The sequence below is a fragment of the Procambarus clarkii genome, chromosome 68 (assembly GCF_040958095.1).
Source record: "Procambarus clarkii isolate CNS0578487 chromosome 68, FALCON_Pclarkii_2.0, whole genome shotgun sequence".
NCBI classification, from domain to species: domain Eukaryota; kingdom Metazoa; phylum Arthropoda; class Malacostraca; order Decapoda; family Cambaridae; genus Procambarus; species Procambarus clarkii.
The window spans coordinates 23,693,319-23,764,699 of NC_091217.1; the positions used below are offsets into that span (position 1 = coordinate 23,693,319).

General features: G+C 43.2%; 4 protein-coding genes across 4 annotated transcripts; 2 read left to right on the forward strand and 2 right to left on the reverse strand.

Moving 5' to 3' along the window:
• Positions 1-13,363: 13,363 nt before the first annotated feature.
• Positions 13,364-15,007, reverse strand: LOC138355673 (tigger transposable element-derived protein 7-like). Its single transcript, XM_069310996.1, has one exon. The coding sequence runs from the start codon at positions 15,005-15,007 to the stop codon at positions 13,364-13,366; it is 1,644 nt and encodes a 547-aa protein (XP_069167097.1).
• A 14,405-nt stretch (positions 15,008-29,412) lies between these two features.
• LOC138355674 (tigger transposable element-derived protein 7-like) lies at positions 29,413-31,056 on the forward strand. Its single transcript, XM_069310997.1, has one exon. It carries the CDS (start codon positions 29,413-29,415, stop codon positions 31,054-31,056), a length of 1,644 nt encoding a protein of 547 aa, XP_069167098.1.
• A 10,951-nt stretch (positions 31,057-42,007) lies between these two features.
• LOC138355675 (tigger transposable element-derived protein 7-like) lies at positions 42,008-43,651 on the reverse strand. Its single transcript, XM_069310998.1, has one exon. The coding sequence runs from the start codon at positions 43,649-43,651 to the stop codon at positions 42,008-42,010; it is 1,644 nt and encodes a 547-aa protein (XP_069167099.1).
• A 14,070-nt stretch (positions 43,652-57,721) lies between these two features.
• Positions 57,722-59,365, forward strand: LOC138355676 (tigger transposable element-derived protein 7-like). Its single transcript, XM_069310999.1, has one exon. It carries the CDS (start codon positions 57,722-57,724, stop codon positions 59,363-59,365), a length of 1,644 nt encoding a protein of 547 aa, XP_069167100.1.
• Positions 59,366-71,381: the final 12,016 nt, after the last annotated feature.

The following is a 71,381-nucleotide window of genomic DNA, read 5'->3' on the forward strand; positions in this document are numbered from 1 at the left end:
TGGTGGAAGTTGTTGTGAAGGGAGGCAAGTGGTGTCAGTGGTGGAAGTTGTTGTGAAGGGAGGCAAGTGTGTCAGTGGTGGAAGCTGTTGTCATGGGAGGCAAGTGGTGGAAGTTGTTGTGAAGGGAGGCAAGTGGTGTCAGTGGTGGAAGTTGTTGTCACGGGAGGCAAGTGTGTCAGTGGTGGAAGCTGTTGTCAAGGGAGACAAGTGGTGGAAGTTGTTGTGAAGGGAGGCAAGTGGTGTCAGTGGTGGAAGTTGTTGTCAAGGGAGGCAAGTGGTTTCAGTGGTGGAAGTTGTTGTCACGGGAGGCAAGTGTGTCAGTGGTGGAAGCTGTTGTCAAGGGAGGCAAGTGGTGGAAGTTGTTGTGAAGGGAGGCAAGTGGTGTCAGTGGTGGAAGTTGTTGTCACGGGAGGCAAGTGTGTCAGTGGTGGAAGCTGTTGTCAAGGGAGACAAGTGGTGGAAGTTGTTGTGAAGGGAGGCAAGTGGTGTCAGTGGCAGGGACATCTTCTACTGCCTCTACTTACAACTATTTTCTTAGGTTGAACCTTACCACTGGCTTTCTTGGGACCCATGGCAAGATACTGTATATAATAACATCTTTTATGCTCAAATGGCCAAAAATCTGACAAAAAAACTGTAAATCCTTGTGAAGAATTCAGGTGGGATAGTCACTGGGCATGAGGCACTGGTAAACTGAGGCGCGATCACCGTGCCACCACGTGCTAGGTCGGCCCGTACGTGTATCAACAAACTCGTAACCCGATGCAATGCTCATGTCTCGATACAAATTTTCCAAACAAATCGGGCTCATAACCCGAAAAACTCGTAAACAGGGACGCTCATAACCCGAGGTTCCACTGTACAGTTGACCTCGGCTTACAAATGCCCCTCTTTACAAATTTTTCGGGTTACGAAACGGGTTTTGGGTTAAGGTTCATATATACAGTAGTGAATAAAAGCAAAAACATCATGGTGGGAGGAGGATGTTGGCAAGTGAGGAGTTGTGGGGAGGAAGTGGGGGCGAGTGGCGGGCTGGCTGGTGTTGTAATTACCTAAGTGTAATTACCTAAGTGTAGTTACAGGATGAGAGCTACGCTCGTGGTGTCCCGTCTTCCCAGCACTCTTTGTCATATAACGCTTTGAAACTACTGACGGTCTTGGCCTCCACCACCTTCTCACTTAACTTGTTCCAACCGTCTACCACTCTATTTGCGAAGGTGAATTTTCTTATATTTCTTCGGCATCTGTGTTTAGCTAGTTTAAATCTATGACCTCTTGTTCTTGAAGTTCCAGGTCTCAGGAAGTCTTCCCTGTCGATTTTGTCAATTCCTGTTACTATTTTGTATGTAGTGATCATATCACCTCTTTTTCTTCTGTCTTCTAGTTTTGGCATATTTAATGCTTCTAACCTCTCCTCGTAGCTCTTGCCCTTCAGTTCTGGGAGCCACTTAGTAGCATGTCTTTGCACCTTTTCCAGTTTGTTGATGTGCTTCTTAAGATATGGGCACCACACAACAGCTGCATATTCTAGCTTTGGCCTAACAAAAGTCATGAACAATTTCTTTAGTATATCGCCATCCATGTATTTAAATGCAATTCTGAAGTTAGAAAGCATAGCATAGGCTCCTTGCACAATATTCTTTATGTGGTCCTCAGGTGATAGTTTTCTATCTAGAACCACTCCTAGATCTCTTTCTTTATCAGAATTCTTTAAAGATTTCTCACATAATATATAGGTTGTGTGGGGTCTATGTTCTCCTATTCCACATTCCACAACATGACATTTATTAACATTAAATTCCATTTGCCAAGTGGTGCTCCATATACTTATTTTGTCCAGGTCTTTTTGAAGGGCATGACAGTCATCTAAATTTCTTATCCTTCCTATTATCTTAGCATCATCAGCAAACATGTTCATATAATTCTGTATACCAACTGGTAGATCATTTATGTACACAATAAACATCACTGGTGCAAGAACTGAACCCTGTGGTACTCCACTTGTGACATTTCTCCATTCTGATACATTGCCTCTGATTACTGCCCTCATTTTTCTATCAGTCAGAAAATTTTTCATCCATGATAGAAGCTTACCTGTCACCCCTCCAATATTTTCCAGTTTCCAGAACAACCTCTTATGTGGAACTCTGTCGAAAGCCTTTTTTAGGTCCAGATAGATGCAGTCAACCCAACCATCTCTTTCCTGTAATATCTCTGTGGCTCGATCATAGAAACTGAGTAAATTCGATACACAGGATCTTCCAGATCGAAAACCATACTGTCTGTCTGATATTATATCATTTCTCTCTAGGTGTTCTACCCATTTAGTTTTGATTAGTTTTTCCAATACTTTCACTATTACACTTGTCAATGATACAGGTCTATAATTGAGGGGGTCTTCCCTGCTGCCACTTTTGTAGATTGGAACTATGTTAGCCTGTTTCCACCCGTCTGCTACGATTCCTGTACACAGGGATGCCTGAAAGATCAGGTGAAGTGGAATGCTGAGCTCAGATGCACATTCTCTCAGAACCCATGGTGAAACGCCATCTGGGCCAGCTGCTTTGTTCTTACCGAGCTCCTTGAGCATTTTTTCCACTTCGTCTCTAGACACCTCTATGTGTTCTATGTTGTTCTCTGGAATTCTTATTGTATCTGGTTCCCTAAAGATTTCATTTTGTACAAACACACTTTGGAACTTTTCGTTTAGTGTTTCACACATTTCCTTTTCATCTTCCGTGAATCTATTTCCCATTTTCAACCTCTGAATATTATCCTTTACCTGCAATTTGTTGTTTATGAATTTATAGAATAGACCTGGTTCTGTTTTACATTTGTCCGCAATCCCTTTTTCAAAATTTCTTTCTGCCTCTCTCCTCACTGCCGTGTAGTTGTTTCTCGCATCTTTGTATCGCTGGTATGTTTGGGGGTTCGGCCTCTTCCTGTATTGATTCCATTTTTGTGTCTTTCGGTCTCTAGCCCTCTCGCAATTTCTATTGAACCAATCCTGTTTCCTAGTTCTGCATCTCTGTTTTGGTATAAATTTTTTTGTGCCTTTATCATATATTTCACAAAACTTGCCATACATCTCATTCACTTCCTTGCCTAGCATCAAGTCTGTCCAATTATACTCACTAAAAAAATTTCTAAGGTCACCATAATGTCCTCTCCTGAAGTCTGGTTTTTCAACTGCTTCAACCTCCTTATTTTCTTCCAGCTTATAACGCATTGCATACTTTATTCCCAAAAAGACATGGTCACTTTTACCCAAGGGAGGAAGGTACTGAATGTCAAATATCTCTTCCTCCTTCCTGGTAAATATCAAATCTAGCATGGAGGGAACGTCCCCTTCCCTCATCCTTGTAGCTTGTTTAACATGTTGATACAAGAATGTTTCCAGGATGAGGTCTACAAATTTACAGGTCCAAAAATCTTCTGTTTTAGCTTCATATGCTTCCCAGTCTATGGATTTCAAGTTGAAGTCACCGACTATCAACAGTCGTGATCTATCGTTATCCGCTCTCGCTATAATCTCTCTCATTATTGTTATAAGACCTTCACGTTTACTATCTAGCTCCTCCTTTGACCATGTGCTGCTTGGCGGTGGACTATATGCATTTATCATCATTAGTTTATCATCCTCATAGCAGATCTCTAGTGCTATTATGTCAACTTCTTGTGGATTGGCAGTCATTATTTCCTTCACCTTTAGGTGTTCTTTTACCAGCACAGCAACGCCACCGCCTTTCCTAATTTTTCTGTCCCGTCTCCAAATTGAGTAGCCCCTTGGGAATATGACCTCATTTAAAATTACATCTTCAAGTTTTGTCTCCGTGAGTGCAACAATGTCTGGTGTCTGCAGCTGTATTACATCACTTAACTCCAGTATCTTCGATCTCACTCCATCTATGTTGGTGTATGCAATCTTCAGGAACTTGTTCCCCCTCTCCTTATTATTCACTCCCCCTCTCTCTATTGATTTTGTTGGTTTGCCTTTATGTACCACTTTACTGGTTTGCCTACCCCTATCACTTTGTAGAAAAAAGAATTTATTTCTTCTTCATTCCTGCTCTCATTTAAATGTTTTGCCTCGGCGAGGTTCAGTTTCAGCTTCTCTCTATCTTCTTTTGAAAGATCTCGTCTTAATGACCACCCTTTCCCATCCTCATCCCTTTGCAATTTTCTAGCATTCCTTAGTACTTCTTCCATCTGTTTGGCACCGTTTAGGGTGATCCTCAAAGGTCGATCTTTCCCTTTTACGTACCTGCCTATTCTCCTGTAGTCGCACACATTCTCTCTGTTTGTAAGACCTTCCACGAGGCCAACAATTTTATCTACTACTTTAGCTTCTTCTACAGCTCTTTCTGACCTAGATGTTATCGCCTTTTCTTTGCAGCCAAAAATGATCCACTTGTGACAAATTGTGACCACTTCTCGGTGCTTTTTGACTCACCATACCAAATTAGTTGTTTGTTATGGTGAACAAAACTCGAAGATACTTAGATATAACGTGTGTATACGGTACAACCGCGATTCAACGTACCCCAATTCGCAGCATCTCCGGCTAGGTTGCACACTTTTCAGGCCTGATTTACTCACCCGGTTTGGCGTACTGTGGCTCATTGAAGAAGGGAATATGCAGATTTGCTTACAATGTTGGGACACAGTTCACAGACTGGTGGAAAACTTTCCCATTCTATCACGGGTTACAATTAATATTTCCTTCATATGGCAAGTTGGAGCACACAAGTGGAGCACACAAGTGAACCACACAAGTGGTCCACAAGTGCTCCACTTGGTTACGATGTTGGGACAAGGTTCACAGATTGGTGGAAAACTTTCCCGTTCTGTCACAGGTTACAGTCAATAATTCCTTCATATGACAAGTTGGATCACAGAAGTGAACCATATGAACCAAACACCTGCCAGAGTGATCCACACAAGTGAACGACTGTATTTCCATGATTTTCGTTCATTGATTTATGGCACGTATCTTTGTAGATTAATTTAAAGGCTAAAGCATAAATAGCTAGCTAATGTGTTGAAATCTTCTTATATACATTGTCTGTGATGAAACAAGATGAGTGAGGGTGGACAGATAAGGGAATACTGTACTGTAAACCTCCCTTTACAGTGAGGTTTCACTCACTTTAATCTGTGTCGTCATAGTTCAGCGACCCATGACTTTGAAAGTTTCAGATAAATAAATCATTTTTAAAACTGGTGTTCTAATAGTTTTTAATTATCCTAATTAAGCTGAACTAAATAAAATAAAAATATACTGTAATATGATAGAAATCAGCTATTTGAGAAATTATTCATGTTATTGGCACAACAACCCCTGTGCAAGTGGACGGGTCTAATCTGTAATTACCTAAGTGTAGTTACAGGATGAGAGCTACGCTCGTGGTGTCCCGTCTTCCCAGCACTCTTTGTCATATAACGCTTTGAAACTACTGACGGTCTTGGCCTCCACCACCACCTCACCCAACTTGTTCCAACCGTCTACCACTCTGTTTGCGAAAGTGAATTTTCTTATATTTCTTCGGCATCTGTGTTTAGCTAGTTTAAATCTATGACCTCTTGTTCTTAAAGTTCCAGGTCTCAGGAAATCTTCCCAATCGATTTTATCAATTCCTGTTATTATTTTGTATGTAGTGATCATATCACCTCTTTTTCTTCTGTCTTCTAGTTTTGGCATATTTAATGCCTCTAACCTCTCCTCGTAGCTCTTGCCTTTCAGTTCTGGGAGCCACTTAGTAGCATGTCTTTGCACCTTTTCCAGTTTGTTGATGTGCTTCTTAAGATATGGGCACCACACCACTGCTGCATATTCTAACTTTGGCCTAACAAAAGTCGTGAACAATTTCTTTAGTATATCGCCATCCATGTATTTAAAAGCAATTCTGAAGTTAGAAAGTGTGGCATAGGCTCCTCGCACAATATTCTTTATGTGGTCCTCAGGTGATAGTTTTCTATCTAGAACCACCCCTAGATCTCTTTCTTTATCAGAATTCTTTAAAGATTTCTCACATAATATATAGGTTGTGTGGGGTCTATGTTCTCCTATTCCACATTCCATAACATGGCATTTATTAACATTAAATTCCATTTGCCAAGTGGTGCTCCATATACTTATTTTGTCCAGGTCATCTTGAAGGGCATGACAATCATCTAAGTTTCTTATCCTTCCTATTATCTTAGCATCATCAGCAAACATGTTCATATAATTCTGTATACCAACTGGTAGATCATTTATGTAGACAATAAACATGACTGGTGCAAGAACTGAACCCTGTGGTACTCCACTTGTGACATTTCTCCAGTCCGATACATTGCCTCTGATTACTGCCCTCATTTTTCTATCAGTCAGAAATTTTTTATCCATGTTAGAAGCTTACCTGTCACCCCTCCAATATTTTCCAGTTTCCAGAACAACCTCTTATGTGGAACTCTGTCGAAAGCCTTTTTTAGGTCCAGATAGATGCAGTCAACCCAACCAACTCTTTCCTGTAATATCTGTGTGGCTCGATGATAGAAACTGAGTAAATTCGATACACAGGATCTTCCAGATCGAAAACCATACTGTCTGTCTGATATTATATAATTTCTCTCCAGATGTGCTACCCATTTAGTTTTGATTAATTTTTCCAATACTTTCACTATTACACTTGTCAATGATACAGGTCTCTAATTGAGGGGGTCTTCCCTGCTGCCACTTTTGTAGATTGGAACTATGTTAGCCTGTTTCCACCCGTCTGCTACGATTCCTGTACACAGGGATGCCTGAAAGATCAGGTGAAGTGGAATGCTGAGCTCAGATGCACACCACCATGCGTGTTTCGTTCGATTTCGTCGCCACGGTTCAGTGACCTACAGCTTCGAAATAATGAAATTTATTTATTTATTTATTTATTTATTTATTTATATACAAGAAGGTACATTGGGTTTTTGAGAATACATAGCATAGTACAGTATTTACACTCTTGTAAAGCCACTAGTACGCGCAGCGTTTCGGGCAGGTCCTTAACCCTTAAAGTGCGCATCACGTCATATGACGTGTTGGACGTTGTTCCAGTCAACTGCGCATCACGTCATATGACGTGTTGGAGTACTACGCAAGATTTAAATGGCCCGCGGTTACACGGGGTTCACCACACCTTCATCAGGGCTCTTGTAAACAGACGCCATTTAAAAAAAAAATCGTGGGCCAAACTCCCGGGTGTTATTGCCATCAGTATTGAGTGAGCAACCAAGCCTGACGCACGCAGCATGAGCTAACAGCACTGCTGTTAAGCTTGTGACCACAACATCGCCTAAAAATGCCAAAATATACTTGTTCATGCTATTATGTAGCGATGATATTATTACAGAAGACCCCTGACTGATAAAACTGACCAGGGTTCTGATAATAGCAGGATTGTGGTGATATTTAGCGCTGTGCGCCATGGAGGGAGGAGTAATGCTGTGGGAGGGAGGGTGGTGGCGATGTCTTCTGACTGTGTGTGGCCACCTTTTATTGACTGCACTCACCATACTAGCTTAGTGGTTCGCTATGGTGATCACAAATGTAGATACTTATATATAACGTGTGTATAGAGGGTATAAACAGCAAGAGAAGGTTAGGAGCCGCCATTTTGGTGAGGGCGGTGGCGTCGTCTGCACGACGCCACCGTGCAGACGACGGTGTTGTTTACTGGTTACCACGATGGTCTTTGGGCACCATACCAGTTTACTTGTACATGTATGGTGAATAAAACAGGTAGATATATATATATAATGTGTGTGTATATAGCGTAATAACAGCACACAGTATTGTTGGAGGAGAAATTTATTGCGTCTGGCCTTGAGGGCGGCAGCCATCAGCTGACCGTGTGAGGTCCTACGTCTTTGTGCCTTTACTCACCTCACCATACAAGCTTAGATGTACAGTTATGGTGAACAAAACATGTAGGTACTTATATATAACGTCTGTATATAGTGAATTATAGCAAAAACAGTATTGTGGGAGGAGAATGTGGGTGAGTCAGATGACTTGAGGGAGGGCGGGAGTGGCTGGCTGGTACACGGTGGTCACTCCTCGTTACTTTTTGACTCATAACAGCTACTTAGTGGTTCGTTATAGTGAACAAAACATGCAGATACTTATATATAACCTGTGCTTATAGTGTAATAACCGACAAAGTATTTGTTCACTGATTGATGAACATAATTGAATCAACAATATGCACACCATATTTTTTAGTACAGCAATGATTCACTCATTTTATTATATAAATATATCAAACTATATAGTGAATTATAGCAAAAACAGTATTGTGGGAGGAGAATGTGGGTGAGTCAGATGATTTGAGGGAGGGCGTGAGTGGCTGGCTGGTACACGGCGGTCACGCCTCGTTACTTTTTCGTTACATTATTATACCCCTAGCATGTTAAGGGTTAACCCTTAACATGCTAGGGGTATAATATCCTTTCTTCCCCACAGGCGCATGTAATTTTGAAAAACAAAAACAAAAAAATATTTTTTCTTCCTAACCTGTTAATTTGTGTTCACTGATCACGGGAAAAATAATAAAAAAATCGTAAGTGGCATATATTGCCCGCTATAGGGCGGGAAGTCTGGCAAAAGATAGGTGCTGACTCAGCGTGCGTCCCAGGCGGTCTGTTGCTCGCCAGCTGTCAGGCTGAAGTTGCCACAGAGAGATAATTACCTAATTATTTCAATGTCTCTAATTGATTTTTCATAGTTTTTTTGCTGTAATATTATTCAATAGTGTGTAGTTTGATATATTTATATAATAAAATGAGTGAATCATTGCTGTACTAAAAAATATGGTGTGCATATTGTTGATTCAATTATGTTCATCCATCAGTGAACAAATACTTTGTCGGTTATTACACTATAAGCACAGATTATATATAAGTATCTGCATGTTTTGTTCATTATAACGAACCACTAAGTAGCTATTATGAGTCAAAAAGTAACGAGGAGTGACCAAATGATCAAATATTATCACTTCATAAGGAAAACTCACAAATGGACGAAGAAAATGACCCTCTATTTTGTGCAAATGGCTATCTGCAATGCTTATGTGATGTACAACTACTACACAAAAAATACTAAACTATAATACTACATATACTAAAATACTAAATACTAAACATTTGTGGGCAGGAATTGGGAGTGTAGCTGGAAGGCGTCTGGGCACTCACTCGCGGTTAACGCGTGGCCCATCTTCAAGTCGTCGGCGGGTGGAGCGTGACCAGGTTTTTTATTTTATAGGCTAATGTTCCTCTAGAGAATTCTATTGCGAACCCATTGATACCAAAATGAAAGACCTAAGACGAAAATTGAGGTGACCAGAGGGAAAAGAGTGAACACATTTTATCGCTTTTGCGGGCTCCTGGGTAACTCGTTCTCACTTTCTATGTTTGTTGCGGGTAATTAGCCGGGCTTTTGGCATTTATATGCATATAGTGCTGTAGAGAATTATATTGCAAACACAATGATACCAAATTTAATCTCGTAGGACGAGAATTAAGGTGACAAAGTTGAAGAGAGTATACACTTTTCAGAATTAACGCGCGCTCCCGTGAAAGGCTGGGACCCAAATCGCACAGTTGAGGGGTGGCGGGCGGGGCACGCCAAAGTGTTAAATACATGGATGGCGATATACTAAAGAAACTGTTCACGACTTTTGTTAAGCCAAAGCTAGAATATGCAGCGGTTGTGTGGTGCCCATATCTTAAGAAGCACATCAACAAACTGGAAAAGGTGCAAAGACACGCTACTAAGTGGCTCCCTGAACTGAAGGGCAAGAGCTACGAGGAGAGGTTAGAGGCATTAAATATGCCAAAACTAGAAGACAGAAGAAAAAGAGGTGATATGATCACTACATGCAAAATAGTAACAGGAATTGATAAAATCGATAGGGAAGATTTCCTGAGACCTGGAACTTTAAGACCAAGAGGTCATAGATTTAAACTAGCTAAACACAGATACCGAAGAAATATAAGAAAATTCACTTTCGCAAACAGAGTGGTAGACGGTTGGAACAAGTTAGGTGAGAAGGTGGTGGAGGCCAAGACTGTCAGTAGTTTCAAAGCGTTATATGAGCTGGGAAGCTCATATATCCTGTAACTACACTTAGGTAATTATGGGTGGTACGCCGCTCTCGTTTATCTTCTCTCTCTAATCATAGCCCCCTTGTTACCGGGGGAGTTCTGGATTTTATATATGAGGACACTCGCCTAGTTCTTTTCTCTGAAAAAAACTAGGGTATGGGGTGGCTCGGAGTGGTGCCGCCTCCACCTCTACACTATACCTGTTCTTCTCCTCCTGCACACGCATCTCTGGACATGCTCCACTTGCAATGCTCCCGGAATGTTACACTGGTAAGCTGTGTCGTGACATGATAGTGCCTACGCTCTACAGGCGAGATTATACGATCTGGTGACACTGTCAGCCAGGCACTGGTTCTCGCTTTTGGAATTAGTGTTGGGTATGGTTTGTACTGTTTGCTTGGCCTCTTTGCATGAGTCTTAATGTGACCTTAACCTGTACGTATATGTTGTTCTTCGTTACACTGGGGCACAGCCCTGGATTTTGGTAACTTTTTGGTTTCGTCTTTAAGCGACTGGATCTTTTCTGGACTCTGGACATTAAATTCTTGACTGTCATTCAGTGCCTGGCTGCACCCTTATATATACATTGCATATAGATATACATGTATACACCTTCTATACACCTCACCATCCTCCAATAGGTTGGAAGGGATGTTACCTGTCATTAGGGGGCTGAACTTTGGTGTTAATGTGAGGGTTGGCTTTTCTCATTAGCACATGAGATTGTTGGGGGCGAGTGTATTGCTTATCCTCGCTACAAGTCTCTCTGTGTATATGGTTGTTCATGTACATTCTGTTGCCAATTGCTTCTTGGGTCTTCTAAGTTCTTCATATTGCTTATGCTCTTGTCCCTAGTTTCTAGTGCTGGGACAATATTTAACCCTTAAAGTGCACAAGTCATATATATATGATTTCAGTGACAAAACTGAAACCGCGCACATCATATATATATGATTTCATGTCTAGCACTATATTTTAAACACCCCGCCTGGGATAGGGGCAGCTATAGTGCAGCCACGATCGATAGTTGCCAGATGCCACCTAGAAAAAAAATCCAGGCCAACATTCTTGGGTGTAAGAGCATCAGTATTAAGCATGCCACCAAGGCTGGCACACGCAGCACGAGCTCACAGCACCGCTGTTCAGCTTGTGACCACAGCATCGCCTAAAAATGCCATAATATATATGATACTGCTATTATTTAGCGATGATATTATTACAGAAGGCCCCTGACTGTGATAAAACTGACCAGGATTCTGATAATAGCAGGATTGTGGTGATATTTAGCGCTGTGCTCCATGGAGGGAGGAGTAATGCAGTGGGAGGGAGGGTGGTGGCGTCGTCTTCTGACTGTGTGTGGCCACCTTTTATTGACTGCACTCACCATACCAGCTTAGTGGTTCGCTATGGTGAACACAAATGTAGATACTTATATATAACGTGTGCATTGAGTGTAATAACAGCAAGAGGAGTAGGTTGGGAGCCGCCGTTTTGGTGATGTAGGTGCGTCGTCTGCACGACTTGTCATGTTGTTTACTGGTGGCCACTATGGTCTTTGGGCACCATACCAGCTTATTTGTACAGGTATGGTGAATAAAACAGGTAGATACTTATATATAATGTGTGTATATAGCGTAATAACACCACAAACAATATTGTTGAAGGAGAAATATTAGTGCGCCTGGCCTTGAGGGCGGCTGCCACCAGCTGACTGTGTGAGTAGCTACGTCTTTGTGCCTTTACTCACCATACAAACTTAGATATACAGTTCTGGTGAACAAAACATGTAAATATGTATATATAACGTCTGTATAGGAATAAATGCAAAAACAGTATTGTGGGAGGAGAATGAGGGCGAGTGAGGTGTTGAGGGAGGGAGTGGCAGTGAGTGGCTGGCTGGTGTGTGGCAGTCACTCCTCGTTGCATTTTGACTCACAAGACCAATTTAGTGGTTCGTTAAGGTGAACAAAACATGCAGATACTTATATATAACCTGTGTATATAGTGTAATAACAGCAAAACTATTTGTTTATTGTTTTATGAACATAATAATTGAATCACTAATATGCACACCATAATTTTGAGTACAGCGATGGTTCACACATTTTATTATATAAATATATCACAATTCACCAGAATGTTAAATTGGCGGTTAAATTGAGGTATCCACTCAATTTAACAGCCTATATGGGGCTGAGCCAAAGTCGTTATTTACGGAGCTCCGTTATTTCCGACGTTAAGTCGGGTCGGGTAATTTTTCAAGTAACATTCAGGTAGGATATATTTTATACTGTATAACTAAAATTAAATAAAGTTCATTGTGTAATTGCATTCCAATTTAGTGCACAGCCGACGATTAAGCCAGTTGCTGGCTGCTGCATGGATGATGTGTGAACACGCTCTGATCAAGTCCAGATGGGTGGGAAAAAATTGATTCATTCCTTTGTATTGAAAAATATTTCATGTATCAATCAGTGAGTTAATATTGTCTTAATAAAATTTTAGAGATGTGTTTTGATTTACCCTGAACAGTGCAGGTAATGTATTTTTAATGTTACGACACAGGCTGTGGCGGCCATGCCATAACAATGGCGATCGAGCCTTGTCACTGAGAGCTAGCCAAGACGAAATATTTTGAGCTCACCTTTTCTCTGCTGACGATAGAATATACATTTGCAGAGACTAATATGTAGCTTTTGTTGAAAAAAAAACAACTAATATCTTGTAATACTATAATAAAATTGGTAAATTGACTTACTTTTAATGTTACAACACAGGCTGTGGCGGCCATGCCATAACAATGGCGATCGAGCCTTGTCACTGAGAGCTAGCCAAGACGAAATATTTTGAGCTCACCTTTTCTCTGCTGACGATAGAATATACATTTGCAGAGACTAATATGTAGCTTTTGTTGAAAAAAAACAATTAATATCTTGTAATACTATAATAAAATTGGTAAATTGACTTACTTTTAATGAAGCTGAAGATTACGAAGCTGTGATGATTACGTCATCCTCTGCAGCGCTTGTTTTATATGTACAATTATTTTCAGGCACTCACTTCACACAACAGCTAGCCTTACTACTAATTCACATGAGTTCTAATTCTACTTCACTATTGACAATTATTTCTACTGTATATTTACACTGTACAGTATCTTTTTGTCTAGGCTTAATTAATCATTAACACTTACAATACTGTACTCTATCAACACTTTTTACACTAATTTATATGCCTTTCAATCATATTTTATATCGTTAGTGGATGACTTGTCACGACTTGGTGGGAATTCAGCATTGGCGGGTGCAACATGGCTTGTAGAGCATTCGTTGCTGGCGGATGTTCCACGACTTGTCGATGGGAATTCAGCATCGGCGGGTGCAGCATGGCTTGTAGAGCATTCATTGCTGGCGGATGCTCCACGACTTGTCGATGGTAATTCAGCATCGACGGGTGCAGCATCGCTTGTCGACGAAGATTTTTCACGAACCGTTGAAATCATGAATTTATCTATTTTTGTCTGAATCTGATTTTCTCTGGCTAACGTTTTGAGACATTGCTTTAAGGCTGTAAGGTGTACATAAAAATTTCCAATAACCTCATGTTTACTTTTTATTGAATATTCAATGAGTTCCTCAACTTGTTCCAATCTTTTCTGATATCCGACACCTCTAGGCAGAGCCTCACCAACATCGTCCGAGTCATCATCAGAGTCATCAGAGTCATTTCCGAGAACACTTTGCACAATCTGTTCTTCAGTTAACAATTCATAACCAGGATCGTAATCATTTTCTAACCATTCATTGATATCATTCACTTGTACACCCTGACCAGCTTGGAGCAACATTGTTCGGATCGTTTCTTCAAACCCTTCAAAATCATTGGCTTCATTTTCAAAACCTTCGAATTCACTATCAGATACTGCTGCTTCACATCTAGGCCTCTCTGTTAACAGTTTCTTCCATGAATTTGTTAGTGTGGTTTCTTTCACTTTATTCCAAAGCCTAGACCAGTGGAATATTGCTTCCCTGATTGTGTACTTTTTTAGATTTTCTAGTGTTCTTTGAGCCCTTGTATCCTTTCCTGTCAATTCATCTTCCTCGCTAGGTAAAACAACTAAAACATCTTCAAGCATTGCTGTTTGGTACATACGTTTAGCAGCAAGGATAACACCTTGGTCCATGGGCTGGATCAAGGATGTTGTGTTTGGTGGAAGTGCCATGCATTTTATTCTGCCATCCCTTGAAATTAACTTGCTAATGGGATGAGCAGGGGCATTATCTAGCAGCAACAATGCCTTAACCTCACTGGCCTTTATTCCACATTTGTTGATCTGGAATTCTCTGACTTCTTTGCAAAAGTGGTTTTCAAACCAGTCCGTAAATATTATTTGATTAAACCATGATTTCTTAGAATTGTAATATATTACAGGTAATGCCTGCATTATATTTTTTAAGGCTCGAGGATTTTTAGACTTGCCTACCACGGCACATTTTGTCCTGTGAGAGGCATCAGCATTAGCACAGAGCAAGACTGAGAGCCGTTCCTTGCTTATCTTTCGTCCAGGAATATTTTCCTGCATCCTACTGGTTAAGGATGTACTTGGTACAGCTCGCCACATAAACCCAGTCTCGTCAGCATTATATACTTGATATTTGCTTAAATTATTACTGACAATGTACTCGTTTAATTTAGCCTTGAATGAATCAACATTAGTGGGATCAGCACTTGACGCCTCACCAGAAATTTTTTTGGTGTTTGAAATGTTATGCCGAGCCTTAAATCTTCCAACCCACCCATCACTTGCACTGAAATCTTTTATACCTAATTGAATGGCAAGTTTACTTGCTGCAACTTTAAGCTCTTCAAATCTCATTGCCATGCCAATTGTGCGGTGCTGAATAAACCACTTATACACTGCAGCATCCAATTGTGGATACTGACCAGACTTTACTGTTTTTCTCGAACATGCAGCACCAGAAGTAGCACTCTCTGTTGTGCTCACATATTTTAATAGAGTATCCTTCTGTTTCTTGATGTCACTTACTGTACTTTTCCCGATGTTAAACTCTGCTGCTGCTCGTGCATGAGAATATCCTTTATCAAGTTTCTTAATTAACTCCAGCTTCTGTGCAACCGTCAGGCGCTTCCTTTGGGTAACTTTTGGCATTTTGTAAATTAAAAAGATCACAATTACAGTACAGTAATATCCTTCACAATTGAAGCTAGCCGCGCGAGTTCACGGTAAACAATGGGAACACATGGCCCGGCGGAGTACATACTAGGTCCGTGGGAACAAAAATACCTAGTGTCTATACATACTATAAAAGGTATTTAATAAGAAAACAAAGACTTTTGCTTAATAAAAACTGTTTCAAAATATTTTATTAATAATAATTTACAATTTTCTTCATTAAAGTGAATCATTTTAAAAGAAAATTAAGATGTAATATATGACTCTGGACGATCCAGGTCGGTGGCGGCCTGGTCGCCATGTGAGGGGACGCTGATGCCACAACAAACCCAATACCGACTGTCGGTAATATCGACCGCAGACCGGTATAGCAGGTTCTAGATACTGGGCTCCCAAACCGGTCGTTAATACCGGCAGATCGGTATAAAAGAGGCCGTTAAATTGAGTGGATACTGTAATATTACTGCAAAAAAAAAACTAAGAAAAAATCAATCAGAGACATTGAAATAATTAGGTAATAAAATATTTGTGGCAACTGCCGCCTGACAGCTTGAGCGGAGTAGACCTCGTCTAGCGAAGGCTCTGTCAACGCCCCTTTTTTGCCACACTTCCCTACCCTATTGCGGCTAAAATATGCTACCTACGATTTTTTTGTTATTTTTTCCGTGATCAGGGAACAAAAATTAACACTTCTATAAGTTGAAAGAATTTTTTGGATTTTTTTTTTGTTGCTCCTGTGGGTGCGCAACACCCACCAACGCAACGGAGATACCAGCAGCACTTAAATCTGCAGATATAGCTCCGTTGCACAAGGGGGGGAGTAAAGCCTTGGCAAAAAATTATAGGCCAGTTGCACTAACATCACACATAATAAAAGTGTTTGAAAGAGTGATTAGGAATCAAATTTCTAGTTTTATGGAAAACAATGAATTGCACAATCCAGGACAACATGGATTTAGAGCGGGAAGATCCTGTCTGTCACAGTTACTCAACCACTATGACAAAATCACAGAAGCCCTAGAAGAAAAGCAAAATGCAGATGTTGTATACACAGACTTTGCAAAGGCGTTCGACAAATGTGACCATGGGGTGATAGCTCACAAAATGAGGTCAATGGGAATAACTGGAAAAGTAGGACGCTGGATACTCAATTTCCTGTCGAACAGAACACAAAGAGTAACAGTCAATCAGATAAAATCGAGTCCAAGCGATGTTAAAAGCTCTGTACCTCAAGGTACAGTCCTTGCACCGCTACTGTTCCTTATTCTCATATCTGATATAGACAAAAATACACGCCACAGCTTCGTGTCGTCCTTTGCAGATGACACAAAAATCAGCATGAAAATTACCTCTGCTGAAGACATTGAAAAACTACAAGCAGATGTCAACAAAGTTTTTGATTGGGCAGCAGAAAATAACATGATGTTTAACAGTGATAAATTTCAGGTACTCAGGTACGGCAAAAATGAGGATCTGAAACATAATACAGGGTACAAAACACAATCGAATCTTCCCATAGTAGAAAAACAGCATGTCAAGGATTTGGGAATAATGATGTCCGACGATCTAACGTTTAGGGAGCATAACCAAGCAAATATTGCGTCAGCCAGAAAAATGATCGGATGGATTACGAGAACTTTCAAATCCAGGGATCCCATCACAATGGTTGTACTCTTCAAGTCACTTGTGTTGTCCCGTCTCGAGTACTGCTCAGTACTCACTTCCCCCTTCAGAGCAGGAGAGATTGCTGAAATAGAGGGAATACAGAGAACATATACGGCACGCATAGACGCGATAAAACACCTAAATTATTGGGATCGTCTCAAAGCTCTCCAAATGTACTCTCTAGAAAGGAGACGAGAGAGATACCAAATAATATACACATGGAAAATACTGGAGGGTCAGGTCCCAAATCTACACAGTAAAATAACAACGTACTGGAGTGAACGATATGGAAGAAAATGCAGAATAGAACCAGTGAAGAGCAGAGGTGCCATAGGCACAATCAGAGAGCACTGTATAAACATCAGGGGTCCGCGGTTGTTCAACGTCCTCCCAGCGAGCATAAGAAATATTGCCGGAACAACCGTGGACATCTTCAAGAGAAAACTGGACGATTTTCTAAGAGAAGTTCCGGATCAGCCGGGCTGTGGTGGGTACGTGGCCCTGTGGGCCGCTCCAAGCAACAGCCTGGTGGACCAAACTCTCACAAGTCGAGCCTGGCCTCGGGCCGGGCTTGGGGAGTAGAAGAACTCCCAGAACCCCATCAACCAGGTATCAACCAGGTGTTAATTCCATTTGGACCCCTAGCGGTTTGAGGGTTAAGGTCTTTTCTTTGCATTTTTATGTATTACTACAGTACCTCTATACTACACATTGTTGTGTATCTTGGAAGGTGCATGTTGGCTTTTCTCATGCTCGTGCTAAGTTGGGCTGTGTTCATGTTCAGTTCCCTGTTGTCGAACGGGCCCAGTGTTCCATTATAGGTCTGAGTTCTTCCTCTTATCCTTGTCTGTCACTACCAGCTTCTGCGTTGCAGTGTTTGCTGGTAGATATAGTTTTCCGATCATCCACTCCTGCCCTACAGTTAATTTTCGTTGGGCCTTTTCTTTGTGTTCCCTTTCAGGACAGTACATTTATGTTTTAGTGCAGTACATGTTCTACATAGTTCTCCTCATTTCTTCCTCTGCGACATGTGCATCATTCTGCCCTGCTGGGGCTGGTGGTGCCGCTCCTGTGGGTTGCGGTGTCACGGTTTTTCGCTTCGCGTTTTGGTGCGTGGTGCTCGTTTCCTTGTTGGCCTCTACCTGGGCCCTGGTTCTTAGGTTTTTATTGCCATTTTGTCCTTGCTATTTGAAAAGTCTGCGCTTCAGCAGTTTCTGCAAGCGGCTTTTTCTCGTCTTTAAATGTTGGACTTATCGTTCTTTCAGGGGTCGGGGAGGGGGGGAAATCCCTCCCTCAGCATTGCTCTTCCCACCATACTATGCACAGCGCTAATTATCACAACATTCCTGCTATTATCAGAATCCTGGACATTTTTATCACAGGGGGGGGGGGTCTTTTGTAATACTATCATCGCTAAATAATAGCAGGCACATGTATATTTTGACATTTTTAGGAGATGCAGTGGTCACAAGCTGAACAGCAGTGTTGATAGCTTATGCTACGTGCACCAGCCTTGGTTGCTCAGTCAGTACTGAGGCTCTCACACCTGGGAATGTTGACCATGATTTTTTTTTTAAATGGCATCTGTTCACAAGAGCCCTGAGGAAGCTGATGTGAACCCCATATAGCCGTGGGACTTTTAAATCTTGCGTGGTACTCCAACACACGAATAGCTGTGGTGCACAGTTCCATGACAGTTACTCACCACAACTATTGATGTGTTGCGCAGTTTAAGGGTTAACCCCAGGGCTGCTCTTGCAATTATAGCCTGCAACATGCCCAGGCACAAGAAATACAAAAATACATGTTCTTTTTTTCATCTTATAAAAAGTATTCATTTGTGTTCCCTGATCACGGGAAAAATAATAAAAAAAATTATGGGTGGCATATTTTGGCTTCAAGAGGGTGTGGAAGTCTGACAAAAATGAGGCGTTGACAGAGCAAGTGTCGAAGGAGGTCTGCTCCGCCCAAGCTGTCAGGCAGGAGTTGCCACAAAGATATTATTACCTATTTATTTCAATGTCTCTGATTTGTTCTCAGTTTTTGGCAATAATATTACTCAATAATGTGTAGTGTGATATATTTATATAATAAAATGTGTGAACCAACTGTACAACTAAGCTAGTATGATGAGTCAAGACAATAATTGAGATCGCCACACAATCAGCTGATGCTCCCTCCCTCACTCGCCAGCATTCCTACTCCCACTATAACATTTGTGCTGTTTTCACACTATAAACACACATTATATATAAGTATCTACATATTTTGTTCACCATAACTGTACAATTAAGCTGGTATGGTGCCCAAACAACAGTGGCCACAACAAAATTGCTTGTCAAGAGACACAGCAGCCAGCAGTCGACGCCACCTGTCACCAAAATGGCTCCTCCCAACATACTCCTTTTGCTGTTATTTCACTATATACATATGTTATACAGTATATAAGTATCTACATTTGTGTTCTCCATAGTGAACCACTAAGCTGGTATGGTGAGTGCAGACAATAACAGGTGGCCACAGGTCCGCTTGGAGCGTGCTGTCCAAGCGGACAGCACGCTGGACATGTGATCCTGTGGTCCCGGGTTCGATCCCGGGCGCCAGTGAGAAACGATGGGCAGAGTTTCTTTCACCCTATGCTCCTGTTACCTAGCAGTAAATAGTTAGTCAGCTGTCACGGGCTGCTTCCTGGGGTGTGTGTGTGTGTGTGTGGTGTGAAAAATAAAAAATTAAAATTGTAGTAGTAGAAACAGTTGATTGACAGTTGAGAGGCGGGCCAAAAGAGCAGAGTTCAACCCCCGCAAGCACAACTAGGTGAATACAACTAGGTGAATACAAAGTCAGCAGATGCGACCTCCCTCAGCATTACTGCTCCCACCATACTGTACACAGTGCTAATTATCACAACAGTCCTGCTATTATCAGAATCCTGGTCAATTTTATCACAGTCAGGGGTCTTCTGTAATACTATCATTGCTAAATAATACCAGTTACATATATAGTTTGACATTTTTAGGCGATGCTGTAGTCACACGCTGAACAGCAGTGCTGATAGCTCGTGCTGCATGCACCAGCAGTGCTGTTAGCTCGTGCTGCGTGCACCATCAGTGCTGTTAGCTCGTGCTGCGTGCACCAGCAGTGCTGTCAGCTCGTGCTGCGTGCACCAGCAGTGCTGTTAGCTCGTGCTGCGTGCACCAGCAGTGCTGTTAGCTCGTGTTGCGTGCACCAGCAGTGCTGTTAGCTCGTGCTGCGTGCACCAGCAGTGCTGTTAGCTCATGCTGCGTGCACCAGCAGTGCTGTTAGCTCGTGCTGCGTGCACCAGCAGTGCTGTTAGCTCGTGTTGCGTGCACCAGCAGTGCTGTTATCTCATGCTGCGTGCACCAGCAGTGCTGTTAGCTCGTGCTGCGTGCACCAGCAGTGCTGTTAGCTCGTGTTGCGTGCACCAGCAGTGCTGTTAGCTCATGCTGCGTGCACCAGCAGTGCTGTTAGCTCTGTCAGCAGGAGCTAACAGCACTGCTGGTGCACGCAGCACGAGCTAACAGCACTGCTGGTGCACGCAGCACGGGCTAACAGCACTGCTGGTGCACGCAGCACGGGCTAACAGCACTGCTGGTGCACGCAGCGCGAGCTACCAGCACTGCTGGTGCACGCAGCACGGGCTAACAGCACTGCTGGTGCACGCAGCACGAGCTAACAGCACTGCTGGTGCACGCAGCACGGGCTAACAGCACTGCTGGTGCACGCAGCACGAGCTAACAGCACTGCTGGTGCAAGCAGCGCGAGCTAACAGCACTGCTGGTGCACGCAGCACGAGCTAACAGCACTGCTGGTGCACGCAGCAGGAGCTAACAGCACTGCTGGTGCACGCAGCGCGAGCTAACAGCACTGCTGGTGCACGCAGCAGGAGCTAACAGCACTGCTGGTGCACGCAGCAGGAGCTAACAGCACTGCTGGTGCACGCAGCACAAGCTAACAGCACTGCTGGTGCACGCAGCAGGAGCTAACAGCACTGCTGGTGCACGCAGCAGGAGCTAACAGCACTGCTGGTGCACGCAGCACGGGCTAACAGCACTGCTGGTGCACGCAGCGCGAGCTAACAGCACTGCTGGTGCACGCAGCGCGAGCTAACAGCACTGCTGGTGCACGCAGCACGGGCTAACAGCACTGCTGGTGCACGCAGCACGAGCTAACAGCACTGCTGGTGCACGCAGCACAAGCTAACAGCACTGCTGGTGCACGCAGCACGAGCTAACAGCACTGCTGGTGCACGCAGCACGAGCTAACAGCACTGCTGGTGCACGCAGCACGAGCTAACAGCACTGCTGGTGCACGCAGCACAAGCTAACAGCACTGCTGGTGCACGCAGCGCGAGCTAACAGCACTGCTGGTGCACGCAGCACGAGCTAACAGCACTGCTGGTGCACGCAGCACGGGCTAACAGCACTGCTGGTGCACGCAGCAGGAGCTAACAGCACTGCTGGTGCACGCAGCACGAGCTAACAGCACTGCTGGTGCACGCAGCACGATTTAACAGCACTGCTGGTGCACGCAGCACGAGCTAACAGCACTGCTGGTGCACGCAGCACGAGCTAACAGCACTGCTGGTGCACGCAGCAGGAGCTAACAGCACTGCTGGTGCACGCAGCACGAGCTAACAGCACTGCTGGTGCACGCAGCACAAGCTAACAGCACTGCTGGTGCACGCAGCACGAGCTAACAGCACTGCTGGTGCACGCAGCACGAGCTAACAGCACTGCTGGTGCACGCAGCACGAGCTAACAGCACTGCTGGTGCACGCAGCACAAGCTAACAGCACTGCTGGTGCACGCAGCGCGAGCTAACAGCACTGCTGGTGCACGCAGCACGAGCTAACAGCACTGCTGGTGCACGCAGCACGAGCTAACAGCACTGCTGGTGCACGCAGCGCGAGCTAACAGCACTGCTGGTGCACGCAGCACGAGCTAACAGCACTGCTGGTGCACGCAGCACGAGCTAACAGCACTGCTGGTGCACGCAGCACAAGCTAACAGCACTGCTGGTGCACGCAGCACGAGCTAACAGCACTGCTGGTGCACGCAGCACGAGCTAACAGCACTGCTGGTGCACGCAGCACGAGTTAACAGCACTGCTGGTGCACGCAGCACGAGCTAACAGCACTGCTGGTGCACGAAGCACGGGCTAACAGCACTGCTGGTGCACGCAGCAGGAGCTAACAGCACTGCTGGTGCACGCAGCATGAGCTAACAGCACTGCTGGTGCACGCAGCAGGAGCTAACAGCACTGCTGGTGCACGCAGCACAAGCTAACAGCACTGCTGGTGCACGCAGCAGGAGCTAACAGCACTGCTGGTGCACGCAGCACGAGCTAACAGCACTGCTGGTGCACGCAGCACAAGCTAACAGCACTGCTGGTGCACGCAGCGCGAGCTAACAGCACTGCTGGTGCACGCAGCATGAGCTAACAGCACTGCTGGTGCACGCAGCACGAGCTAACAGCACTGCTGGTGCACGCAGCACGAGCTAACAGCACTGCTGGTGCACGCAGCAGGAGCTAACAGCACTGCTGGTGCACGCAGCACGAGCTAACAGCACTGCTGGTGCACGCAGCACGGGCTAACAGCACTGCTGGTGCACGCAGCACGAGCTAACAGCACTGCTGGTGCACGCAGCACGAGCTAACAGCACTGCTGGTGCACGCAGCACGGGCTAACAGCACTGCTGGTGCACGCAGCAGGAGCTAACAGCACTGCTGGTGCACGCAGCACGAGCTAACAGCACTGCTGGTGCACGCAGCGCGAGCTAACAGCACTGCTGGTGCACGCAGCGCGAGCTAACAGCACTGCTGGTGCACGCAGCACGAGCTAACAGCACTGCTGGTGCACGCAGCGCGAGCTAACAGCACTGCTGGTGCACGCAGCGCGAGCTAACAGCACTGCTGGTGCACGCAGCGCGAGCTAACAGCACTGCTGGTGCACGCAGCACGGGCTAACAGCACTGCTGGTGCACGCAGCAGGAGCTAACAGCACTGCTGGTGCACGCAGCACGAGCTAACAGCACTGCTGGTGCACGCAGCACGAGCTAACAGCACTGCTGGTGCACGCAGCACGAGCTAACAGCACTGCTGGTGCACGCAGCACGAGCTAACAGCACTGCTGGTGCACGCAGCAGGAGCTAACAGCACTGCTGGTGCACGCAGCACGAGCTAACAGCACTGCTGGTGCACGCAGCACAAGCTAACAGCACTGCTGGTGCACGCAGCACGAGCTAACAGCACTGCTGGTGCACGCACCGCGAGCTAACAGCACTGCTGGTGCACGCAGCACGAGCTAACAGCACTGCTGGTGCACGCAGCGCGAGCTAACAGCACTGCTGGTGCACGCAGCACGAGCTAACAACACTGCTGGTGCACGCAGCACGAGCTAACGGCACTGCTGGTGCACGCAGCAGGAGCTAACAGCACTGCTGGTGCACGCAGCGCGAGCTAACAGCACTGCTGGTGCACGCAGCAGGAGCTAACAGCACTGCTGGTGCACGCAGCAGGAGCTAACACCACTGCTGGTGCACGCAGCACGAGCTAACAGCACTGCTGGTGCTCGCAGCATGAGCTAACAGCACTGCTGGTGCACGCAGCATGAGCTAACAGCACTGCTGGTGCACGCAGCAGGAGCTAACAGCACTGCTGGTGGACGCAGCACGAGCTAACAGCACTGCTGGTGCACGCAGCACGGGCTAACAGCACTGCTGGTGCACGCAGCACGAGCTAACAGCACTGCTGGTGCACGCAGCACGAGCTAACAGCACTGCTGGTGCATGCAGCACGAGCTAACAGCACTGCTGGTGCACGCAGCACGGGCTAACAGCACTGCTGGTGCACGCAGCAGGAGCTAACAGCACTGCTGGTGCACGCAGCATGAGCTAACAGCACTGCTGGTGCACGCAGCATGAGCTAACAGCACTGCTGGTGCACGCAGCATGAGCTAACAGCACTGCTGGTGCACGCAACACGAGCTAACAGCACTGCTGGTGCACGCAGCACGAGCTAACAGCACTGCTGGTGCACGCAGCATGAGCTAACAGCACTGCTGGTGCACGCAACACGAGCTAACAGCACTGCTGGTGCACGCAGCACGAGCTAACAGCACTGCTGGTGCACGCAGCATGAGCTAACAGCACTGCTGGTGCACGCAGCACGAGCTAACAGCACTGCTGGTGCACGCAACACGAGCTAACAGCACTGCTGGTGCACGCAGCACGAGCTAACAGCACTGCTGGTGCACGCAGCACGAGCTGACAGCACTGCTGGTGCACGCAGCACGAGCTAACAGCACTGATGGTGCACGCAGCACGAGCTAACAGCACTGCTGGTGCATGCAGCACGAGCTATCAGCACTGCTGTTCAGCGTGTGACTACAGCATCGCCTAAAAATGTCAAACTATATATGTAACTGGTATTATTTAGCAATGATAGTATTACAGAAGACCCCTGACTGTGATAAAATTGACCAGGATTCTGATAATAGCAGGACTGTTGTGATAATTAGCACTGTGTACAGTATGGTGGGAGCAGTAATGCTGAGGGAGGTCGCATCTGCTGACTTTGTATTCACCTAGTTATATTCACCTAGTTGTGCTTGCGGGGGTTGAACTCTGCTCTTTTGGCCCGCCTCTCAACTGTCAATCAACTGTTTCTACTACTACAATTTTAATTTTTTATTTTTCACACCACACACACACACACACACCCCAGGAAGCAGCCCGTGACAGCTGACTAACTATTTACTGCTAGGTAACAGGAGCATAGGGTGAAAGAAACTCTGCCCATCGTTTCTCACTGGCGCCCGGGATCGAACCCGGGACCACAGGATCACATGTCCAGCGTGCTGTCCGCTTGGACAGCACGCTCCAAGCGGACCTGTGGCCACCTGTTATTGTCTGCACTCACCATACCAGCTTAGTGGTTCACTATGGAGAACACAAATGTAGATACTTATATACTGTATAACATATGTATATAGTGAAATAACAGCAAAAGGAGTATGTTGGGAGGAGCCATTTTGGTGACAGGTGGCGTCGACTGCTGGCTGCTGTGTCTCTTGACAAGCAATTTTGTTGTGGCCACTGTTGTTTGGGCACCATACCAGCTTAATTGTACAGTTATGGTGAACAAAATATGTAGATACTTATATATAATGTGTGTTTATAGTGTGAAAACAGCACAAATGTTATAGTGGGAGTAGGAATGCTGGCGAGTGAGGGAGGGAGCATCAGCTGATTGTGTGGCGATCTCAATTATTGTCTTGACTCATCATACTAGCTTAGTTGTACAGTTGGTTCACACATTTTATTATATAAATATATCACACTACACATTATTGAGTAATATTATTGCCAAAAACTGAGAACAAATCAGAGACATTGAAATAAATAGGTAATAATATCTTTGTGGCAACTCCTGCCTGACAGCTTGGGCGGAGCAGACCTCCTTCGACACTTGCTCTGTCAACGCCTCATTTTTGTCAGACTTCCACACCCTCTTGAAGCCAAAATATGCCACCCATAATTTTTTTTATTATTTTTCCCGTGATCAGGGAACACAAATGAATACTTTTTATAAGATGAAAAAAAGAACATGTATTTTTGTATTTCTTGTGCCTGGGCATGTTGCAGGCTATAATTGCAAGAGCAGCCCTGGGGTTAACCCTTAAACTGCGCAACACATCAATAGTTGTGGTGAGTAACTGTCATGGAACTGTGCACCACAGCTATTCGTGTGTTGGAGTACCACGCAAGATTTAAAAGTCCCACGGCTATATGGGGTTCACATCAGCTTCCTCAGGGCTCTTGTGAACAGATGCCCTGAGGAAGAACAGATTTTTAAAAAAAAAATCATGGTCAACATTCCCAGGTGTGAGAGCCTCAGTACTGACTGAGCAACCAAGGCTGGTGCACGTAGCATAAGCTATCAACACTGCTGTTCAGCTTGTGACCACTGCATCTCCTAAAAATGTCAAAATATACATGTGCCTGCTATTATTTAGCGATGATAGTATTACAAAAGACCCCCCCCCCCCTGTGATAAAAATGTCCAGGATTCTGATAATAGCAGGAATGTTGTGATAATTAGCGCTGTGCATAGTATGGTGGGAAGAGCAATGCTGAGGGAGGGATTTCCCCCCCTCCCCGACCCCTGAAAGAACGATAAGTCCAACATTTAAAGACGAGAAAAAGCCGCTTGCAGAAACTGCTGAAGCGCAGACTTTTCAAATAGCAAGGACAAAATGGCAATAAAAACCTAAGAACCAGGGCCCAGGTAGAGGCCAACAAGGAAACGAGCACCACGCACCAAAACGCGAAGCGAAAAACCGTGACACCGCAACCCACAGGAGCGGCACCACCAGCCCCAGCAGGGCAGAATGATGCACATGTCGCAGAGGAAGAAATGAGGAGAACTATGTAGAACATGTACTGCACTAAAACATAAATGTACTGTCCTGAAAGGGAACACAAAGAAAAGGCCCAACGAAAATTAACTGTAGGGCAGGAGTGGATGATCGGAAAACTATATCTACCAGCAAACACTGCAACGCAGAAGCTGGTAGTGACAGACAAGGATAAGAGGAAGAACTCAGACCTATAATGGAACACTGGGCCCGTTCGACAACAGGGAACTGAACATGAACACAGCCCAACTTAGCACGAGCATGAGAAAAGCCAACATGCACCTTCCAAGATACACAACAATGTGTAGTATAGAGGTACTGTAGTAATACATAAAAATGCAAAGAAAAGACCTTAACCCTCAAACCGCTAGGGGTCCAAATGGAATTAACACCTGGTTGATACCTGGTTGATGGGGTTCTGGGAGTTCTTCTACTCCCCAAGCCCGGCCCGAGGCCAGGCTCGACTTGTGAGAGTTTGGTCCACCAGGCTGTTGCTTGGAGCGGCCCACAGGGCCACGTACCCACCACAGCCCGGCTGATCCGGAACTTCTCTTAGAAAATCGTCCAGTTTTCTCTTGAAGATGTCCACGGTTGTTCCGGCAATATTTCTTATGCTCGCTGGGAGGACGTTGAACAACCGCGGACCCCTGATGTTTATACAGTGCTCTCTGATTGTGCCTATGGCACCTCTGCTCTTCACTGGTTCTATTCTGCATTTTCTTCCATATCGTTCACTCCAGTACGTTGTTATTTTACTGTGTAGATTTGGGACCTGACCCTCCAGTATTTTCCATGTGTATATTATTTGGTATCTCTCTCGTCTCCTTTCTAGAGAGTACATTTGGAGAGCTTTGAGACGATCCCAATAATTTAGGTGTTTTATCGCGTCTATGCGTGCCGTATATGTTCTCTGTATTCCCTCTATTTCAGCAATCTCTCCTGCTCTGAAGGGGGAAGTGAGTACTGAGCAGTACTCGAGACGGGACAACACAAGTGACTTGAAGAGTACAACCATTGTGATGGGATCCCTGGATTTGAAAGTTCTCGTAATCCATCCGATCATTTTTCTGGCTGACGCAATATTTGCTTGGTTATGCTCCCTAAACGTTAGATCGTCGGACATCATTATTCCCAAATCCTTGACATGCTGTTTTTCTACTATGGGAAGATTCGATTGTGTTTTGTACCCTGTATTATGTTTCAGATCCTCATTTTTGCCGTACCTGAGTACCTGAAATTTATCACTGTTAAACATCATGTTATTTTCTGCTGCCCAATCAAAAACTTTGTTGACATCTGCTTGTAGTTTTTCAATGTCTTCAGCAGAGGTAATTTTCATGCTGATTTTTGTGTCATCTGCAAAGGACGACACGAAGCTGTGGCGTGTATTTTTGTCTATATCAGATATGAGAATAAGGAACAGTAGCGGTGCAAGGACTGTACCTTGAGGTACAGAGCTTTTAACATCGCTTGGACTCGATTTTATCTGATTGACTGTTACTCTTTGTGTTCTGTTCGACAGGAAATTGAGTATCCAGCGTCCTACTTTTCCAGTTATTCCCATTGACCTCATTTTGTGAGCTATCACCCCATGGTCACATTTGTCGAACGCCTTTGCAAAGTCTGTGTATACAACATCTGCATTTTGCTTTTCTTCTAGGGCTTCTGTGATTTTGTCATAGTGGTTGAGTAACTGTGACAGACAGGATCTTCCCGCTCTAAATCCATGTTGTCCTGGATTGTGCAATTCATTGTTTTCCATAAAACTAGAAATTTGATTCCTAATCACTCTTTCAAACACTTTTATTATGTGTGATGTTAGTGCAACTGGCCTATAATTTTTTGCCAAGGCTTTACTCCCCCCCTTGTGCAACGGAGCTATATCTGCAGATTTAAGTGCTGCTGGTATCTCCGTTGCGTTGGTGGGTGTTGCGCACCCACAGGAGCAACAAAAAAAAAATCCAAAAAATTCTTTCAACTTATAGAAGTGTTAATTTTTGTTCCCTGATCACGGAAAAAATAACAAAAAAATCGTAGGTAGCATATTTTAGCCGCAATAGGGTAGGGAAGTGTGGCAAAAAAGGGGCGTTGACAGAGCCTTCGCTAGACGAGGTCTACTCCGCTCAAGCTGTCAGGCGGCAGTTGCCACAAATATTTTATTACCTAATTATTTCAATGTCTCTGATTGATTTTTTCTTAGTTTTTTTTTTGCAGTAATATTACAGTATCCACTCAATTTAACGGCCTCTTTTATACCGATGTGCCGGTATTAACGACCGGTTTGGGAGCCCAGTATCTAGAGCCTGCTATACCGGTCTGCGGTCGATATTACCGACAGTCGGTATTGGGTTTGTTGTGGCATCAGCGTCCCCTCACATGGCGACCAGGCCGCCACCGACCTGGATCGTCCAGAGTCATATATTACATCTTAATTTTCTTTTAAAATGATTCACTTTAATGAAGAAAATTGTAAATTATTATTAATAAAATATTTTGAAACAGTTTTTATTAAGCAAAAGTCTTTGTTTTCTTATTAAATACCTTTTATAGTATGTATAGACACTAGGTATTTTTGTTCCCACGGACCTAGTATGTACTCCGCCGGGCCATGTGTTCCCATTGTTTACCGTGAACTCGCGCGGCTAGCTTCAATTGTGAAGGATATTACTGTACTGTAATTGTGATCTTTTTAATTTACAAAATGCCAAAAGTTACCCAAAGGAAGCGCCTGACGGTTGCACAGAAGCTGGAGTTAATTAAGAAACTTGATAAAGGATATTCTCATGCACGAGCAGCAGCAGAGTTTAACATCGGGAAAAGTACAGTAAGTGACATCAAGAAACAGAAGGATACTCTATTAAAATATGTGAGCACAACAGAGAGTGCTACTTCTGGTGCTGCATGTTCGAGAAAAACAGTAAAGTCTGGTCAGTATCCACAATTGGATGCTGCAGTGTATAAGTGGTTTATTCAGCACCGCACAATTGGCATGGCAATAAGATTTGAAGAGCTTAAAGTTGCAGCAAGTAAACTTGCCATTCAATTAGGTATAAAAGATTTCAGTGCAAGTGATGGGTGGGTTGGAAGATTTAAGGCTCGGCATAACATTTCAAACACCAAAAAAATTTCTGGTGAGGCGTCAAGTGCTGATCCCACTAATGTTGATTCATTCAAGGCTAAATTAAACGAGTACATTGTCAGTAATAATTTAAGCAAATATCAAGTATATAATGCTGACGAGACTGGGTTTATGTGGCGAGCTGTACCAAGTACATCCTTAACCAGTAGGATGCAGGAAAATATTCCTGGACGAAAGATAAGCAAGGAACGGCTCTCAGTCTTGCTCTGTGCTAATGCTGATGCCTCTCACAGGACAAAATGTGCCGTGGTAGGCAAGTCTAAAAATCCTCGAGCCTTAAAAAATATAATGCAGGCATTACCTGTAATATATTACAATTCTAAGAAATCATGGTTTAATCAAATAATATTTACGGACTGGTTTGAAAACCACTTTTGCAAAGAAGTCAGAGAATTCCAGATCAACAAATGTGGAATAAAGGCCAGTGAGGTTAAGGCATTGTTGCTGCTAGATAATGCCCCTGCTCATCCCATTAGCAAGTTAATTTCAAGGGATGGCAGAATAAAATGCATGGCACTTCCACCAAACACAACATCCTTGATCCAGCCCATGGACCAAGGTGTTATCCTTGCTGCTAAACGTATGTACCAAACAGCAATGCTTGAAGATGTTTTAGTTGTTTTACCTAGCGAGGAAGATGAATTGACAGGAAAGGATACAAGGGCTCAAAGAACACTAGAAAATCTAAAAAAGTACACAATCAGGGAAGCAATATTCCACTGGTCTAGGCTTTGGAATAAAGTGAAAGAAACCACACTAACAAATTCATGGAAGAAACTGTTAACAGAGAGGCCTAGATGTGAAGCAGCAGTATCTGATAGTGAATTCGAAGGTTTTGAAAATGAAGCCAATGATTTTGAAGGGTTTGAAGAAACGATCCGAACAATGTTGCTCCAAGCTGGTCAGGGTGTACAAGTGAATGATATCAATGAATGGTTAGAAAATGATTACGATCCTGGTTATGAATTGTTAACTGAAGAACAGATTGCGCAAAGTGTTCTCGGAAATGACTCTGATGACTCTGATGATGACTCGGACGATGTTGGTGAGGCTCTGCCTAGAGGTGTCGGATATCAGAAAAGATTGGAACAAGTTGAGGAACTCATTGAATATTCAATAAAAAGTAAACATGAGGTTATTGGAAATTTTTATGTACACCTTACAGCCTTAAAGCAATGTCTCAAAACGTTAGCCAGAGAAAATCAGATTCAGACAAAAATAGATAAATTCATGATTTCAACGGTTCGTGAAAAATCTTCGTCGACAAGCGATGCTGCACCCGTCGATGCTGAATTACCATCGACAAGTCGTGGAGCATCCGCCAGCAATGAATGCTCTACAAGCCATGCTGCACCCGCCGATGCTGAATTCCCATCGACAAGTCGTGGAACATCCGCCAGCAACGAATGCTCTACAAGCCATGTTGCACCCGCCAATGCTGAATTCCCACCAAGTCGTGACAAGTCATCCACTAACGATATAAAATATGATTGAAAGGCATATAAATTAGTGTAAAAAGTGTTGATAGAGTACAGTATTGTAAGTGTTAATGATTAATTAAGCCTAGACAAAAAGATACTGTACAGTGTAAATATACAGTAGAAATAATTGTCAATAGTGAAGTAGAATTAGAACTCATGTCAATTAGTAGTAAGGCTAGCTGTTGTGTGAAGTGAGTGCCTGAAAATAATTGTACATATAAAACAAGCGCTGCAGAGGATGACGTAATCATCACAGCTTCGTAATCTTCAGCTTCATTAAAAGTAAGTCAATTTACCAATTTTATTATAGTATTACAAGATATTAATTGTTTTTTTTCAACAAAAGCTACATATTAGTCTCTGCAAATGTATATTCTATCGTCAGCAGAGAAAAGGTGAGCTCAAAATATTTCGTCTTGGCTAGCTCTCAGTGACAAGGCTCGATCGCCATTGTTATGGCATGGCCGCCACAGCCTGTGTTGTAACATTAAAAGTAAGTCAATTTACCAATTTTATTATAGTATTACAAGATATTAGTTGTTTTTTTTCAACAAAAGCTACATATTAGTCTCTGCAAATGTATATTCTATCGTCAGCAGAGAAAAGGTGAGCTCAAAATATTTCGTCTTGGCTAGCTCTCAGTGACAAGGCTCGATCGCCATTGTTATGGCATGGCCGCCACAGCCTGTGTCGTAACATTAAAAATACATTACCTGCACTGTTCAGGGTAAATCAAAACACATCTCTAAAATTTTATTAAGACAATATTAACTCACTGATTGATACATGAAATATTTTTCAATACAAAGGAATGAATCAATTTTTTCCCACCCATCTGGACTTGATCAGAGCGTGTTCACACATCATCCATGCAGCAGCCAGCAACTGGCTTAATCGTCGGCTGTGCACTAAATTGGAATGCAATTACACAATGAACTTTATTTAATTTTAGTTATACAGTATAAAATATATCCTACCTGAATGTTACTTGAAAAATTACCCGACCCGACTTAACGTCGGAAATAACGGAGCTCCGTAAATAACGACTTTGGCTCAGCCCCATATAGGCTGTTAAATTGAGTGGATACCTCAATTTAACAGCCAATTTAACATTCTGGTGAATTGTGATATATTTATATAATAAAATGTGTGAACCATCGCTGTACTCAAAATTATGGTGTGCATATTAGTGATTCAATTATTATGTTCATAAAACAATAAACAAATAGTTTTGCTGTTATTACACTATATACACAGGTTATATATAAGTATCTGCATGTTTTGTTCACCTTAACGAACCACTAAATTGGTCTTGTGAGTCAAAATGCAACGAGGAGTGACTGCCACACACCAGCCAGCCACTCACTGCCACTCCCTCCCTCAACACCTCACTCGCCCTCATTCTCCTCCCACAATACTGTTTTTGCATTTATTCCTATACAGACGTTATATATACATATTTACATGTTTTGTTCACCAGAACTGTATATCTAAGTTTGTATGGTGAGTAAAGGCACAAAGACGTAGCTACTCACACAGTCAGCTGGTGGCAGCCGCCCTCAAGGCCAGGCGCACTAATATTTCTCCTTCAACAATATTGTTTGTGGTGTTATTACGCTATATACACACATTATATATAAGTATCTACCTGTTTTATTCACCATACCTGTACAAATAAGCTGGTATGGTGCCCAAAGACCATAGTGGCCACCAGTAAACAACATGACAAGTCGTGCAGACGACGCACCTACATCACCAAAACGGCGGCTCCCAACCTACTCCTCTTGCTGTTATTACACTCAATGCACACGTTATATATAAGTATCTACATTTGTGTTCACCATAGCGAACCACTAAGCTGGTATGGTGAGTGCAGTCAATAAAAGGTGGCCACACACAGTCAGAAGACGACGCCACCACCCTCCCTCCCACTGCATTACTCCTCCCTCCATGGAGCACAGCGCTAAATATCACCACAATCCTGCTATTATCAGAATCCTGGTCAGTTTTATCACAGTCAGGGGCCTTCTGTAATAATATCATCGCTAAATAATAGCAGTATCATATATATTATGGCATTTTTAGGCGATGCTGTGGTCACAAGCTGAACAGCGGTGCTGTGAGCTCGTGCTGCGTGTGTCAGCCTTGGTGGCATGCTTAATACTGATGCTCTTACACCCAAGAATGTTGGCCTGGATTTTTTTTCTAGGTGGCATCTGGCAACTATCGATCGTGGCTGCACTATAGCTGCCCCTATCCCAGGCGGGGTGTTTAAAATATAGTGCTAGACATGAAATCATATATATATGATGTGCGCGGTTTCAGTTTTGTCACTGAAATCATATATATATGACTTGTGCACTTTAAGGGTTAAATATTGTCCCAGCACTAGAAACTAGGGACAAGAGCATAAGCAATATGAAGAACTTAGAAGACCCAAGAAGCAATTGGCAACAGAATGTACATGAACAACCATATACACAGAGAGACTTGTAGCGAGGATAAGCAATACACTCGCCCCCAACAATCTCATGTGCTAATGAGAGAAGCCAACCCTCACATTAACACCAAAGTTCAGCCCCCTAATGACAGGTAACATCCCTTCCAACCTATTGGAGGATGGTGAGGTGTATAGAAGGTGTATACATGTATATCTATATGCAATGTATATATAAGGGTGCAGCCAGGCACTGAATGACAGTCAAGAATTTAATGTCCAGAGTCCAGAAAAGATCCAGTCGCTTAAAGACGAAACCAAAAAGTTACCAAAATCCAGGGCTGTGCCCCAGTGTAACGAAGAACAACATATACGTACAGGTTAAGGTCACATTAAGACTCATGCAAAGAGGCCAAGCAAACAGTACAAACCATACCCAACACTAATTCCAAAAGCGAGAACCAGTGCCTGGCTGACAGTGTCACCAGATCGTATAATCTCGCCTGTAGAGCGTAGGCACTATCATGTCACGACACAGCTTACCAGTGTAACATTCCGGGAGCATTGCAAGTGGAGCATGTCCAGAGATGCGTGTGCAGGAGGAGAAGAACAGGTATAGTGTAGAGGTGGAGGCGGCACCACTCCGAGCCACCCCATACCCTAGTTTTTTTCAGAGAAAAGAACTAGGCGAGTGTCCTCATATATAAAATCCAGAACTCCCCCGGTAACAAGGGGGCTATGATTAGAGAGAGAAGATAAACGAGAGCGGCGTACCACCCATAATTACCTAAGTGTAGTTACAGGATATATGAGCTTCCCAGCTCATATAACGCTTTGAAACTACTGACAGTCTTGGCCTCCACCACCACCTCACCCAACTTGTTCCAACCGTCTACCACTCTGTTTGCGAAAGTGAATTTTCTTATATTTCTTCGGCATCTGTGTTTAGCTAGTTTAAATCTATGACCTCTTGTTCTTAAAGTTCCAGGTCTCAGGAAATCTTCCCAATCGATTTTATCAATTCCTGTTACTATTTTGCATGTAGTGATCATATCACCTCTTTTTCTTCTGTCTTCTAGTTTTGGCATATTTAATGCCTCTAACCTCTCCTCGTAGCTCTTGCCCTTCAGTTCAGGGAGCCACTTAGTAGCGTGTCTTTGCACCTTTTCCAGTTTGTTGATGTGCTTCTTAAGATATGGGCACCACACCACTGCTGCATATTCTAACTTTGGCCTAACAAAAGTCGTGAACAATTTCTTTAGTATATCGCCATCCATGTATTTAAAAGCAATTCTGAAGTTAGAAAGTGTGGCATAGGCTCCTCGCACAATATTCTTTATGTGGTCCTCAGGTGATAGTTTTCTATCTAGAACCACCCCTAGATCTCTTTCTTTATCAGAATTCTTTAAAGATTTCTCACATAATATATAGGTTGTGTGGGGTCTATGTTCTCCTATTCCACATTCCATAACATGGCATTTATTAACATTAAATTCCATTTGCCAAGTGGTGCTCCATATACTTATTTTGTCCAGGTCATCTTGAAGGGCATGACAATCATCTAAGTTTCTTATCCTTCCTATTATCTTAGCATCATCAGCAAACATGTTCATATAATTCTGTATACCAACTGGTAGATCATTTATGTAGACAATAAACATGACTGGTGCAAGAACTGAACCCTGTGGTACTCCACTTGTGACATTTCTCCAGTCCGATACATTGCCTCTGATTACTGCCCTCATTTTTCTATCAGTCAGAAATTTTTTATCCATGTTAGAAGCTTACCTGTCACCCCTCCAATATTTTCCAGTTTCCAGAACAACCTCTTATGTGGAACTCTGTCGAAAGCCTTTTTTAGGTCCAGATAGATGCAGTCAACCCAACCAACTCTTTCCTGTAATATCTGTGTGGCTCGATGATAGAAACTGAGTAAATTCGATACACAGGATCTTCCAGATCGAAAACCATACTGTCTGTCTGATATTATATAATTTCTCTCCAGATGTGCTACCCATTTAGTTTTGATTAATTTTTCCAATACTTTCACTATTACACTTGTCAATGATACAGGTCTCTAATTGAGGGGGTCTTCCCTGCTGCCACTTTTGTAGATTGGAACTATGTTAGCCTGTTTCCACCCGTCTGCTACGATTCCTGTACACAGGGATGCCTGAAAGATCAGGTGAAGTGGAATGCTGAGCTCAGATGCACACCACCATGCGTGTTTCGTTCGATTTCGTCGCCACGGTTCAGTGACCTACAGCTTCGAAATAATGAAATTTATTTATTTATTTATTTATTTATATACAAGAAGGTACATTGGGTTTTTGAGAATACATAGCATAGTACAGTATTTACACTCTTGTAAAGCCACTAGTACGCGCAGCGTTTCGGGCAGGTCCTTAACCCTTAAAGTGCGCATCACGTCATATGACGTGTTGGACGTTGTTCCAGTCAACTGCGCATCACGTCATATGACGTGTTGGAGTACTACGCAAGATTTAAATGGCCCGCGGTTACACGGGGTTCACCACACCTTCATCAGGGCTCTTGTAAACAGACGCCATTTAAAAAAAAAATCGTGGGCCAAACTCCCGGGTGTTATTGCCATCAGTATTGAGTGAGCAACCAAGCCTGACGCACGCAGCATGAGCTAACAGCACTGCTGTTCAGCTTGTGACCACAACATCGCCTAAAAATGCCAAAATATACTTGTTCATGCTATTATGTAGCGATGATATTATTACAGAAGACCCCTGACTGATAAAACTGACCAGGGTTCTGATAATAGCAGGATTGTGGTGATATTTAGCGCTGTGCGCCATGGAGGGAGGAGTAATGCTGTGGGAGGGAGGGTGGTGGCGATGTCTTCTGACTGTGTGTGGCCACCTTTTATTGACTGCACTCACCATACTAGCTTAGTGGTTCGCTATGGTGATCACAAATGTAGATACTTATATATAACGTGTGTATAGAGGGTATAAACAGCAAGAGAAGGTTAGGAGCCGCCATTTTGGTGAGGGCGGTGGCGTCGTCTGCACGACGCCACCGTGCAGACGACGGTGTTGTTTACTGGTTACCACGATGGTCTTTGGGCACCATACCAGTTTACTTGTACATGTATGGTGAATAAAACAGGTAGATATTTATATATAATGTGTGTGTATATAGCGTAATAACAGCACACAGTATTGTTGGAGGAGAAATTTATTGCGTCTGGCCTTGAGGGCGGCAGCCATCAGCTGACTGTGTGAGGTCCTACGTCTTTGTGCCTTTACTCACCTCACCATACAAGCTTAGATGTACAGTTATGGTGAACAAAACATGTAGGTACTTATATATAACGTCTGTATATAGTGAATTATAGCAAAAACAGTATTGTGGGAGGAGAATGTGGGTGAGTCAGATGACTTGAGGGAGGGCGGGAGTGGCTGGCTGGTACACGGTGGTCACTCCTCGTTACTTTTTGACTCATAACAGCTACTTAGTGGTTCGTTATAGTGAACAAAACATGCAGATACTTATATATAACCTGTGCTTATAGTGTAATAACCGACAAAGTATTTGTTCACTGATTGATGAACATAATTGAATCAACAATATGCACACCATATTTTTTAGTACAGCAATGATTCACTCATTTTATTATATAAATATATCAAACTATATAGTGAATTATAGCAAAAACAGTATTGTGGGAGGAGAATGTGGGTGAGTCAGATGATTTGAGGGAGGGCGTGAGTGGCTGGCTGGTACACGGCGGTCACGCCTCGTTACTTTTTCGTTACTTTATTATACCCCTAGCATGTTAAGGGTTAACCCTTAACATGCTAGGGGTATAATATCCTTCCCCACAGGCGCATGTAATTTTGAAAAACAAAAACAAAAAAATATTTTTTCTTCCTAACCTGTTAATTTGTGTTCACTGATCACGGGAAAAATAATAAAAAAATCGTAAGTGGCATATATTGCCCGCTATAGGGCGGGGAAGTCTGGCAAAAGATAGGTGCTGACTCAGCGTGCGTCCCAGGCGGTCTGTTGCTCGCCAGCTGTCAGGCTGAAGTTGCCACAGAGAGATAATTACCTAATTATTTCAATGTCTCTAATTGATTTTTCATAGTTTTTTTGCTGTAATATTATTCAATAGTGTGTAGTTTGATATATTTATATAATAAAATGAGTGAATCATTGCTGTACTAAAAAATATGGTGTGCATATTGTTGATTCAATTATGTTCATCCATCAGTGAACAAATACTTTGTCGGTTATTACACTATAAGCACAGATTATATATAAGTATCTGCATGTTTTGTTCATTATAACGAACCACTAAGTAGCTATTATGAGTCAAAAAGTAACGAGGAGTGACCAAATGATCAAATATTATCACTTCATAAGGAAAACTCACAAATGGACGAAGAAAATGACCATCTATTTTGTGCAAATGGCTATCTGCAATGCTTATGTGATGTACAACTACTACACAAAAAATACTAAACTATAATACTACATATACTAAAATACTAAATACTAAACATTTGTGGGCAGGAATTGGGAGTGTAGCTGGAAGGCGTCTGGGCACTCACTCGCGGTTAACGCGTGGCCCGTCTTCAAGTCGTCGGCGGGTGGAGCGTGACCAGGTTTTTTATTTTATAGGCTAATGTTCCTCTAGAGAATTCTATTGCGAACCCATTGATACCAAAATGAAAGACCTAAGACGAAAATTGAGGTGACCAGAGGGAAAAGAGTGAACACATTTTATCGCTTTTGCGGGCTCCTGGGTAACTCGTTCTCACTTTCTATGTTTGTTGCGGGTAATTAGCCGGGCTTTTGGCATTTATATGCATATAGTGCTGTAGAGAATTATATTGCAAACACAATGATACCAAATTTAATCTCGTAGGACGAGAATTAAGGTGACAAAGTTGAAGAGAGTATACACTTTTCAGAATTAACGCGCGCTCCCGTGAAAGGCTGGGACCCAAATCGCACAGTTGAGGGGTGGCGGGCGGGGCACGCCAAAGTGTTAAATACATGGATGGCGATATACTAAAGAAACTGTTCACGACTTTTGTTAAGCCAAAGCTAGAATATGCAGCGGTTGTGTGGTGCCCATATCTTAAGAAGCACATCAACAAACTGGAAAAGGTGCAAAGACACGCTACTAAGTGGCTCCCTGAACTGAAGGGCAAGAGCTACGAGGAGAGGTTAGAGGCATTAAATATGCCAAAACTAGAAGACAGAAGAAAAAGAGGTGATATGATCACTACATGCAAAATAGTAACAGGAATTGATAAAATCGATAGGGAAGATTTCCTGAGACCTGGAACTTTAAGACCAAGAGGTCATAGATTTAAACTAGCTAAACACAGATGCCGAAGAAATATAAGAAAATTCACTTTCGCAAACAGAGTGGTAGACGGTTGGAACAAGTTAGGTGAGAAGGTGGTGGAGGCCAAGACTGTCAGTAGTTTCAAAGCGTTATATGAGCTGGGAAGCTCATATATCCTGTAACTACACTTAGGTAATTATGGGTGGTACGCCGCTCTCGTTTATCTTCTCTCTCTAATCATAGCCCCCTTGTTACCGGGGGAGTTCTGGATTTTATATATGAGGACACTCGCCTAGTTCTTTTCTCTGAAAAAAACTAGGGTATGGGGTGGCTCGGAGTGGTGCCGCCTCCACCTCTACACTATACCTGTTCTTCTCCTCCTGCACACGCATCTCTGGACATGCTCCACTTGCAATGCTCCCGGAATGTTACACTGGTAAGCTGTGTCGTGACATGATAGTGCCTACGCTCTACAGGCGAGATTATACGATCTGGTGACACTGTCAGCCAGGCACTGGTTCTCGCTTTTGGAATTAGTGTTGGGTATGGTTTGTACTGTTTGCTTGGCCTCTTTGCATGAGTCTTAATGTGACCTTAACCTGTACGTATATGTTGTTCTTCGTTACACTGGGGCACAGCCCTGGATTTTGGTAACTTTTTGGTTTCGTCTTTAAGCGACTGGATCTTTTCTGGACTCTGGACATTAAATTCTTGACTGTCATTCAGTGCCTGGCTGCACCCTTATATATACATTGCATATAGATATACATGTATACACCTTCTATACACCTCACCATCCTCCAATAGGTTGGAAGGGATGTTACCTGTCATTAGGGGGCTGAACTTTGGTGTTAATGTGAGGGTTGGCTTCTCTCATTAGCACATGAGATTGTTGGGGGCGAGTGTATTGCTTATCCTCGCTACAAGTCTCTCTGTGTATATGGTTGTTCATGTACATTCTGTTGCCAATTGCTTCTTGGGTCTTCTAAGTTCTTCATATTGCTTATGCTCTTGTCCCTAGTTTCTAGTGCTGGGACAATATTTAACCCTTAAAGTGCACAAGTCATATATATATGATTTCAGTGACAAAACTGAAACCGCGCACATCATATATATATGATTTCATGTCTAGCACTATATTTTAAACACCCCGCCTGGGATAGGGGCAGCTATAGTGCAGCCACGATCGATAGTTGCCAGATGCCACCTAGAAAAAAAATCCAGGCCAACATTCTTGGGTGTAAGAGCATCAGTATTAAGCATGCCACCAAGGCTGGCACACGCAGCACGAGCTCACAGCACCGCTGTTCAGCTTGTGACCACAGCATCGCCTAAAAATGCCATAATATATATGATACTGCTATTATTTAGCGATGATATTATTACAGAAGGCCCCTGACTGTGATAAAACTGACCAGGATTCTGATAATAGCAGGATTGTGGTGATATTTAGCGCTGTGCTCCATGGAGGGAGGAGTAATGCAGTGGGAGGGAGGGTGGTGGCGTCGTCTTCTGACTGTGTGTGGCCACCTTTTATTGACTGCACTCACCATACCAGCTTAGTGGTTCGCTATGGTGAACACAAATGTAGATACTTATATATAACGTGTGCATTGAGTGTAATAACAGCAAGAGGAGTAGGTTGGGAGCCGCCGTTTTGGTGATGTAGGTGCGTCGTCTGCACGACTTGTCATGTTGTTTACTGGTGGCCACTATGGTCTTTGGGCACCATACCAGCTTATTTGTACAGGTATGGTGAATAAAACAGGTAGATACTTATATATAATGTGTGTATATAGCGTAATAACACCACAAACAATATTGTTGAAGGAGAAATATTAGTGCGCCTGGCCTTGAGGGCGGCTGCCACCAGCTGACTGTGTGAGTAGCTACGTCTTTGTGCCTTTACTCACCATACAAACTTAGATATACAGTTCTGGTGAACAAAACATGTAAATATGTATATATAACGTCTGTATAGGAATAAATGCAAAAACAGTATTGTGGGAGGAGAATGAGGGCGAGTGAGGTGTTGAGGGAGGGAGTGGCAGTGAGTGGCTGGCTGGTGTGTGGCAGTCACTCCTCGTTGCATTTTGACTCACAAGACCAATTTAGTGGTTCGTTAAGGTGAACAAAACATGCAGATACTTATATATAACCTGTGTATATAGTGTAATAACAGCAAAACTATTTGTTTATTGTTTTATGAACATAATAATTGAATCACTAATATGCACACCATAATTTTGAGTACAGCGATGGTTCACACATTTTATTATATAAATATATCACAATTCACCAGAATGTTAAATTGGCTGTTAAATTGAGGTATCCACTCAATTTAACAGCCTATATGGGGCTGAGCCAAAGTCGTTATTTACGGAGCTCCGTTATTTCCGACGTTAAGTCGGGTCGGGTAATTTTTCAAGTAACATTCAGGTAGGATATATTTTATACTGTATAACTAAAATTAAATAAAGTTCATTGTGTAATTGCATTCCAATTTAGTGCACAGCCGACGATTAAGCCAGTTGCTGGCTGCTGCATGGATGATGTGTGAACACGCTCTGATCAAGTCCAGATGGGTGGGAAAAAATTGATTCATTCCTTTGTATTGAAAAATATTTCATGTATCAATCAGTGAGTTAATATTGTCTTAATAAAATTTTAGAGATGTGTTTTGATTTACCCTGAACAGTGCAGGTAATGTATTTTTAATGTTACGACACAGGCTGTGGCGGCCATGCCATAACAATGGCGATCGAGCCTTGTCACTGAGAGCTAGCCAAGACGAAATATTTTGAGCTCACCTTTTCTCTGCTGACGATAGAATATACATTTGCAGAGACTAATATGTAGCTTTTGTTGAAAAAAAACAATTAATATCTTGTAATACTATAATAAAATTGGTAAATTGACTTACTTTTAATGAAGCTGAAGATTACGAAGCTGTGATGATTACGTCATCCTCTGCAGCGCTTGTTTTATATGTACAATTATTTTCAGGCACTCACTTCACACAACAGCTAGCCTTACTACTAATTGACATGAGTTCTAATTCTACTTCACTATTGACAATTATTTCTACTGTATATTTACACTGTACAGTATCTTTTTGTCTAGGCTTAATTAATCATTAACACTTACAATACTGTACTCTATCAACACTTTTTACACTAATTTATATGCCTTTCAATCATATTTTATATCGTTAGTGGATGACTTGTCACGACTTGGTGGGAATTCAGCATCGGCGGGTGCAACATGGCTTGTAGAGCATTCGTTGCTGGCGGATGTTCCACGACTTGTCGATGGGAATTCAGCATCGGCGGGTGCAGCATGGCTTGTAGAGCATTCATTGCTGGCGGATGCTCCACGACTTGTCGATGGTAATTCAGCATCGACGGGTGCAGCATCGCTTGTCGACGAAGATTTTTCACGAACCGTTGAAATCATGAATTTATCTATTTTTGTCTGAATCTGATTTTCTCTGGCTAACGTTTTGAGACATTGCTTTAAGGCTGTAAGGTGTACATAAAAATTTCCAATAACCTCATGTTTACTTTTTATTGAATATTCAATGAGTTCCTCAACTTGTTCCAATCTTTTCTGATATCCGACACCTCTAGGCAGAGCCTCACCAACATCGTCCGAGTCATCATCAGAGTCATCAGAGTCATTTCCGAGAACACTTTGCGCAATCTGTTCTTCAGTTAACAATTCATAACCAGGATCGTAATCATTTTCTAACCATTCATTGATATCATTCACTTGTACACCCTGACCAGCTTGGAGCAACATTGTTCGGATCGTTTCTTCAAACCCTTCAAAATCATTGGCTTCATTTTCAAAACCTTCGAATTCACTATCAGATACTGCTGCTTCACATCTAGGCCTCTCTGTTAACAGTTTCTTCCATGAATTTGTTAGTGTGGTTTCTTTCACTTTATTCCAAAGCCTAGACCAGTGGAATATTGCTTCCCTGATTGTGTACTTTTTTAGATTTTCTAGTGTTCTTTGAGCCCTTGTATCCTTTCCTGTCAATTCATCTTCCTCGCTAGGTAAAACAACTAAAACATCTTCAAGCATTGCTGTTTGGTACATACGTTTAGCAGCAAGGATAACACCTTGGTCCATGGGCTGGATCAAGGATGTTGTGTTTGGTGGAAGTGCCATGCATTTTATTCTGCCATCCCTTGAAATTAACTTGCTAATGGGATGAGCAGGGGCATTATCTAGCAGCAACAATGCCTTAACCTCACTGGCCTTTATTCCACATTTGTTGATCTGGAATTCTCTGACTTCTTTGCAAAAGTGGTTTTCAAACCAGTCCGTAAATATTATTTGATTAAACCATGATTTCTTAGAATTGTAATATATTACAGGTAATGCCTGCATTATATTTTTTAAGGCTCGAGGATTTTTAGACTTGCCTACCACGGCACATTTTGTCCTGTGAGAGGCATCAGCATTAGCACAGAGCAAGACTGAGAGCCGTTCCTTGCTTATCTTTCGTCCAGGAATATTTTCCTGCATCCTACTGGTTAAGGATGTACTTGGTACAGCTCGCCACATAAACCCAGTCTCGTCAGCATTATATACTTGATATTTGCTTAAATTATTACTGACAATGTACTCGTTTAATTTAGCCTTGAATGAATCAACATTAGTGGGATCAGCACTTGACGCCTCACCAGAAATTTTTTTGGTGTTTGAAATGTTATGCCGAGCCTTAAATCTTCCAACCCACCCATCACTTGCACTGAAATCTTTTATACCTAATTGAATGGCAAGTTTACTTGCTGCAACTTTAAGCTCTTCAAATCTTATTGCCATGCCAATTGTGCGGTGCTGAATAAACCACTTATACACTGCAGCATCCAATTGTGGATACTGACCAGACTTTACTGTTTTTCTCGAACATGCAGCACCAGAAGTAGCACTCTCTGTTGTGCTCACATATTTTAATAGAGTATCCTTCTGTTTCTTGATGTCACTTACTGTACTTTTCCCGATGTTAAACTCTGCTGCTGCTCGTGCATGAGAATATCCTTTATCAAGTTTCTTAATTAACTCCAGCTTCTGTGCAACCGTCAGGCGCTTCCTTTGGGTAACTTTTGGCATTTTGTAAATTAAAAAGATCACAATTACAGTACAGTAATATCCTTCACAATTGAAGCTAGCCGCGCGAGTTCACGGTAAACAATGGGAACACATGGCCCGGCGGAGTACATACTAGGTCCGTGGGAACAAAAATACCTAGTGTCTATACATACTATAAAAGGTATTTAATAAGAAAACAAAGACTTTTGCTTAATAAAAACTGTTTCAAAATATTTTATTAATAATAATTTACAATTTTCTTCATTAAAGTGAATCATTTTAAAAGAAAATTAAGATGTAATATATGACTCTGGACGATCCAGGTCGGTGGCGGCCTGGTCGCCATATGAGGGGACGCTGATGCCACAACAAACCCAATACCGACTGTCGGTAATATCGACCGCAGACCGGTATAGCAGGCTCTAGATACTGGGCTCCCAAACCGGTCGTTAATACCGGCAGATCGGTATAAAAGAGGCCGTTAAATTGAGTGGATACTGTAATATTACTGCAAAAAAAAAACTAAGAAAAAATCAATCAGAGACATTGAAATAATTAGGTAATAAAATATTTGTGGCAACTGCCGCCTGACAGCTTGAGCGGAGTAGACCTCGTCTAGCGAAGGCTCTGTCAACGCCCCTTTTTTGCCACACTTCCCTACCCTATTGCGGCTAAAATATGCTACCTACGATTTTTTTGTTATTTTTTCCGTGATCAGGGAACAAAAATTAACACTTCTATAAGTTGAAAGAATTTTTTGGATTTTTTTTTTGTTGCTCCTGTGGGTGCGCAACACCCACCAACGCAACGGAGATACCAGCAGCACTTAAATCTGCAGATATAGCTCCGTTGCACAAGGGGGGGAGTAAAGCCTTGGCAAAAAATTATAGGCCAGTTGCACTAACATCACACATAATAAAAGTGTTTGAAAGAGTGATTAGGAATCAAATTTCTAGTTTTATGGAAAACAATGAATTGCACAATCCAGGACAACATGGATTTAGAGCGGGAAGATCCTGTCTGTCACAGTTACTCAACCACTATGACAAAATCACAGAAGCCCTAGAAGAAAAGCAAAATGCAGATGTTGTATACACAGACTTTGCAAAGGCGTTCGACAAATGTGACCATGGGGTGATAGCTCACAAAATGAGGTCAATGGGAATAACTGGAAAAGTAGGACGCTGGATACTCAATTTCCTGTCGAACAGAACACAAAGAGTAACAGTCAATCAGATAAAATCGAGTCCAAGCGATGTTAAAAGCTCTGTACCTCAAGGTACAGTCCTTGCACCGCTACTGTTCCTTATTCTCATATCTGATATAGACAAAAATACACGCCACAGCTTCGTGTCGTCCTTTGCAGATGACACAAAAATCAGCATGAAAATTACCTCTGCTGAAGACATTGAAAAACTACAAGCAGATGTCAACAAAGTTTTTGATTGGGCAGCAGAAAATAACATGATGTTTAACAGTGATAAATTTCAGGTACTCAGGTACGGCAAAAATGAGGATCTGAAACATAATACAGGGTACAAAACACAATCGAATCTTCCCATAGTAGAAAAACAGCATGTCAAGGATTTGGGAATAATGATGTCCGACGATCTAACGTTTAGGGAGCATAACCAAGCAAATATTGCGTCAGCCAGAAAAATGATCGGATGGATTACGAGAACTTTCAAATCCAGGGATCCCATCACAATGGTTGTACTCTTCAAGTCACTTGTGTTGTCCCGTCTCGAGTACTGCTCAGTACTCACTTCCCCCTTCAGAGCAGGAGAGATTGCTGAAATAGAGGGAATACAGAGAACATATACGGCACGCATAGACGCGATAAAACACCTAAATTATTGGGATCGTCTCAAAGCTCTCCAAATGTACTCTCTAGAAAGGAGACGAGAGAGATACCAAATAATATACACATGGAAAATACTGGAGGGTCAGGTCCCAAATCTACACAGTAAAATAACAACGTACTGGAGTGAACGATATGGAAGAAAATGCAGAATAGAACCAGTGAAGAGCAGAGGTGCCATAGGCACAATCAGAGAGCACTGTATAAACATCAGGGGTCCGCGGTTGTTCAACGTCCTCCCAGCGAGCATAAGAAATATTGCCGGAACAACCGTGGACATCTTCAAGAGAAAACTGGACGATTTTCTAAGAGAAGTTCCGGATCAGCCGGGCTGTGGTGGGTACGTGGCCCTGTGGGCCGCTCCAAGCAACAGCCTGGTGGACCAAACTCTCACAAGTCGAGCCTGGCCTCGGGCCGGGCTTGGGGAGTAGAAGAACTCCCAGAACCCCATCAACCAGGTATCAACCAGGTGTTAATTCCATTTGGACCCCTAGCGGTTTGAGGGTTAAGGTCTTTTCTTTGCATTTTTATGTATTACTACAGTACCTCTATACTACACATTGTTGTGTATCTTGGAAGGTGCATGTTGGCTTTTCTCATGCTCGTGCTAAGTTGGGCTGTGTTCATGTTCAGTTCCCTGTTGTCGAACGGGCCCAGTGTTCCATTATAGGTCTGAGTTCTTCCTCTTATCCTTGTCTGTCACTACCAGCTTCTGCGTTGCAGTGTTTGCTGGTAGATATAGTTTTCCGATCATCCACTCCTGCCCTACAGTTAATTTTCGTTGGGCCTTTTCTTTGTGTTCCCTTTCAGGACAGTACATTTATGTTTTAGTGCAGTACATGTTCTACATAGTTCTCCTCATTTCTTCCTCTGCGACATGTGCATCATTCTGCCCTGCTGGGGCTGGTGGTGCCGCTCCTGTGGGTTGCGGTGTCACGGTTTTTCGCTTCGCGTTTTGGTGCGTTGTGCTCGTTTCCTTGTTGGCCTCTACCTGGGCCCTGGTTCTTAGGTTTTTATTGCCATTTTGTCCTTGCTATTTGAAAAGTCTGCGCTTCAGCAGTTTCTGCAAGCGGCTTTTTCTCGTCTTTAAATGTTGGACTTATCGTTCTTTCAGGGGTCGGGGAGGGGGGGAAATCCCTCCCTCAGCATTGCTCTTCCCACCATACTATGCACAGCGCTAATTATCACAACATTCCTGCTATTATCAGAATCCTGGACATTTTTATCACAGGGGGGGGGGGGGGTCTTTTGTAATACTATCATCGCTAAATAATAGCAGGCACATGTATATTTTGACATTTTCAGGAGATGCAGTGGTCACAAGCTGAACAGCAGTGTTGATAGCTTATGCTACGTGCACCAGCCTTGGTTGCTCAGTCAGTACTGAGGCTCTCACACCTGGGAATGTTGACCATGATTTTTTTTTAAATGGCATCTGTTCACAAGAGCCCTGAGGAAGCTGATGTGAACCCCATATAGCCGTGGGACTTTTAAATCTTGCGTGGTACTCCAACACACGAATAGCTGTGGTGCACAGTTCCATGACAGTTACTCACCACAACTATTGATGTGTTGCGCAGTTTAAGGGTTAACCCCAGGGCTGCTCTTGCAATTATAGCCTGCAACATGCCCAGGCACAAGAAATACAAAAATACATGTTCTTTTTGTCATCTTATAAAAAGTATTCATTTGTGTTCCCTGATCACGGGAAAAATAATAAAAAAAATTATGGGTGGCATATTTTGGCTTCAAGAGGGTGTGGAAGTCTGACAAAAATGAGGCGTTGACAGAGCAAGTGTCGAAGGAGGTCTGCTCCGCCCAAGCTGTCAGGCAGGAGTTGCCACAAAGATATTATTACCTATTTATTTCAATGTCTCTGATTTGTTCTCAGTTTTTGGCAATAATATTACTCAATAATGTGTAGTGTGATATATTTATATAATAAAATGTGTGAACCAACTGTACAACTAAGCTAGTATGATGAGTCAAGACAATAATTGAGATCGCCACACAATCAGCTGATGCTCCCTCCCTCACTCGCCAGCATTCCTACTCCCACTATAACATTTGTGCTGTTTTCACACTATAAACACACATTATATATAAGTATCTACATATTTTGTTCACCATAACTGTACAATTAAGCTGGTATGGTGCCCAAACAACAGTGGCCACAACAAAATTGCTTGTCAAGAGACACAGCAGCCAGCAGTCGACGCCACCTGTCACCAAAATGGCTCCTCCCAACATAATCCTTTTGCTGTTATTTCACTATATACATATGTTATACAGTATATAAGTATCTACATTTGTGTTCTCCATAGTGAACCACTAAGCTGGTATGGTGAGTGCAGACAATAACAGGTGGCCACAGGTCCGCTTGGAGCGTGCTGTCCAAGCGGACAGCACGCTGGACATGTGATCCTGTGGTCCCGGGTTCGATCCCGGGCGCCAGTGAGAAACGATGGGCAGAGTTTCTTTCATCCTATGCTCCTGTTACCTAGCAGTAAATAGTTAGTCAGCTGTCACGGGCTGCTTCCTGGAGTGTGTGTGTGTGTGTGTGGTGTGAAAAATAAAAAATTAAAATTGTAGTAGTAGAAACAGTTGATTGACAGTTGAGAGGCGGGCCAAAAGAGCAGAGTTCAACCCCCGCAAGCACAACTAGGTGAATACAAAGTCAGCAGATGCGACCTCCCTCAGCATTACTGCTCCCACCATACTGTACACAGTGCTAATTATCACAACAGTCCTGCTATTATCAGAATCCTGGTCAATTTTATCACAGTCAGGGGTCTTCTGTAATACTATCATTGCTAAATAATACCAGTTACATATATAGTTTGACATTTTTAGGCGATGCTGTAGTCACACGCTGAACAGCAGTGCTGATAGCTCGTGCTGCATGCACCAGCAGTGCTGTTAGCTCGTGCTGCGTGCACCATCAGTGCTGTTAGCTCGTGCTGCGTGCACCAGCAGTGCTGTCAGCTCGTGCTGCGTGCACCAGCAGTGCTGTTAGCTCGTGCTGCGTGCACCAGCAGTGCTGTTAGCTCGTGTTGCGTGCACCAGCAGTGCTGTTAGCTCGTGCTGCGTGCACCAGCAGTGCTGTTAGCTCATGCTGCGTGCACCAGCAGTGCTGTTAGCTCGTGCTGCGTGCACCAGCAGTGCTGTTAGCTCGTGTTGCGTGCACCAGCAGTGCTGTTAGCTCATGCTGCGTGCACCAGCAGTGCTGTTAGCTCGTGCTGCGTGCACCAGCAGTGCTGTTAGCTCGTGTTGCGTGCACCAGCAGTGCTGTTAGCTCATGCTGCGTGCACCAGCAGTGCTGTTAGCTCATGCTGCGTGCACCAGCAGTGCTGTTAGCTCATGCTGCGTGCACCAGCAGTGCTGTTAGCTCCTGCTGCGTGCACCAGCAGTGCTGTTAGCCCGTGCTGCGTGCACCAGCAGTGCTGTTAGCTCGTGCTGCATGCACCAGCAGTGCTGTTAGCTCGTGCTGCGTGCACCAGCAGTGCTGTTAGCTCGTGCTGCGTCCACCAGCAGTGCTGTTAGCTCCTGCTGCGTGCACCAGCAGTGCTGTTAGCTCGTGCTGCGTGCACCAGCAGTGGTGTTAGCTCCTGCTGCGTGCACCAGCAGTGCTGTTAGCTCCTGCTGCGTGCACCAGCAGTGCTGTTAGCTCGCGCTGCGTGCACCAGCAGTGCTGTTAGCTCCTGCTGCGTGCACCAGCAGTGCTGTTAGCTCGTGCTGCGTGCACCAGCAGTGTTGTTAGCTCGTGCTGCGTGCACCAGCAGTGCTGTTAGCTCGCGCTGCGTGCACCAGCAGTGCTGTTAGCTCGTGCTGCGTGCACCAGCAGTGCTGTTAGCTCGCGGTGCGTGCACCAGCAGTGCTGTTAGCTCGTGCTGCGTGCACCAGCAGTGCTGTTAGCTTGTGCTGCGTGCACCAGCAGTGCTGTTAGCTCGTGCTGCGTGCACCAGCAGTGCTGTTAGCTCCTGCTGCGTGCACCAGCAGTGCTGTTAGCTCGTGCTGCGTGCACCAGCAGTGCTGTTAGCTCGTGCTGCGTGCACCAGCAGTGCTGTTAGCTCGTGCTGCGTGCACCAGCAGTGCTGTTAGCTCGTGCTGCGTGCACCAGCAGTGCTGTTAGCTCCTGCTGCGTGCACCAGCAGTGCTGTTAGCCCGTGCTGCGTGCACCAGCAGTGCTGTTAGCTCGCGCTGCGTGCACCAGCAGTGCTGTTAGCTCGCGCTGCGTGCACCAGCAGTGCTGTTAGCTCGCGCTGCGTGCACCAGCAGTGCTGTTAGCTCGTGCTGCGTGCACCAGCAGTGCTGTTAGCTTGCGCTGCGTGCACCAGCAGTGCTGTTAGCTCGCGCTGCGTGCACCAGCAGTGCTGTTAGCTCGTGCTGCGTGCACCAGCAGTGCTGTTAGCTCCTGCTGCGTGCACCAGCAGTGCTGTTAGCTCGTGCTGCGTGCACCAGCAGTGCTGTTAGCTCGTGCTGCGTGCACCAGCAGTGCTGTTAGCTCGCGCTGCGTGCACCAGCAGTGCTGTTAGCTTGTGCTGCGTGCACCAGCAGTGCTGTTAGCTCGTGCTGCGTGCACCAGCAGTGCTGTTAGCTCCTGCTGCGTGCACCAGCAGTGCTGTTAGCTTGTGCTGCGTGCACCAGCAGTGCTGTTAGCTCCTGCTGCGTGCACCAGCAGTGCTGTTAGCTCATGCTGCGTGCACCAGCAGTGCTGTTAGCTCCTGCTGTGTGCACCAGCAGTGCTGTTAGCCCGTGCTGCGTGCACCAGCAGTGCTGTTAGCTCGTGCTGCGTGCACCAGCAGTGCTGTTAACTCGTGCTGCGTGCACCAGCAGTGCTGTTAGCTCGTGCTGCGTGCACCAGCAGTGCTGTTAGCTCGTGCTGCGTGCACCAGCAGTGCTGTTAGCTTGTGCTGCGTGCACCAGCAGTGCTGTTAGCTCGTGCTGCGTGCACCAGCAGTGCTGTTAGCTCGTGCTGCGTGCACCAGCAGTGCTGTTAGCTCGCGCTGCGTGCACCAGCAGTGCTGTTAGCTCGTGCTGCGTGCACCAGCAGTGCTGTTAGCTCGTGCTGCGTGCACCAGCAGTGCTGTTAGCTCGCGCTGCGTGCACCAGCAGTGCTGTTAGCTTGTGCTGCGTGCACCAGCAGTGCTGTTAGCTCGTGCTGCGTGCACCAGCAGTGCTGTTAGCTCGTGCTGCGTGCACCAGCAGTGCTGTTAGCTCGTGCTGCGTGCACCAGCAGTGCTGTTAGCTTGTGCTGCGTGCACCAGCAGTGCTGTTAGCTCGTGCTGCGTGCACCAGCAGTGCTGTTAGCTCCTGCTGCGTGCACCAGCAGTGCTGTTAGCTCGTGCTGCGTGCACCAGCAGTGCTGTTAGCTCGTGCTGCGTGCACCAGCAGTGCTGTTAGCTCGTGCTGCGTGCACCAGCAGTGCTGTTAGCTCGTGCTGCGTGCACCAGCAGTGCTGTTAGCTCCTGCTGCGTGCACCAGCAGTGCTGTTAGCCCGTGCTGCGTGCACCAGCAGTGCTGTTAGCTCGTGCTGCGTGCACCAGCAGTGCTGTTAGCTCGCGCTGTGTGCACCAGCAGTGCTGTTAGCTTGTGCTGCGTGCACCAGCAGTGCTGTTAGCTCGTGCTGCGTGCACCAGCAGTGCTGTTAGCTCGTGCTGCGTGCACCAGCAGTGCTGTTAGCTCGTGCTGCGTGCACCAGCAGTGCTGTTAGCTTGTGCTGCGTGCACCAGCAGTGCTGTTAGCTCGTGCTGCGTGCACCAGCAGTGCTGTTAGCCCGTGCTGCGTGCACCAGCAGTGCTGTTAGCTCGCGCTGCGTGCACCAGCAGTGCTGTTAGCTCGCGCTGCGTGCACCAGCAGTGCTGTTAGCCCGTGCTGCGTGCACCAGCAGTGCTGTTAGCTCCTGCTGCGTGCACCAGCAGTGCTGTTAGCTCCTGCTGCGTGCACCAGCAGTGCTGTTAGCTTGTGCTGCGTGCACCAGCAGTGCTGTTAGCTCCTGCTGCGTACACCAGCAGTGCTGTTAGCTCCTGCTGCGTGCACCAGCAGTGCTGTTAGCTCGCGCTGCGTGCACCAGCAGTGCTGTTAGCTCCTGCTGCGTGCACCAGCAGTGCTGTTAGCTCGTGCTGCGTGCACCAGCAGTGCTGTTAGCTCGCGCTGCTTGCACCAGCAGTGCTGTTAGCTCGTGCTGCGTGCACCAGCAGTGCTGTTAGCCCGTGCTGCGTGCACCAGCAGTGCTGTTAGCTCGTGCTGCGTGCACCAGCAGTGCTGTTAGCCCGTGCTGCGTGCACCAGCAGTGCTGTTAGCTCGCGCTGCGTGCACCAGCAGTGCTGTTAGCCCGTGCTGCGTGCACCAGCAGTGCTGTTAGCCCGTGCTGCGTGCACCAGCAGTGCTGTTAGCTCGTGCTGCGTGCACCAGCAGTGCTGTTAGCTCCTGCTAGACTGAGCTAACAGCACTGCTGGTGCACGCAGCATGAGCTAACAGCACTGCTGGTGCACGCAACACGAGCTAACAGCACTGCTGGTGCACGCAGCACGAGCTAACAGCACTGCTGGTGCACGCAGCATGAGCTAACAGCACTGCTGGTGCACGCAACACGAGCTAACAGCACTGCTGGTGCACGCAACACGAGCTAACAGCACTGCTGGTGCACGCAGCACGAGCTAACAGCACTGCTGGTGCACGCAGCATGAGCTAACAGCACTGCTGGTGCACGCAGCACGAGCTAACAGCACTGCTGGTGCACGCAACACGAGCTAACAGCACTGCTGGTGCACGCAGCACGAGCTAACAGCACTGCTGGTGCACGCAGCACGAGCTGACAGCACTGCTGGTGCACGCAGCACGAGCTAACAGCACTGATGGTGCACGCTGCACGAGCTAACAGCACTGCTGGTGCATGCAGCACGAGCTATCAGCACTGCTGTTCAGCGTGTGACTACAGCATCGCCTAAAAATGTCAAACTATATATGTAACTGGTATTATTTAGCAATGATAGTATTACAGAAGACCCCTGACTGTGATAAAATTGACCAGGATTCTGATAATAGCAGGACTGTTGTGATAATTAGCACTGTGTACAGTATGGTGGGAGCAGTAATGCTGAGGGAGGTCGCATCTGCTGACTTTGTATTCACCTAGTTGTATTCACCTAGTTGTGCTTGCGGGGGTTGAACTCTGCTCTTTTGGCCCGCCTCTCAACTGTCAATCAACTGTTTCTACTACTACAATTTTAATTTTTTATTTTTCACACCACACACACACACACACACCCCAGGAAGCAGCCCGTGACAGCTGACTAACTATTTACTGCTAGGTAACAGGAGCATAGGGTGAAAGAAACTCTGCCCATCGTTTCTCACTGGCGCCCGGGATCGAACCCGGGACCACAGGATCACATGTCCAGCGTGCTGTCCGCTTGGACAGCACGCTCCAAGCGGACCTGTGGCCACCTGTTATTGTCTGCACTCACCATACCAGCTTAGTGGTTCACTATGGAGAACACAAATGTAGATACTTATATACTGTATAACATATGTATATAGTGAAATAACAGCAAAAGGAGTATGTTGGGAGGAGCCATTTTGGTGACAGGTGGCGTCGACTGCTGGCTGCTGTGTCTCTTGACAAGCAATTTTGTTGTGGCCACTGTTGTTTGGGCACCATACCAGCTTAATTGTACAGTTATGGTGAACAAAATATGTAGATACTTATATATAATGTGTGTTTATAGTGTGAAAACAGCACAAATGTTATAGTGGGAGTAGGAATGCTGGCGAGTGAGGGAGGGAGCATCAGCTGATTGTGTGGCGATCTCAATTATTGTCTTGACTCATCATACTAGCTTAGTTGTACAGTTGGTTCACACATTTTATTATATAAATATATCACACTACACATTATTGAGTAATATTATTGCCAAAAACTGAGAACAAATCAGAGACATTGAAATAAATAGGTAATAATATCTTTGTGGCAACTCCTGCCTGACAGCTTGGGCGGAGCAGACCTCCTTCGACACTTGCTCTGTCAACGCCTCATTTTTGTCAGACTTCCACACCCTCTTGAAGCCAAAATATGCCACCCATAATTTTTTTTATTATTTTTCCCGTGATCAGGGAACACAAATGAATACTTTTTATAAGATGAAAAAAAGAACATGTATTTTTGTATTTCTTGTGCCTGGGCATGTTGCAGGCTATAATTGCAAGAGCAGCCCTGGGGTTAACCCTTAAACTGCGCAACACATCAATAGTTGTGGTGAGTAACTGTCATGGAACTGTGCACCACAGCTATTCGTGTGTTGGAGTACCACGCAAGATTTAAAAGTCCCACGGCTATATGGGGTTCACATCAGCTTCCTCAGGGCTCTTGTGAACAGATGCCATTTAAAAAAAAAATCATGGTCAACATTCCCAGGTGTGAGAGCCTCAGTACTGACTGAGCAACCAAGGCTGGTGCACGTAGCATAAGCTATCAACACTGCTGTTCAGCTTGTGACCACTGCATCTCCTAAAAATGTCAAAATATACATGTGCCTGCTATTATTTAGCGATGATAGTATTACAAAAGACCCCCCCCCCCCCCTGTGATAAAAATGTCCAGGATTCTGATAATAGCAGGAATGTTGTGATTATTAGCGCTGTGCATAGTATGGTGGGAAGAGCAATGCTGAGGGAGGGATTTCCCCCCCTCCCCGACCCCTGAAAGAACGATAAGTCCAACATTTAAAGACGAGAAAAAGCCGCTTGCAGAAACTGCTGAAGCGCAGACTTTTCAAATAGCAAGGACAAAATGGCAATAAAAACCTAAGAACCAGGGCCCAGGTAGAGGCCAACAAGGAAACGAGCACCACGCACCAAAACGCGAAGCGAAAAACCGTGACACCGCAACCCACAGGAGCGGCACCACCAGCCCCAGCAGGGCAGAATGATGCACATGTCGCAGAGGAAGAAATGAGGAGAACTATGTAGAACATGTACTGCACTAAAACATAAATGTACTGTCCTGAAAGGGAACACAAAGAAAAGGCCCAACGAAAATTAACTGTAGGGCAGGAGTGGATGATCGGAAAACTATATCTACCAGCAAACACTGCAACGCAGAAGCTGGTAGTGACAGACAAGGATAAGAGGAAGAACTCAGACCTATAATGGAACACTGGGCCCGTTCGACAACAGGGAACTGAACATGAACACAGCCCAACTTAGCACGAGCATGAGAAAAGCCAACATGCACCTTCCAAGATACACAACAATGTGTAGTATAGAGGTACTGTAGTAATACATAAAAATGCAAAGAAAAGACCTTAACCCTCAAACCGCTAGGGGTCCAAATGGAATTAACACCTGGTTGATACCTGGTTGATGGGGTTCTGGGAGTTCTTCTACTCCCCAAGCCCGGCCCGAGGCCAGGCTCGACTTGTGAGAGTTTGGTCCACCAGGCTGTTGCTTGGAGCGGCCCACAGGGCCACGTACCCACCACAGCCCGGCTGATCCGGAACTTCTCTTAGAAAATCGTCCAGTTTTCTCTTGAAGATGTCCACGGTTGTTCCGGCAATATTTCTTATGCTCGCTGGGAGGACGTTGAACAACCGCGGACCCCTGATGTTTATACAGTGCTCTCTGATTGTGCCTATGGCACCTCTGCTCTTCACTGGTTCTATTCTGCATTTTCTTCCATATCGTTCACTCCAGTACGTTGTTATTTTACTGTGTAGATTTGGGACCTGACCCTCCAGTATTTTCCATGTGTATATTATTTGGTATCTCTCTCGTCTCCTTTCTAGAGAGTACATTTGGAGAGCTTTGAGACGATCCCAATAATTTAGGTGTTTTATCGCGTCTATGCGTGCCGTATATGTTCTCTGTATTCCCTCTATTTCAGCAATCTCTCCTGCTCTGAAGGGGGAAGTGAGTACTGAGCAGTACTCGAGACGGGACAACACAAGTGACTTGAAGAGTACAACCATTGTGATGGGATCCCTGGATTTGAAAGTTCTCGTAATCCATCCGATCATTTTTCTGGCTGACGCAATATTTGCTTGGTTATGCTCCCTAAACGTTAGATCGTCGGACATCATTATTCCCAAATCCTTGACATGCTGTTTTTCTACTATGGGAAGATTCGATTGTGTTTTGTACCCTGTATTATGTTTCAGATCCTCATTTTTGCCGTACCTGAGTACCTGAAATTTATCACTGTTAAACATCATGTTATTTTCTGCTGCCCAATCAAAAACTTTGTTGACATCTGCTTGTAGTTTTTCAATGTCTTCAGCAGAGGTAATTTTCATGCTGATTTTTGTGTCATCTGCAAAGGACGACACGAAGCTGTGGCGTGTATTTTTGTCTATATCAGATATGAGAATAAGGAACAGTAGCGGTGCAAGGACTGTACCTTGAGGTACAGAGCTTTTAACATCGCTTGGACTCGATTTTATCTGATTGACTGTTACTCTTTGTGTTCTGTTCGACAGGAAATTGAGTATCCAGCGTCCTACTTTTCCAGTTATTCCCATTGACCTCATTTTGTGAGCTATCACCCCATGGTCACATTTGTCGAACGCCTTTGCAAAGTCTGTGTATACAACATCTGCATTTTGCTTTTCTTCTAGGGCTTCTGTGATTTTGTCATAGTGGTTGAGTAACTGTGACAGACAGGATCTTCCCGCTCTAAATCCATGTTGTCCTGGATTGTGCAATTCATTGTTTTCCATAAAACTAGAAATTTGATTCCTAATCACTCTTTCAAACACTTTTATTATGTGTGATGTTAGTGCAACTGGCCTATAATTTTTTGCCAAGGCTTTACTCCCCCCCTTGTGCAACGGAGCTATATCTGCAGATTTAAGTGCTGCTGGTATCTCCGTTGCGTTGGTGGGTGTTGCGCACCCACAGGAGCAACAAAAAAAAAATCCAAAAAATTCTTTCAACTTATAGAAGTGTTAATTTTTGTTCCCTGATCACGGAAAAAATAACAAAAAAATCGTAGGTAGCATATTTTAGCCGCAATAGGGTAGGGAAGTGTGGCAAAAAAGGGGCGTTGACAGAGCCTTCGCTAGACGAGGTCTACTCCGCTCAAGCTGTCAGGCGGCAGTTGCCACAAATATTTTATTACCTAATTATTTCAATGTCTCTGATTGATTTTTTCTTAGTTTTTTTTTTGCAGTAATATTACAGTATCCACTCAATTTAACGGCCTCTTTTATACCGATCTGCCGGTATTAACGACCGGTTTGGGAGCCCAGTATCTAGAGCCTGCTATACTGGTCTGCGGTCGATATTACCGACAGTCGGTATTGGGTTTGTTGTGGCATCAGCGTCCCCTCATATGGCGACCAGGCCGCCACCGACCTGGATCGTCCAGAGTCATATATTACATCTTAATTTTCTTTTAAAATGATTCACTTTAATGAAGAAAATTGTAAATTATTATTAATAAAATATTTTGAAACAGTTTTTATTAAGCAAAAGTCTTTGTTTTCTTATTAAATACCTTTTATAGTATGTATAGACACTAGGTATTTTTGTTCCCACGGACCTAGTATGTACTCCGCCGGGCCATGTGTTCCCATTGTTTACCGTGAACTCGCGCGGCTAGCTTCAATTGTGAAGGATATTACTGTACTGTAATTGTGATCTTTTTAATTTACAAAATGCCAAAAGTTACCCAAAGGAAGCGCCTGACGGTTGCACAGAAGCTGGAGTTAATTAAGAAACTTGATAAAGGATATTCTCATGCACGAGCAGCAGCAGAGTTTAACATCGGGAAAAGTACAGTAAGTGACATCAAGAAACAGAAGGATACTCTATTAAAATATGTGAGCACAACAGAGAGTGCTACTTCTGGTGCTGCATGTTCGAGAAAAACAGTAAAGTCTGGTCAGTATCCACAATTGGATGCTGCAGTGTATAAGTGGTTTATTCAGCACCGCACAATTGGCATGGCAATAAGATTTGAAGAGCTTAAAGTTGCAGCAAGTAAACTTGCCATTCAATTAGGTATAAAAGATTTCAGTGCAAGTGATGGGTGGGTTGGAAGATTTAAGGCTCGGCATAACATTTCAAACACCAAAAAAATTTCTGGTGAGGCGTCAAGTGCTGATCCCACTAATGTTGATTCATTCAAGGCTAAATTAAACGAGTACATTGTCAGTAATAATTTAAGCAAATATCAAGTATATAATGCTGACGAGACTGGGTTTATGTGGCGAGCTGTACCAAGTACATCCTTAACCAGTAGGATGCAGGAAAATATTCCTGGACGAAAGATAAGCAAGGAACGGCTCTCAGTCTTGCTCTGTGCTAATGCTGATGCCTCTCACAGGACAAAATGTGCCGTGGTAGGCAAGTCTAAAAATCCTCGAGCCTTAAAAAATATAATGCAGGCATTACCTGTAATATATTACAATTCTAAGAAATCATGGTTTAATCAAATAATATTTACGGACTGGTTTGAAAACCACTTTTGCAAAGAAGTCAGAGAATTCCAGATCAACAAATGTGGAATAAAGGCCAGTGAGGTTAAGGCATTGTTGCTGCTAGATAATGCCCCTGCTCATCCCATTAGCAAGTTAATTTCAAGGGATGGCAGAATAAAATGCATGGCACTTCCACCAAACACAACATCCTTGATCCAGCCCATGGACCAAGGTGTTATCCTTGCTGCTAAACGTATGTACCAAACAGCAATGCTTGAAGATGTTTTAGTTGTTTTACCTAGCGAGGAAGATGAATTGACAGGAAAGGATACAAGGGCTCAAAGAACACTAGAAAATCTAAAAAAGTACACAATCAGGGAAGCAATATTCCACTGGTCTAGGCTTTGGAATAAAGTGAAAGAAACCACACTAACAAATTCATGGAAGAAACTGTTAACAGAGAGGCCTAGATGTGAAGCAGCAGTATCTGATAGTGAATTCGAAGGTTTTGAAAATGAAGCCAATGATTTTGAAGGGTTTGAAGAAACGATCCGAACAATGTTGCTCCAAGCTGGTCAGGGTGTACAAGTGAATGATATCAATGAATGGTTAGAAAATGATTACGATCCTGGTTATGAATTGTTAACTGAAGAACAGATTGCGCAAAGTGTTCTCGGAAATGACTCTGATGACTCTGATGATGACTCGGACGATGTTGGTGAGGCTCTGCCTAGAGGTGTCGGATATCAGAAAAGATTGGAACAAGTTGAGGAACTCATTGAATATTCAATAAAAAGTAAACATGAGGTTATTGGAAATTTTTATGTACACCTTACAGCCTTAAAGCAATGTCTCAAAACGTTAGCCAGAGAAAATCAGATTCAGACAAAAATAGATAAATTCATGATTTCAACGGTTCGTGAAAAATCTTCGTCGACAAGCGATGCTGCACCCGTCGATGCTGAATTACCATCGACAAGTCGTGGAGCATCCGCCAGCAATGAATGCTCTACAAGCCATGCTGCACCCGCCGATGCTGAATTCCCATCGACAAGTCGTGGAACATCCGCCAGCAACGAATGCTCTACAAGCCATGTTGCACCCGCCAATGCTGAATTCCCACCAAGTCGTGACAAGTCATCCACTAACGATATAAAATATGATTGAAAGGCATATAAATTAGTGTAAAAAGTGTTGATAGAGTACAGTATTGTAAGTGTTAATGATTAATTAAGCCTAGACAAAAAGATACTGTACAGTGTAAATATACAGTAGAAATAATTGTCAATAGTGAAGTAGAATTAGAACTCATGTGAATTAGTAGTAAGGCTAGCTGTTGTGTGAAGTGAGTGCCTGAAAATAATTGTACATATAAAACAAGCGCTGCAGAGGATGACGTAATCATCACAGCTTCGTAATCTTCAGCTTCATTAAAAGTAAGTCAATTTACCAATTTTATTATAGTATTACAAGATATTAATTGTTTTTTTTCAACAAAAGCTACATATTAGTCTCTGCAAATGTATATTCTATCGTCAGCAGAGAAAAGGTGAGCTCAAAATATTTCGTCTTGGCTAGCTCTCAGTGACAAGGCTCGATCGCCATTGTTATGGCATGGCCGCCACAGCCTGTGTCGTAACATTAAAAATACATTACCTGCACTGTTCAGGGTAAATCAAAACACATCTCTAAAATTTTATTAAGACAATATTAACTCACTGATTGATACATGAAATATTTTTCAATACAAAGGAATGAATCAATTTTTTCCCACCCATCTGGACTTGATCAGAGCGTGTTCACACATCATCCATGCAGCAGCCAGCAACTGGCTTAATCGTCGGCTGTGCACTAAATTGGAATGCAATTACACAATGAACTTTATTTAATTTTAGTTATACAGTATAAAATATATCCTACCTGAATGTTACTTGAAAAATTACCCGACCCGACTTAACGTCGGAAATAACGGAGCTCCGTAAATAACGACTTTGGCTCAGCCCCATATAGGCTGTTAAATTGAGTGGATACCTCAATTTAACAGCCAATTTAACATTCTGGTGAATTGTGATATATTTATATAATAAAATGTGTGAACCATCGCTGTACTCAAAATTATGGTGTGCATATTAGTGATTCAATTATTATGTTCATAAAACAATAAACAAATAGTTTTGCTGTTATTACACTATATACACAGGTTATATATAAGTATCTGCATGTTTTGTTCACCTTAACGAACCACTAAATTGGTCTTGTGAGTCAAAATGCAACGAGGAGTGACTGCCACACACCAGCCAGCCACTCACTGCCACTCCCTCCCTCAACACCTCACTCGCCCTCATTCTCCTCCCACAATACTGTTTTTGCATTTATTCCTATACAGACGTTATATATACATATTTACATGTTTTGTTCACCAGAACTGTATATCTAAGTTTGTATGGTGAGTAAAGGCACAAAGACGTAGCTACTCACACAGTCAGCTGGTGGCAGCCGCCCTCAAGGCCAGGCGCACTAATATTTCTCCTTCAACAATATTGTTTGTGGTGTTATTACGCTATATACACACATTATATATAAGTATCTACCTGTTTTATTCACCATACCTGTACAAATAAGCTGGTATGGTGCCCAAAGACCATAGTGGCCACCAGTAAACAACATGACAAGTCGTGCAGACGACGCACCTACATCACCAAAACGGCGGCTCCCAACCTACTCCTCTTGCTGTTATTACACTCAATGCACACGTTATATATAAGTATCTACATTTGTGTTCACCATAGCGAACCACTAAGCTGGTATGGTGAGTGCAGTCAATAAAAGGTGGCCACACACAGTCAGAAGACGACGCCACCACCCTCCCTCCCACTGCATTACTCCTCCCTCCATGGAGCACAGCGCTAAATATCACCACAATCCTGCTATTATCAGAATCCTGGTCAGTTTTATCACAGTCAGGGGCCTTCTGTAATAATATCATCGCTAAATAATAGCAGTATCATATATATTATGGCATTTTTAGGCGATGCTGTGGTCACAAGCTGAACAGCGGTGCTGTGAGCTCGTGCTGCGTGTGCCAGCCTTGGTGGCATGCTTAATACTGATGCTCTTACACCCAAGAATGTTGGCCTGGATTTTTTTTCTAGGTGGCATCTGGCAACTATCGATCGTGGCTGCACTATAGCTGCCCCTATCCCAGGCGGGGTGTTTAAAATATAGTGCTAGACATGAAATCATATATATATGATGTGCGCGGTTTCAGTTTTGTCACTGAAATCATATATATATGACTTGTGCACTTTAAGGGTTAAATATTGTCCCAGCACTAGAAACTAGGGACAAGAGCATAAGCAATATGAAGAACTTAGAAGACCCAAGAAGCAATTGGCAACAGAATGTACATGAACAACCATATACACAGAGAGACTTGTAGCGAGGATAAGCAATACACTCGCCCCCAACAATCTCATGTGCTAATGAGAGAAGCCAACCCTCACATTAACACCAAAGTTCAGCCCCCTAATGACAGGTAACATCCCTTCCAACCTATTGGAGGATGGTGAGGTGTATAGAAGGTGTATACATGTATATCTATATGCAATGTATATATAAGGGTGCAGCCAGGCACTGAATGACAGTCAAGAATTTAATGTCCAGAGTCCAGAAAAGATCCAGTCGCTTAAAGACGAAACCAAAAAGTTACCAAAATCCAGGGCTGTGCCCCAGTGTAACGAAGAACAACATATACGTACAGGTTAAGGTCACATTAAGACTCATGCAAAGAGGCCAAGCAAACAGTACAAACCATACCCAACACTAATTCCAAAAGCGAGAACCAGTGCCTGGCTGACAGTGTCACCAGATCATATAATCTCGCCTGTAGAGCGTAGGCACTATCATGTCACGACACAGCTTACCAGTGTAACATTCCGGGAGCATTGCAAGTGGAGCATGTCCAGAGATGCGTGTGCAGGAGGAGAAGAACAGGTATAGTGTAGAGGTGGAGGCGGCACCACTCCGAGCCACCCCATACCCTAGTTTTTTTCAGAGAAAAGAACTAGGCGAGTGTCCTCATATATAAAATCCAGAACTCCCCCGGTAACAAGGGGGCTATGATTAGAGAGAGAAGATAAACGAGAGCGGCGTACCACCCATAATTACCTAAGTGTAGTTACAGGATATATGAGCTTCCCAGCTCATATAACGCTTTGAAACTACTGACAGTCTTGGCCTCCACCACCTTCTCACCTAACTTGTTCCAACCGTCTACCACTCTGTTTGCGAAAGTGAATTTTCTTATATTTCTTCGGCATCTGTGTTTAGCTAGTTTAAATCTATGACCTCTTGGTCTTAAAGTTCCAGGTCTCAGGAAATCTTCCCTATCGATTTTATCAATTCCTGTTACTATTTTGCATGTAGTGATCATATCACCTCTTTTTCTTCTGTCTTCTAGTTTTGGCATATTTAATGCCTCTAACCTCTCCTCATAGCTCTTGCCCTTCAGTTCAGGGAGCCACTTAGTAGCGTGTCTTTGCACCTTTTCCAGTTTGTTGATGTGCTTCTTAAGATATGGGCACCACACAACCGCTGCATATTCTAGCTTTGGCTTAACAAAAGTCGTGAACAGTTTCTTTAGTATATCGCCATCCATGTATTTAACACTTTGGCGTGCCCCGCCCGCCACCCCTCAACTGTGCGATTTGGGTCCCAGCCTTTCACGGGAGCGCGCGTTAATTCTGAAAAGTGTATACTCTCTTCAACTTTGTCACCTTAATTCTCGTCCTACGAGATTAAATTTGGTATCATTGTGTTTGCAATATAATTCTCTACAGCACTATATGCATATAAATGCCAAAAGCCCGGCTAATTACCCGCAACAAACATAGAAAGTGAGAACGAGTTACCCAGGAGCCCGCAAAAGCGATAAAATGTGTTCACTCTTTTCCCTCTGGTCACCTCAATTTTCGTCTTAGGTCTTTCATTTTGGTATCAATGGGTTCGCAATAGAATTCTCTAGAGGAACATTAGCCTATAAAATAAAAAACCTGGTCACGCTCCACCCGCCGACGACTTGAAGACGGGCCACGCGTTAACCGCGAGTGAGTGCCCAGACGCCTTCCAGCTACACTCCCAATTCCTGCCCACAAATGTTTAGTATTTAGTATTTTAGTATATGTAGTATTATAGTTTAGTATTTTTTGTGTAGTAGTTGTACATCACATAAGCATTGCAGATAGCCATTTGCACAAAATAGATGGTCATTTTCTTCGTCCATTTGTGAGTTTTCCTTATGAAGTGATAATATTTGATCATTTGGTCACTCCTCGTTACTTTTTGACTCATAATAGCTACTTAGTGGTTCGTTATAATGAACAAAACATGCAGATACTTATATATAATCTGTGCTTATAGTGTAATAACCGACAAAGTATTTGTTCACTGATGGATGAACATAATTGAATCAACAATATGCACACCATATTTTTTAGTACAGCAATGATTCACTCATTTTATTATATAAATATATCAAACTACACACTATTGAATAATATTACAGCAAAAAAACTATGAAAAATCAATTAGAGACATTGAAATAATTAGGTAATTATCTCTCTGTGGCAACTTCAGCCTGACAGCTGGCGAGCAACAGACCGCCTGGGACGCACGCTGAGTCAGCACCTATCTTTTGCCAGACTTCCCCGCCCTATAGCGGGCAATATATGCCACTTACGATTTTTTTATTATTTTTCCCGTGATCAGTGAACACAAATTAACAGGTTAGGAAGAAAAAATATTTTTTTGTTTTTGTTTTTCAAAATTACATGCGCCTGTGGGGAAGGATATTATACCCCTAGCATGTTAAGGGTTAACCCTTAACATGCTAGGGGTATAATAAAGTAACGAAAAAGTAACGAGGCGTGACCGCCGTGTACCAGCCAGCCACTCACGCCCTCCCTCAAATCATCTGACTCACCCACATTCTCCTCCCACAATACTGTTTTTGCTATAATTCACTATATAGTTTGATATATTTATATAATAAAATGAGTGAATCATTGCTGTACTAAAAAATATGGTGTGCATATTGTTGATTCAATTATGTTCATCAATCAGTGAACAAATACTTTGTCGGTTATTACACTATAAGCACAGGTTATATATAAGTATCTGCATGTTTTGTTCACTATAACGAACCACTAAGTAGCTGTTATGAGTCAAAAAGTAACGAGGAGTGACCACCGTGTACCAGCCAGCCACTCCCGCCCTCCCTCAAGTCATCTGACTCACCCACATTCTCCTCCCACAATACTGTTTTTGCTATAATTCACTATATACAGACGTTATATATAAGTACCTACATGTTTTGTTCACCATAACTGTACATCTAAGCTTGTATGGTGAGGTGAGTAAAGGCACAAAGACGTAGGACCTCACACAGTCAGCTGATGGCTGCCGCCCTCAAGGCCAGACGCAATAAATTTCTCCTCCAACAATACTGTGTGCTGTTATTACGCTATATACACACACATTATATATAAATATCTACCTGTTTTATTCACCATACATGTACAAGTAAACTGGTATGGTGCCCAAAGACCATCGTGGTAACCAGTAAACAACACCGTCGTCTGCACGGTGGCGTCGTGCAGACGACGCCACCGCCCTCACCAAAATGGCGGCTCCTAACCTTCTCTTGCTGTTTATACCCTCTATACACACGTTATATATAAGTATCTACATTTGTGATCACCATAGCGAACCACTAAGCTAGTATGGTGAGTGCAGTCAATAAAAGGTGGCCACACACAGTCAGAAGACATCGCCACCACCCTCCCTCCCACAGCATTACTCCTCCCTCCATGGCGCACAGCGCTAAATATCACCACAATCCTGCTATTATCAGAACCCTGGTCAGTTTTATCAGTCAGGGGTCTTCTGTAATAATATCATCGCTACATAATAGCATGAACAAGTATATTTTGGCATTTTTAGGCGATGTTGTGGTCACAAGCTGAACAGCAGTGCTGTTAGCTCATGCTGCGTGCGTCAGGCTTGGTTGCTCACTCAATACTGATGGCAATAACACCCGGGAGTTTGGCCCACGATTTTTTTTTTAAATGGCGTCTGTTTACAAGAGCCCTGATGAAGGTGTGGTGAACCCCGTGTAACCGCGGGCCGTTTAAATCTTGCGTAGTACTCCAACACGTCATATGACGTGATGCGCAGTTGACTGGAACAACGTCCAACACGTCATATGACGTGATGCGCACTTTAAGGGTTAAGGACCTGCCCGAAACGCTGCGCGTACTAGTGGCTTTACAAGAGTGTAAATACTGTACTATGCTATGTATTCTCAAAAACCCAATGTACCTTCTTGTATATAAATAAATAAATAAATAAATAAATAAATAAATTTCATTATTTCGAAGCTGTAGGTCACTGAACCGTGGCGACGAAATCGAACGAAACACGCATGGTGGTGTGCATCTGAGCTCAGCATTCCACTTCACCTGATCTTTCAGGCATCCCTGTGTACAGGAATCGTAGCAGACGGGTGGAAACAGGCTAACATAGTTCCAATCTACAAAAGTGGCAGCAGGGAAGACCCCCTCAATTAGAGACCTGTATCATTGACAAGTGTAATAGTGAAAGTATTGGAAAAATTAATCAAAACTAAATGGGTAGCACATCTGGAGAGAAATTATATAATATCAGACAGACAGTATGGTTTTCGATCTGGAAGATCCTGTGTATCGAATTTACTCAGTTTCTATCATCGAGCCACACAGTTATTACAGGAAAGAGTTGGTTGGGTTGACTGCATCTATCTGGACCTAAAAAAGGCTTTCGACAGAGTTCCACATAAGAGGTTGTTCTGGAAACTGGAAAATATTGGAGGGGTGACAGGTAAGCTTCTAACATGGATAAAAAATTTCTGACTGATAGAAAAATGAGGGCAGTAATCAGAGGCAATGTATCGGACTGGAGAAATGTCACAAGTGGAGTACCACAGGGTTCAGTTCTTGCACCAGTCATGTTTATTGTCTACATAAATGATCTACCAGTTGGTATACAGAATTATATGAACATGTTTGCTGATGATGCTAAGATAATAGGAAGGATAAGAAACTTAGATGATTGTCATGCCCTTCAAGATGACCTGGACAAAATAAGTATATGGAGCATCACTTGGCAAATGGAATTTAATGTTAATAAATGCCATGTTATGGAATGTGGAATAGGAGAACATAGACCCCACACAACCTATATATTATGTGAGAAATCTTTAAAGAATTCTGATAAAGAAAGAGATCTAGGGGTGGTTCTAGATAGAAAACTATCACCTGAGGACCACATAAAGAATATTGTGCGAGGAGCCTATGCCACACTTTCTAACTTCAGAATTGCTTTTAAATACATGGATGGCGATATACTAAAGAAATTGTTCACGACTTTTGTTAGGCCAAAGTTAGAATATGCAGCAGTGGTGTGGTGCCCATATCTTAAGAAGCACATCAACAAACTGGAAAAGGTGCAAAGACATGCTACTAAGTGGCTCCCAGAACTGAAAGGCAAGAGCTACGAGGAGAGGTTAGAGGCATTAAATATGCCAAAACTAGAAGACAGAAGAAAAAGAGGTGATATGATCACTACATACAAAATAATAACAGGAATTGATAAAATCGATTGGGAAGATTTCCTGAGACCTGGAACTTTAAGAACAAGAGGTCATAGATTTAAACTAGCTAAACACAGATGCCGAAGAAATATAAGAAAATTCACTTTCGCAAACAGAGTGGTAGACGGTTGGAACAAGTTGGGTGAGGTGGTGGTGGAGGCCAAGACCGTCAGTAGTTTCAAAGCGTTATATGACAAAGAGTGCTGGGAAGACGGGACACCACGAGCGTAGCTCTCATCCTGTAACTACACTTAGGTAATTACAGATTAGACCCGTCCACTTGCACAGGGGTTGTTGTGCCAATAACATGAATAATTTCTCAAATAGCTGATTTCTATCATATTACAGTATATTTTTTATTTTATTTAGTTCAGCTTAATTAGGATAATTAAAAACTATTAGAACACCAGTTTTAAAAATGATTTATTTATCTGAAACTTTCAAAGTCATGGGTCGCTGAACTATGACGACACAGATTAAAGTGAGTGAAACCTCACTGTAAAGGGAGGTTTACAGTACAGTATTCCCTTATCTGTCCACCCTCACTCATCTTGTTTCATCACAGACAATGTATATAAGAAGATTTCAACACATTAGCTAGCTATTTATGCTTTAGCCTTTAAATTAATCTACAAAGATACGTGCCATAAATCAATGAACGAAAATCATGGAAATACAGTCGTTCACTTGTGTGGATCACTCTGGCAGGTGTTTGGTTCATATGGTTCACTTCTGTGATCCAACTTGTCATATGAAGGAATTATTGACTGTAACCTGTGACAGAACGGGAAAGTTTTCCACCAATCTGTGAACCTTGTCCCAACATCGTAACCAAGTGGAGCACTTGTGGACCACTTGTGTGGTTCACTTGTGTGCTCCACTTGTGTGCTCCAACTTGCCATATGAAGGAAATATTAATTGTAACCCGTGATAGAATGGGAAAGTTTTCCACCAGTCTGTGAACTGTGTCCCAACATTGTAAGCAAATCTGCATATTCCCTTCTTCAATGAGCCACAGTACGCCAAACCGGGTGAGTAAATCAGGCCTGAAAAGTGTGCAACCTAGCCGGAGATGCTGCGAATTGGGGTACGTTGAATCGCGGTTGTACCGTATACACACGTTATATCTAAGTATCTTCGAGTTTTGTTCACCATAACAAACAACTAATTTGGTATGGTGAGTCAAAAAGCACCGAGAAGTGGTCACAATTTGTCACAAGTGGATCATTTTTGGCTGCAAAGAAAAGGCGATAACATCTAGGTCAGAAAGAGCTGTAGAAGAAGCTAAAGTAGTAGATAAAATTGTTGGCCTCGTGGAAGGTCTTACAAACAGAGAGAATGTGTGCGACTACAGGAGAATAGGCAGGTACGTAAAAGGGAAAGGTCGACCTTTGAGGATCACCCTAAACGGTGCCAAACAGATGGAAGAAGTACTAAGGAATGCTAGAAAATTGCAAAGGGATGAGGATAGGAAAGGGTGGTCATTAAGACGAGATCTTTCAAAAGAAGATAGAGAGAAGCTGAAACTGAACCTCGCCGAGGCAAAACATTTAAATGAGAGCAGGAATGAAGAAGAAATAAATTCTTTTTTTCTACAAAGTGATAGGGGTAGGCAAACCAGTAAAGTGGTACATAAAGGCAAACCAACAAAATCAATAGAGAGAGGGGGAGTGAAGAATAAGGAGAGGGGGAACAAGTTCCTGAAGATTGCATACACCAACATAGATGGAGTGAGATCGAAGATACTGGAGTTAAGTGATGTAATACAGCTGCAGACACCAGACATTGTTGCACTCACGGAGACAAAACTTGAAGATGTAATTTTAAATGAGGTCATATTCCCAAGGGGCTACTCAATTTGGAGACGGGACAGAAAAATTAGGAAAGGCGGTGGCGTTGCTGTGCTGGTAAAAGAACACCTAAAGGTGAAGGAAATAATGACTGCCAATCCACAAGAAGTTGACATAATAGCACTAGAGATCTGCTATGAGGATGATAAACTAATGATGATAAATGCATATAGTCCACCGCCAAGCAGCACATGGTCAAAGGAGGAGCTAGATAGTAAACGTGAAGGTCTTATAACAATAATGAGAGAGATTATAGCGAGAGCGGATAACGATAGATCACGACTGTTGATAGTCGGTGACTTCAACTTGAAATCCATAGACTGGGAAGCATATGAAGCTAAAACAGAAGATTTTTGGACCTGTAAATTTGTAGACCTCATCCTGGAAACATTCTTGTATCAACATGTTAAACAAGCTACAAGGATGAGGGAAGGGGACGTTCCCTCCATGCTAGATTTGATATTTACCAGGAAGGAGGAAGAGATATTTGACATTCAGTACCTTCCTCCCTTGGGTAAAAGTGACCATGTCTTTTTGGGAATAAAGTATGCAATGCGTTATAAGCTGGAAGAAAATAAGGAGGTTGAAGCAGTTGAAAAACCAGACTTCAGGAGAGGACATTATGGTGACCTTAGAAATTTTTTTAGTGAGTATAATTGGACAGACTTGATGCTAGGCAAGGAAGTGAATGAGATGTATGGCAAGTTTTGTGAAATATATGATAAAGGCACAAAAAAATTTATACCAAAACAGAGATGCAGAACTAGGAAACAGGATTGGTTCAATAGAAATTGCGAGAGGGCTAGAGACCGAAAGACACAAAAATGGAATCAATACAGGAAGAGGCCGAACCCCCAAACATACCAGCGATACAAAGATGCGAGAAACAACTACACGGCAGTGAGGAGAGAGGCAGAAAGAAATTTTGAAAAAGGGATTGCGGACAAATGTAAAACAGAACCAGGTCTATTCTATAAATTCATAAACAACAAATTGCAGGTAAAGGATAATATTCAGAGGTTGAAAATGGGAAATAGATTCACGGAAGATGAAAAGGAAATGTGTGAAGCACTAAACGAAAAGTTCCAAAGTGTGTTTGTACAAAATGAAATCTTTAGGGAACCAGATACAATAAGAATTCCAGAGAACAACATAGAACACATAGAGGTGTCTAGAGACGAAGTGGAAAAAATGCTCAAGGAGCTCGGTAAGAACAAAGCAGCTGGCCCAGATGGCGTTTCACCATGGGTTCTGAGAGAATGTGCATCTGAGCTCAGCATTCCACTTCACCTGATCTTTCAGGCATCCCTGTGTACAGGAATCGTAGCAGACGGGTGGAAACAGGCTAACATAGTTCCAATCTACAAAAGTGGCAGCAGGGAAGACCCCCTCAATTATAGACCTGTATCATTGACAAGTGTAATAGTGAAAGTATTGGAAAAACTAATCAAAACTAAATGGGTAGAACACCTAGAGAGAAATGATATAATATCAGACAGACAGTATGGTTTTCGATCTGGAAGATCCTGTGTATCGAATTTACTCAGTTTCTATGATCGAGCCACAGAGATATATATATATATATATATATATATATATATATATATATATATATATATATATATATATATATAAATAAATATATATTTCATATATATATATATATATATATATATATATATATATATATATATATATATATATATGTATATATATATATATATATATATATATATATATGTATATATATATATATATATATATATATATATATATATATATATATATATATATATATATATATATATATATATTAGTATATTTTGGTAGCAGTCTTTCCTGTAGACATATATTATTAAATATGACCGAAAAAGATATTTAAATATATATTCTACCCAATTCAAGACTCTGCTCCAATATAGAAGCATTAAGAAGTATGGGCCAATAAAAATAGGCCTTCTGCAGTTAACTACTTTTAATACCTGTTTGTATTTCATTGTTTCGTGTTCTGTCTTGTGTTAAAAGTTTATTTTCACCTCATCCAAAACTATTGTAACATGTCACTTCATCCAAATGTAGGTATAAAAACTCGAAAGATGTTTCAGCTCTATTCAGTTAAAGTTGTGTGTGTTTGTGTAAACTAAAGTCTTTGAAAATGTAATAAGTTTTACGAAACGTGCTCAAGTGTCGCGTCAGACTAGAAATAAAAATGAATTTTGGAGAATTGATCTTTGAATTACCATCAACAGTGAAAAGAAACGTAAGAAAGATCGAGAAAATTCGTGTTAGAATTATTAATCTTACTTTTTCGGTCATATTTAATATATATATATATATATATATATATATATATATATATATATATATATATATATATATATATATATATATATATATATACATATATATATATATATATATATATATATATATATATATATATATATATATATATATATATAAATATATATATATATATATATATATATATATATATATATATATATATATATATATAAATATATATTAATATATATTAAATATATATTAAAAAGTAAGATTAATAATTCTAACACGAATTTTCTCAATCTTTCGTACATTTCTTTTCACTGTTGGAGGTAATTCAAAAATCAATTCTCCAAAATTC

Coding starts and splice junctions, on each gene's coding strand:
- LOC138355673 (XM_069310996.1), bottom strand. CDS start 15,007: ATGGCAATGAGATTTGAAGAGCTTAAAGTTGCAGCAAGTAAACTTGCC.
- LOC138355674 (XM_069310997.1), top strand. CDS start 29,413: ATGGCAATAAGATTTGAAGAGCTTAAAGTTGCAGCAAGTAAACTTGCC.
- LOC138355675 (XM_069310998.1), bottom strand. CDS start 43,651: ATGGCAATAAGATTTGAAGAGCTTAAAGTTGCAGCAAGTAAACTTGCC.
- LOC138355676 (XM_069310999.1), top strand. CDS start 57,722: ATGGCAATAAGATTTGAAGAGCTTAAAGTTGCAGCAAGTAAACTTGCC.